Below are 61,538 nucleotides of genomic sequence, written 5' to 3'. Positions count from 1 at the left end.
CTTCTGCAGACGCTTACCTACTTCTGCTCTTCAGCAGCAGTCTTGTGAGACCGCGTAGGACGCAGGCACACATCGGGTGCGGGCCTGATTACATGGCCACGTCACCCGGCGTGTGGGGAGGAGGGGGCGGAGTGGAGGGAGGAGGGGGCGGAGCGGAGCAGGCAGAGAGCAGGCAGGGAGACCTGCTCTCTGCGAAGGGTGAGGGGCGGCCGCTGGAGCAGCGCTGCGTCCAGCAGGGCCGTCCCAATTATTATAGGTTTATTATTATTGTTTATTTATATAGCACCATTAATTCCATGGTGCTTTACATTTCCACCGCTCACTTTCTTTGTACATCTGTGGCCCGCACAAAAGTCTCAAACTTTGTCTCTAAAGCTTAGAGACAAAGTTTGAGACTTTTGTGCGGGCCGCAGATATGCCTGTAGCGGGCCGCATGTTTGACATGCCTGCCCTACCTCATCCCTACAGCGAATTCCTGATAGTGATGGTTACGGGTGATAAGGAGTTTAATTCACCTTAGTGTGGTTCAGGTAATCTGTGGGTCTCATTGGTTTATGGGCTAGGTGGAAGCTGCAATGCCAATACTGATGCCAATGCTTATGGGCCCCCTAAGGCTCCTGGGCCCGATGCGACTGCACCATATGCACCCCCTCAGGTTACACTCCTGGCACCTTCCAGCTATACAGCTCACTAAACACTTGGTCGCCCTGTCATGTCATTTTGTGAATTTCCAGGAACGTAAACCAGCCCGCCCGGACCATTGTTATTATAATGAGCATGACATTCATGTCTGTATATATATTTTACGGTGGTTGTACCCTAGTTTATTTGGTTGTACTCTAGTTTATCCGGTATAGCAATCCTGATAGTCTTTGACTGAAACACTAGAAAAATACAGAAAACTCTGTTTCTCTAGAGTTAAAATGTTAAAACTTTCCCACACAAGAAAACATTACTAATTCAATTCCTCACAGTTTTCTACATCTCTGCTTGCTGTCAGACATTATTACTTCCAGTGGATAAAAATCAGTCATGGTCATGTGATCTACAATCTATGGTCATGTGATGTACACGCACAGTCTGCACAGCTCGTTACCAGTGTGATTACTGTGTTGTGACTATGACAAGGTGTGATATACAGTCCATCACATGACCATGGACTGTATATCACATGACTATAAACTGTACATCACATGACTATGGACTGTATGTCAGGTGACCATGGACTGTATGTCACTTGAACATGGACTGTACATAACATGGCCATGGACTGTATATCACATGACTATGAACTGTACCTCACATGACCATGGACTGTATATCACGTGACCATGGACAGACTATCACGTGACCATGGACAGTACATCACGTGACCATGCACTTTATATCACATGACCATGGACTGTACATCATATGGCCATGGACTGTAGATCACATGACCATGGACTGTACATCATATGACCATGGACTGTATATCACGTGACCATGGACTGTATGTCAGGTGACCATGGACTGTATGTCACTTGAACATGGACTGTACATCACATGGCCATGGACTGTAGATCACATGACCATGGACTGTAGATCACATGACCATGGACTGTACATCATATGACCATGGACTGTATATCACGTGACCATGGACTGTATGTCAGGTGACCATGGACTGTATATCACATGACCATGGACTGATTTTTATCCACTGAAAGTAAACAATGAATGACAACAAGCAGAGACCTAGACAGCCATGAGGACTGGATACAGAAAGTATAATGGAATATTGTACAATCTTATCAGTATACAACCAATAGCATTTATTGCTAAAACCAGAAACCCCATTAACAAGACTAGACCAAGAGTAAATCCATGACAGCTCTGCAGTCTCTCAATGTTTTCTTGGCCTAGTGGTTGTACCAGATTGTTAGGATGACAGCAACATTCCCCACATTGCAGTGTGCGTCCCCAGGCTACGGCTGTGTTCACATTCATTGTTCTGCACCATTGCAGGAACAAAACAATTAACATTCAGATCTGTCACAAGACAATCAGCCATGGAGTCCAAGGCACCCTAAAAGCCATATCTAGATTTGTTTGTTTTCCGTCATGGTCTCCATCATACCAGACAAAATAATGCTGCATGCTTCACTATTTTGTCTGGAGTCTTCGATGTCATATGTGGTTTCTAATCATATCCGCTACGCAAATGTAACCGCTGTCTAATAGTCAAAGGGGCTACAAAACCGACAACTCTTGCCATTGGTTATCAGCGCTATGATCCTAAAATTTGCACCATTATTTTTAGGTCTCTCTATGTTATTATAGTATATGCGAATTTCACATTTATAAGTGTCGAATTGTTCATGCTATATACTGTGTGTGCTGTATAATGCAATATATTGTTGGCAAGTATCACTCCAGTCTAATGAAAGGATGTAATGGGAAATACATGGAGTGAGAGCTCGAACAATCTTGTCTTAAGGGGGCACTCTTCTCATAAATAGGGTTCACGTGTGCAAAAAATCTCTCACTGGTTGGCACATGTCCGTGCTGCCATCTTGTGGCTAACCACACAAAGGTCATGAAACAGCGTCATTACATATGCATGCTCAGCCGAGGGTGTCTATCTTGTCATTGTGTAAAGCCGATACCAAACACGCCTGTCAGTTACTTATCTTCCCAAGAACAAAAAGACTGGGCACCTGAAATCCAAAAACCCATATAATTTCAAAGGGTTCACTTACTTTTTCTCGCAGCTACTGAGTATGGCCAGCTCAAGTGGAGGGAGGAAATGAATAAATTAACACGTGCACGGATTTTTACAAAAAACATTTTATATTCTTAAGAAATTTCACAGTAGAAAAATAAAAATTCAATATGAAATTTTGTGTGAAAAATTATACAACAGCGATTTTACGTACATGAACCATATAAAGTGTTTTGAAAATTTAAAGTGAGGCAAAGTTCACGCTTTTGCTCATCTCTAACGTGTATTTTTTCATTTCAATTTTAAAGGGGTTGCCCAAGTCGGGTTAAAAACAAAAAATGTCCAATATGGTTCCTTGGTCCCTTCTGGTCTCTACTTCCTGGTCCCACCTACAGTGACCCGCCTCCTCCAGTGATTGGCTGAGCAGACATTTCCAGGTGTGTCCATGCAGAACCAGGAAGTAGAGACCAGCAGGGGCCAGGTAAGTATCAGGAAGACAATGGTGGATGGTCATTGAGGTAAGTATGGCTTCTTTTCCATTTTTACCCTATTAAGCAAAATAAAATGTTTTCCCCCTGAATGAAAAATAATGATCAGATATAAGGAATTGTGAACATGTTCCTCACCTCTAATAGACATAAGATTTACATGCCGGATTTTGCAAGTTGCGTTCCGCCACAGAACCAGCAGTTTCAACCTCTCCTTATAGGGATTTCCCACTAACACAACCATATTTATATAAAAAATGAAATATTTAGCAAATATAAATGAGGGTGGGGTCACATTTGCGCCCCGATCTCTGCTTTTAGGTTTCTTTATTCTGCCGACACGAGACGGATCCCGGCAGACAATGTCCACCCGTAAGCGCTTTGTGGTCTCCGCGGTGAAAACGGTCTCCTGCTTGTCTGGTTAAAAAAAACGGTTTCGCTGCGCAGAAGAGGCAGAGGACGCTCACGGGGGGACACTTTGCAAACCCATTGAAATGAATGGGTTTGAAAAGTGACTGCCGGTTTCCGTCTCCTGTCCAGTTTCTTGGGCAGAAGACGGAAACCTAAAAGCGGAGACCGGGCGCTGGTGTGAACCCGCCCTTTCTCGTGTCACTCTTTGTCTTGGTAGGTTACCAATGGGTTCGATCATAAATACATGAACTTTCTATGGTCTGGCATTTGACTGAAGTCCAGCCATGATTTCCCCACTGGATCATACGTTCATGCATGCCTGATTGTGTTTCAGCACAGGAAGATAATCCGGTCAGTATAAGGAAATCCAGGCCACAAAAAACTCCTGTTTTTATGGTCATATCTTTTGGCAACCAATCAAGACAACCACTAAGATGGTTAGAGAAAATCCATAAAACTGTAAAGTTTCTAATTATTTATAGGAAACCCTAAAGCGCCGGTATAAATATCTTTATCCCCCCAAAAAAGTTTTCTTTAGCGGAAAAATGCAGCAATGGTGAAGAGCTCCAGGATCACCTCCAGCCCATATAAGACCAGCAGGATACCATTGATGATGACATCAGCTCTCAGGATATAAGTCTCCCATATTAGAAAATAGATAGACAGCATGACGTTGCCAGCAGTGAAGAACAGACTGGATCCTAAGGGCAGCTCTTCTTCTGTCAGGTTTCCCATTGTTCCTGTAGTAAATACATTATCAGTACTAAATGTCACATAAATCCAATCACAGAACGAGACTTATTGTTTAATGAAAAAAAAGATTACACCAATATAATACAGTATATCAGTATAGGGAACTTAAAGGGATGCTATCATTGGATACCCTTTTTTTCTCGACAACACATAGGAATAGCCTTAAGAAAGTCTATTCTCCTCCTACCTTTAGATGACTTCTCCGTGCCGTCATTCAGTAGAAATACAGGTTTTCTTCGGTATGCAAATGAGTTCTCTCGCAGCACTGGGGGCGGTCCCAATGCTATGAGAGAACTCTCCAGCGCCGCCTCAATCTTCTTCCTCTCCCTGTGTCTTCTTCTGTCCTGGGTTTCAATCTTCTAGGCTTTGGGCAGAGCCGACTGCACATGTCTGGGCCACAAGAAAATGGCTGCTTACACTGTAAGCTGGAGTAAGCGGTCATTTTATTTTGGTCACTTACACAGTAAGCTGGTGTAAGGGGCCATTTTCTTGTGGCCCAGGCATGTGCAGTCGGCTCTGCCCAAGGCCTAGAAGATTGAAACCCAGGACGGAAGAAGAAACAGGGAGAGGTCATTCCAGAAGAAGATGGAGGCGGCGCCGGAGATTTCTCTCGTAGCATTGGAGACGTTCCCTGTGCTGTTTGAGTGCTAAGGACCGCCCCCAGTGCTGCAAGAGAACTTATTTGCATACTGAAGACTGAATGGCAGCGCAGAGAAGACATCTAATGGTAGGAGAGGAATAGCCTTTCTTAAGGTTATTCCTACGTGTTATCGAAAAAAAAAGGGTATCCAATGATAGGATCCCTTTAAAAGACTCATGTCAACATTTTAAAGTGTTATGGGTGTTGTTAGTCTCTGCACACAGCAAGATGTTAAAGGGATTCTATCATCAGAATCCACCTTCACACTAGGCAGATGATACCTTACATATAATGCGTATCTGCTGTATAATGTGGTATACAGCAGATAGCAGTACAGGGTTTGGCTATCTTCTATGGTCACACTGAAATAAATAGTGGGGGCAAGTACTTCTGACCAGCAAGTTATTCAAAATAGTGTGCAAAACACCCCATTCTTGTGATCAGTGGGGTACCAGGGTTCAGGTCCTCACCTATGAGAAAATCATCCTGTTGTGACCAGAATACCATTTTAAATCCAGACAGGGTATACAGAGAGATCCCTGGTCATCATGGCTCTGTACAGTGTATATTCTTACCTAGGTACAGTCTCACAGATTCTATAATCGCCATTAAGAAGAGTAGCCCGAGGTCCAATGCTAAATTAGAATCAGGATAACTGAAGACCTGACCTGTGGGAATGATATAAAATGGCAGGAAAGGTGAATACAACAAATATAGAACATAGCCTGTCCCCAAAAAAACCCCACAAAAGATACAGAACAGGTTCCTGACTTGGAGTGTCACATCTTTACATGCCGGCTTTCAGGTCACACATTGCAGAAAAGCAACTTTTTTTGTTGCAGATTTTGCTGCAGTTTTTCAAGCCAAACCCAGTAGTGGCTACAAAATAAATGGGAAGAATAAAGGAACCACTTATACGTCTCCATTCTTCTCAATCTACTCCTGGCGTTAGCTCAAAAAACCGCAACAAAATATGCAACAAAAAAAAAGCTGCTTTTTTTGCAATGTGAGGCCTTATACTGCTATGCAGGAGATACTTCCTAGTCCATCGAACTGTCTAAACAAGATCCAAGATATAGAAGACCATCATCATCCTCTAAGCCAGGGGTAGGAACCTTCGGCTCTCCAGCTGCTGCGAAACTACAACTCCCATCATGCTCCTTTCACTTCCATGGGAGTTCCAAGAACAACGGAGCAAGTATGCATGCTGGGAGTTGTAGTTTTGCAACAGCTGGAGAGCCGTACATTCCCTACTCCTGCTCTAAGCCAAGGATCCAGTCCAGTGAAAAGAGCCCATCCTAGTACATGGGGCTGAACTGCAATTAGGCTGTGATACAAGACCAAGCAAGAATTGGGCCTCAAGAGATGTCTCCACTGGCTACTCCTCTGGTGGACTAATCCACCCATACATTAAATGGGTAGCCATTAAACTGGCATGTAATCCTACTATACATTTCTCACGAACTACTGGGCTGGATTAAAGGGAACCCCAATGGCACACACAGATGCTCTGCAATATAAAGCACTGTGCTTGGCAAGTAGCCATTTGAATGCAGCCTTTACCCAAACGTTGCAGTCTCTTCAAACAGCTGATCAGTGGGGTGCCGGGTGTGGGACACCTACCGACCAGGTAGTGATGACCTATACTAAGGATAAAAAAGTGACAGATCGGTGCGGACATCTGATGCAGATATGAACTTTCAAACCCTCATGTATTAAAAGAGTGGACCTGTATCCGGTTGTTCACAATTGTCTTGGCCTTGACAATGGGAAAGTGACCGAGCCTAGAACTGGCTCTTCCAGGTACTTACTTTTATAAATGATCATTAGCAGCGTTGCTATAAAATAAAACACATAATAAAGAACATTGATGTATAGCAGGATTTGCAGTAGAACCGATGAACGCTGATATAGAGCTGTTAAGAAAAATGACATGGAAAAGTGGAAAGTGTATATATATATATATATATATATATATATATATATATATATAAATATATATATATAAATATAAATATATATATATATATATATATATATATATATATATATATATATATATATATATAATTGGCATAGATCTCCATCATGGTGTCTTTAAAGGGAGTCCATCATTAGAATCCCATTTTTCAAAAACACCACCTTGGAATGGCTTTTAGAAAGGTTATTCTTCTCCTACCTTTATTATTCTGATCTGTGCCGCTGTTTCTGGAAATTTTTGTTGTTATTCCTTATGCAAATGAGTCTTCGGAAAGCACAGAGGACGTCCCCTGTAGTCAACAAAGAGGCTCCAGCACCGCCTCTCTCTCCTTCTGCCGACGCATCTCCACCGCCGAGTCTCTTTGGGATCCCACGCACGCTCAGTCAACTCTGCCATGTCGCGTTGGGCAGAGCCAACTGTGTATGACAGTTCGGCCATTTTCCTGTACACTCATGTAAGAGGCCACAGGAATATGGCTGAATGGACAGTCAGCGCGACATGGCAGAGCTGACTGAGCATGCGCAGGATTTGGATCCAGAACAGAGACTCGGCGGCGGAGTGGCGTCAGCAGGAGAGAGAGGTGGCGTGGTGCTGGAGCGTATTCATTGAACTTTCTGAAGACTCACTTGCGTAAGGAGTAAAAACGAAAATTCTCAGAAACAGCAGCGCAGATCAGAATAATAAAGGTAGGAGAAGAATAACCTTTCTAAAGGCTATTCCGACCCGGTGTTTTTGGAAAATTGGATTCTAACGATGGACTCCCTTTAAGATGACGGTTCTCTGTTATGAAGTCTTCTATCTTTAGGCTAAGGCCCCACACGCTAAAGCGCTGCAGGAACAGCCGCGCCGTGATCACATCGCGGTTCTTCCCGCAGTGCTTTGAACAGAAAGTTCACAGAGTTTTCCTCCGCGGACTTTCTGTTACAATTAAATCTACGGGAAAGCTGCTGGCGTTTCCGTAGATAGAATTGACATGATGAGGTTTTGGAAATTGCAGCGTATCTGCGCTGCAATTTTTTCCCGCAAAGTGGGCATGGGATTCGCATGAATTCGCATGAATCCCATCCACTTTGCAAGTACTGTTTCCGGCGCCACATGGTCAAAATGCTTCACATCTCATGCAAAAATAAGCATCTTCTGCGTGTGTGTATGGGGATGGGGGCCTGTTGGTTGAAGACCTGTTCAGCTATCAGATATTTAAAGTATATGAAATAAATATCGGTCCAGAGGGTCACATATAGATCAAAAGCGCAAACAGAAAAAACATAAGAAAAAAATACAAAAAACCCCTTCTCTCCATGTTACAGGTTGGGTTTGAGAAATAATCTCCCTGATTATATAATATTCCTTACGTATATCGGCAGAATTATATTCGATCCAAAGGATACAACCAGCGAGCTCTTTCCTGTGGGGAAAAAAGCGAAAATTAATACGTTAAAACATAAAATACGTGAAAAATGACACAAAGCGACGGATCATATCGCAGCCTACGATGACAGATCCAATATGGCCGTCTATAAGTCCCTATAAGTTTGCCTGTCGGCTCTATAGGGGATAGTGACACCTTATAGAGGGAACATCTCTGCACTACAGTATATATTGGAACATGGCAGATTTCTTGAGGGTTCCCTTATGCATGAATACAAAGGAAAGCTTATAATCACTGCGTATACAACAGGTCTATAATATAGCACTTGCCAATATAGTGACTAATAGGAAAAAAGGGGGTCAAGGCCTAGTTTGAGGGTGTAAAAGGGTAGGTTACCATAGCAACGCGTCTCGGGCTTACCTCTCCTGGTCAGCGCCATGTTTATCCGACCTTCGGGAGATCTCGGCTTTCTCCGCCACAGAAACGAAGATTACTGCGCTGAAAACGCTGCCATGTTTGTTAAGGGCAAAACCACTTCTCCGTGGCATTATTAAGACGACCTTTACAGAACGAGAAGGAAATGAATTCAACGCTAATACATTTTAGTGACATTTTAATGATAAACTGACGAGACACTAAGGTTTCAATGTGTTTACACGAGTCCAGACGGTTTATGCGCCCATATCCAAAATGGCTTTCTCCTAGCTTTTGTCGTCATCGACGTGCTACGCTTGAGGCGCCGAATGTCTTGTTTCACGCATGCCCAGTAGATATCCCGCTCGGGTGCTTTTCTTCGGCGCAGTAGCCATTTTCGGCGTGAATCGGCTTTACTCGGTGGTTTCCGTGAGCGGGGCTGAATCGCTTGGAGAATCGAGGAGTGCTCGGGAATTTCCGGAGACCATCGGGTCTTTTCGCTATTGTAATTTTCCTTCGCATTCCGGAAAGGGTGTTCGGGTGTTGCCGTCCTCCACTTTCGTGTCTTTCCGGAATTGGGCTCGGTTGTTTCCGGATGCATGGATGAAACTCAAGCCTCCCGGCTCGGCTTATCAGAAGCTGCTGCAGCAGTGGCCGCTGTGGCCGCGGCTGTACGAGATGGACCAGAGGTAACTTCGGTCACTGTCATGACCGGGCCTGATGGGAGAAATGCAACGGGAAACGGGTATACAGGTAAGTTCAGGTGCTATACACTGACCCACCACTAGGTGGAACTGTGAGCTTTGCTGTTTCATTTCATCGTGTGATACAGTGTAATACTGCTAGATGGCGCTACTTTATATTAGTAATATTATGGGATGCTGAGCTTCCAGGATCGTGGCATATTCTTATATTGTGGGAGATAGCTCTGTATTTGGGGAGAGATGTCTATGACAACCTGCCATGTCTTACTGGTATAGCTGTCAGTCAGGGTATGTGCCCGCCCACTAGACTCATTAACCATCATTATGGGAAACCATGATGGGAAGTGTTAAAGGGAAATTCTCAGAATCACTATATAAATTGTCCAGAGGATCGGCGCTAAGTATCTTATTGCTGTGAGCTGTGGCATAACTAGGAATGGCGGGGCCCCAAGGCGAACATTTGACATGGGCCCCCAACCGAGACCCCCCTTCCTTTTGAAAACCCGACTGACCTCCCCCCCCATACCCGCACACAGTATTATCCCCCATAGTAGCCCCTGCACACAGTATTATGTACAATAGTGGCCCCTGCACACAGTATTATCCCCCATAGTGGCCCCTGCACACAGTATTATGTACAATAGTGGCCCCTGCACACAGTATTATCCCCCATAGTGGCCCCTGCACACAGTATTATGTCCCATAGTGGCCCCTGCACACAGTATTATGCCCCATAGTGGCCCCTGCACACAGTATTATGTACAATAGTGGCCCCTGCACACAGTATTATCCCCCATAGTGGCCCCTGCACACAGTATTATGTCCCATAGTGGCCCCTGCACACAGTATTATGTCCCATAGTGGTCCCTGCACACACTATTATGCCCCATAGAGGCCCCTGCACACAGTATTATGCCCCTTACTGGCCCCTGCACACAGTATTATGACCCTTAGTGGCCCCTGCACACAGTATTATCCCCCATAGTGGCCCCTGCACACAGTATTATCCCCCATAGTAGCCCCTGCACACAGTATTATGTACAATAGTGGCCCCTGCACACAGTATTATCCCCCATAGTGGCCCCTGCACACAGTATTATGCCCCATAGTGGCCCCTGCACACAGTATTATGCCCCATAGTGGCCCCTGCACACAGTATTATGTCCCATAGTGGCCCCTGCACACAGTATTATGTCCCATAGTGGTCCCTGCACACAGTATTATGTCCCATAGTGGCCCCTGCACACAGTATTATGTCCCATAGTGGTCCCTGCACACAGTATTATGCCCCATAGTGGCCCCTGCACACAGTATTATGCCCCATAGTGGCCCCTGCACACAGTATTATCTCCCATAGTGACCCCTGCACACAGTATTATGCCCCATAGTGGCTCCTGCACACAGTATTATGTCCCATAGTGGTCCCTGCACACAGTATTATGCCCCATAGTGGCTCCTGCACACAGTATTATCTCCCATAGTGGCCCCTGCACACAGTATTATGTCCCATAGTGGTCCCTGCACACAGTATTATGTCCCATAGTGGCCCCTGCACACAGTATTATGCCCCATAGTGGCCCCTGCACACAGTATTATGTCCCATAGTGGCCCCTGCACACAGTATTATGTCCCATAGTGGTCCCTGCACACAGTATTATGCCCCATAGTGACCCCTGCACACAGTATTATGTCCCATAGTGGCCCATGTTGCAGAAACACAGGGGTTTTTTTTTGTGCTAATTTTGCTACAGTTTTTTGAGCCAAAGTCAAGAATGGCTATAAAGGAATGGGAAATATATAGGAAGTTCTTATACTTCTCCCGTCTGTTCAGCCCACTCCTGGATTTGACTCAAAAAGACGCAGCAAAATCTGCAAGAAAAAACGCTGAGTTTCCGTAACTTGGGGCCTCAGCCTTAAGGAGATAAAGTCTTGTAAAGCATTGTGTCTTCTAATATACAGTCTAAGTATGGCCTGTCCTTTTACAGAAGTCACCGTGTCCAGTGTTGGCGCTCCTGGAGAGAACGTTTTCACCACTTCAGTGGCCAGCACAGCCGCCCTTTCGGATCATGTACTTGTGAGTATTTTATCTTAGAAATGGATGTTATACCTACCATGGAATAAGAAGAAACAAATAAGAAAGAAACCCATTAGGCCCGTTTTACATCTGTGTTCGGGTTTCCGTTCAGTAAGTCCGCTTGGGGACCCCTGAACGGAAATCTATACGCATTAAAAAGCGGTTACCTAAGGAAACCCACGGACTCCATAGACTATAATGGGGTCTGTGTGGTTTCTGCTTGGTTTCAGCACGAAAAATGCGGAGGGGAAAGTGCTGCTTGCAGTGTTGGTACCTGACCAGAAGTTGGGGTGTTATGGAATGGGATTCAGACATATTACCCATGTTACTTATACCACAGAGGCAATAAGCGGCATGATAATACAGAGTTCAGGGGTGTCCTATTGTACAAATGTACACGATTATAGTATATAGGTGTACAACAATGGTGTGACTACGTCCATATATATAGAGTTTAAGGGATTCTCCACTTATCTGCCATGTAAGGAGTTCTATATAATTAAAGGGGTTGCAAAACATGGCTGCTCCCCCAAATAGCGCCACACCTGTCCAGGGGTTATGTCTGGTATTGCGGCTCAACTACACAGACATAAATAGCACAACTCTTAGACACGTATTGTGCTGCTTGTGGTAGAACGCAGCCATGTTTTGCTGTTGCTTTGCTTAGGGCTCACATTGTCTTTCCCCATATTGCAGGCGGAGAGGGCTTCACTTCAGATTGGAGATAGTCTGAGCACTGAGAAAGCCACGCTGATCGTAGTCCACACTGATGGCAGCATCATGGACACCCAGAATATTAAAGTGCCAACAGCCTCCATGACACCAGGTGAGAGGAATGATTCCTTCGTGCAGCCGATCTATCCCGTATAGAGATGAGCGAACACTGTTCGGATCAGCCGATCCGAACAGCACGCTCCCATAGAAATGAATGGAAGCACCTATGACGCCGGTCGGCCGGCCTCCGGCAAAGTCAGCGTCACAGGTGCTTCCATTCATTTCTATGGGAGCGTGCTGTTCGGATCGGCTGATCCGAACAGTGTTCGCTCATCTCTAATCCCGTACACTCCTCAGAATATCCTTTTCTGCACCTCTAACATTGTAGAACTATTAAAAATCTTAAGTCACTGAACTGAACTAAGATCGGCCAAACACATAGATAGCTGTGAGCCTGGCGAAGCTTATATGTACCACCGAAAGTAGTTTTATTAGTTTTCAGTAGTGCAGTCTAAACTCAGGCCTTCAGATTTTGCAGTGTTACGGTTTTGCATGGTTTTTCTTCTTCTTTCCAGCAGGTGGTGCACCATTACTATAAATATATATTACTATATATTTTATTTCTATAGCGGCAACCTATTCCGCAGCACTGTACAAATTGTAGGGTTCATATACGGACAAATTACAGAGTAATAGTCAAATCACACAATGGGACTGAGGGCCCTGCTCACAAGAGCTTACAATCTATGGGGTGGAGGGGGTGACACGAGAGGTAGCAGGGGTCTACAAATATGTTTTAAGTTCACTACAACCGCTTTAAGTAAGTATTGTTCTTTTTATTTTTGGTGTAGGCTCAGATAGGTCGTCCACCTCACCATCCCCAGGACCGGAGAAAGATGGCACAAAATACAACTGGGATCCATCGGCATACGATAATGAATTACCGGTGAGGTGTCGTAATATCAGTGGCATCTTGTACAAGAACCGTTTAGGGTCAGGTACTGTACATTTCTTCATGGTGTTCAGTAGACGAGACATGAATGTGGTTTTCCATGGATGATGGTGCTAGAGCTTGGTCCTGATAGAAGTAGTTGTTGGCATAGAAGTAATTTTCATGACTTTTTAGACACATGACGCTCTACCCCTAACATGTATACGTGGATACGTTATCTTATAGGAGGCCGAGGGCGCTGTGTGAAGCATTCGGATGGTTTTTATACTCCTACTGAGTTTGAAGCCATTGCAGGCAGAGCCAGCAGCAAGGACTGGAAGAGAAGTATCCGTTATGCGGGGCGACCCCTGCAGTGTCTTATACAGGTAAAGATACCGGTCACATCTATGTTTTTACATTTATTTATTGTCTCAATGAAAATGCAGCCCAACATGCTGCAAACTGGACCCCGTCAGAGACTACTTATCTATTGTAATCAAAGGAAGAACAGCTCTGGAGCACAAACTTCTGTTGTATCCAAAGATCTTGATGGCCGATCCCACTTGTATTTGTACTATTGCAAGGTATTTAAGCAGATTATCCTGCTCTTCAACATTGATGTTCTCTCTATAGGGCAGGTCTTCAATTTTAGATCAGTGCCATGACCCCTGCAGATCATTGGTTTCCTCACGCTAGCACAAGCTGCAGTGCTCACTCACCGTACATATGATCATGGAGGTTAATCGGCCTATTCAGAGGATCAGACTACATCTACAGGGGCACCGGTCTCTTCTACACCATCATTTCGATGGGGTGACCTAACCCTAACAAAAATTTGAAAGTTTCCTAAAAGATAGGTGCACTTTGAGGCCCTATTCACATCTGCGTTTGGGTTTCCATTCGGGGCGTCTGCTTGGGGACCTCCTGAACGGAAACCTATGAGCATTAAAAAGCGGTTACCAGGGAAAGAAGCAGCACTTTTTGTGCAGAAACCACACAGACCCCAGTATAGTCTGCGGGATTCCTGAAGGTAACTGCTTTTTAATGCGTCCGGGGGGGGGGGGGGGGGGGAGCCTAAACGGACTGCTCAAATGCAGATTTGAACCAGGCCTAAGACACCTTCAAAGCTGAAACTTCCTTATATAAACAGGTAGGCCCGAGAATCACATTTAGCTCCTATGTGAAATGAGCCGCGGTCAGGCTTGTGTGCTGCTGCTCCATCCAACTCCATGACACTGCTCTGCTACTCTCCACCTATGTTCTTAGTACACGTGGAAGTAAAGTGATGGTTGATAAAGTGGATTATAATTGTATTTACTGTTACATATTCTCCCTCGGCATTATCTCGCATTGTGTATCGGCTATATAGGGCTTTACAGAAATAGGCCCGATTACTGTCATTAAAGGCTCGGCCTCTTGTCTCTCCAGGACGGCCTGCTTACCCCTCATGCTGCATCTTGTACCTGCGCCGCCTGCTGCGATGACCTCAGCCTGGTAAGGACTTGTCCTATGATGGAGTATCCCATAGACGTTATAAAGACTTCTCATCCTGAGCGGCTCTGTACTACTAAGGGAGCATTCACACGAAGTCTCTGTGTGCTGATTCTGATGTGGAATTCGCGTCCGCAATAAACCCTCCTATTGACTTCAATGGGTTCCGTTTTCCGCACGGAACCCATTGAAATCAATGGGAAAAAAGCCTCCCATTGATTTCAATGGGTTCCGTGTGGAAAATGGAACCCATTGAAGTCCGCACCAAAGTACTCCATGTGAATGCCCCCTAATAGTTATAGGAGTGGGGGGATTAGAGACAATGCATACAGCTGTCCATGCTATGAATATGATCCTGCTCATATAGCAATCTATATATACAGGTTTACAGCTGTTAGCACAAATTGGCTTTACTCACTATGGATGTTCACGCTGAATAGTCAGGTGTTTTTTTATGTAGATTGTGAGCCCGATATAGGGATCACAATGTACATTTGTTTTCCTATCAGTATGTCTTTGTAGAATGGGAGGAAATCCACGCAAACCCGGGGAGAACATACAAAATCCTTGCAGATGTTCCTGGCGGGATTCGAACCCAGGGCTCCAGCGCTGCAAGGCTGCAGTGCTAACCACTGAGCCACCGTGTTGCCCCACGCTGAATAATTAGTTGTCACAATTGGGCTTAAATTCCCATTTCTCAATAACTTGCAAAAATGAGTACACCCCAATGAAAGTCCTTAGGAACAAAGCTAAAGTATAGCCTACAAAATTCCTATTAATAAGAATTCAATGACAGGTGAATTTAATTTCTCATTGTCCAGGTGACTATAAAAGGGCATTGCTTAAAAAAGAAAACCCTTTGCCATTTCATGCTGTCAGCCATGGCACCACATGGAAGAGAAATGTCACAAGACCTGAAAAAGAAAATACTTTCTTTGCACAGGTAAGGTGAAGGCTGCAAAAAGATTAGCAAAGCTTCACATATCAGTCAGAATACTGTAGACAAAGGTATACAAAAATGTAAAGAGGACCTTGCGTCCTCTGGCACCAGCGGCACCGATATCTCTCCACTGTCAGAAGGGCGGGCCTGACTTGGTAGTGTCATTGCTGGGCTGTGAGGAGCGGCCTTCCTTACAGTACTTGTCCATAGTCTTGTACTGTCAGAGGGGGCGTTTCTTAGTGTCCAGCAATGACGCTGAGCATTAAGGCCCGCCTTTCTGGCAGTGAAGGGATATCAGTGCCAAAACTTACAGCACCAATATCTCCGCAATCCGGGTGTGTACCATCAACGCTGACAGTGTGCTGAATTCAGCACACTCTCCGCTTTCCAGTGGTTTATAATACCACCGGTGCCACAGGACGTGAAAGGTCCTGTTTAACCCCTTATCAACATCTGCTGTCCTATTACTGTGGAGGTTGGGTCTTTATAGATGGCGACCGCTCTGCAGCATGGAATGGACAGCAGGACCCGGCTCTAATACGCAAGTCCACTTTGATTGCAACAATTTTCTATCTTTAATAGTGCGGGTCAGCTCCCATTATGGCAAGATTGTGGGACCCGACCTGTTCCTTTAACTTTTTTTAAAAAAATATATATTAAAACCTAAAAATTCAAAGGGGGGGGGGGGTACTCTTTCCCTAGATATATACATCCCGACGTCCGAAAACATTGCGTCTACAAACATACAAAAATATTTTTCCCATACAGCGATCGCTGTGTTTTTGCCATTACCTCTCCCATAAAAATTTGAATAAAAAGCTGGGGTGAGTCAATGACAGGAAAAAGGAGGAAGGGGGCGCACTGGTCCAATTCTGAACTCTTTATTGATCACACAACACGTTTCGGGCTAGGCGCCCTTTCTTAAGTGTCAATAAAAGTCATGGAGGTCATAGAAAATACTAGATGTAGGGGTTTTTGGTGAGGGGTGTATTAATTTTTTAAAACTGAAGATCTTGTCATCTAAGTTATATTATTAATAGAGATGAGCGAACACTATTCGAAACTGCCGTTTCGAATAGTACACACCCATAGGAATGAATGGACGCCGGCCTGCATGCTGGCCACTTCCATTCATTCCTATGGGAGCGTGCTATTTGAAACGGCAGTTTCGAATAGTGTTTGCTCATCTCTAATTATTAACCTTACTTTCATGTTATGGGTCCAACAAGTATTCTGTGAAACTCAGTTCTGTTGAAATTTTGGAAATTATTCTTGTGTTCAGTGACATATTGATTAAAATCTCAGCTTTCAAAAGGGGGTGTACTCCTTTATGCTGAGCACTGTATATAGATGGTGATATGGAGGAGTGAGGGTCTTACAATGGGCACCATGATGGCCTTCAGTCTCTCTACATTCACAGACAATTCTTTGTAAGAGTGTTCCCTCAATGGGGTTGTGCCATTACAGACACTTAGGCTATAAGTGTCAGGTCACTGGGGGTTTGACCACTGGGACCACCAACAATCGGGAGATCAGGATCCCAGAAATCTCCTTAAAGCTTATGAATGAATCACCAGTCTGCTTGCATAACAGGTACGCTGTACAAGTCTCTGCAGCCCCAATGAAGTGAATGGAGTGCCACTGGTACCCCATCCAGTAGCAGGCTTTAGATTGAGCCTCCGTTCTCCTAATTGGGGGGGGGGTCCCATTGGTTGGACCCTTAGCAATTTGTCACATATATTGGCACCATACCTTTGTATATCATGTGTCATGGTGATGCGGATTAGGGCTAACAGTTGAGTCTTCTTGCATTAAATACCCAAGGCTTGTGGGTACAACCACCTCCTGCTAGTATGCCAACCAAATTGCCTGCTACACCGGGTATTATTCCTATAAAGGCAGTTTCCCTTCTTATAGACTGTGGTCTGATGACTTCAACAAAATGGTGGCTCTACTGTAGAGAATTCGCCTTAAAGACCTAAAGACTTGTTTGTATCTCTGTGTCTGTGGTTTTTTTGGAGGGGTCCCTGATCAAGTCCCTGAATCCTACATGATATCAATGATATAAGTAATAGAGATGAGCGAACACTGTTCGGATCAGCCGTTCCGAACAGCACGCTCCCATAGAAATGAATGGAAGCACCTGGCACGCAGACTTTGCTGGCGGCCGGCCGGCGTCACAGGTGCTTCCATTCATTTCTATGTGAGCGTGCTGTTCGGAATGGCTGATCTGAACAGTGTTCGCTCATCTCTAATAAGTAATGACTGCTGATGGTGCCGCCTGGGCAATGTGTTCTCTAAAGTAGGTTGCCCTGTGAGTTTGGGTGGTGAAATTCATCACTTGGGAAATCTTGAAGACGTTGCGCTCAATCTAACATCACAGCGGCTCTTATCTCTGGCTGTTAGAACGGGTCCTTCCTATTACGTTGTCCCTGTGTTCCTTGCAGGGTACAAAGATTAGGGTTCTCCATTTTGGACAAACTCATTAAAACGTACAACCTCTTTGACATCCGGAGCTTCACCCTAGTTCCTCTAGTGTGTCTTAAGAACATTGATTGTCCGAAGTGGAATAATCCAAGATCATCCTAGTTTGATATTTTCACGGTTAAAAAGATGTGAAGTGTGTGAACTCTTCGGCGCTCTCATGGGATTGCGTTTTGCTGATTTGTCAGGTTTTATTTCCTTGGCTTCCTGAAGTCCTCACAAGCAATGTCAATCTCATCTGCGGCGACAGGTCTCGGAGGCTTTAGAAGTATTGCTGACTCTGCCACCTTGGCTCGTCTTTTCATGGTCCTCATTACGGATGGATTCTGGTTACAATGTCCTCTGGCGGTTTTAATTTTATGTGTTTTAGCTGTCATCCGCTGACATTGGAAATGTATTGGGCATAAGATGACGGTAGGAAAAGAAATAGGCGTCAACATTTACATATGGGCAAGACGTTATCGCATTCATTTGAGTTCCTGCTTACCTGTATGTGTTTGATGTTCGAGATTGCAAGAGGCTTGTGTGAGACTAGTATAGTATATTGCGGCATTAGACAAAACTAGAGCTGTCAGTCTAAACCAAGATGGAGGTGCCACGTAGGGTTTACTGGAAAGAGCCTGAGCGCCCCAGGTTTGGGAATTTCTACTGGCCACATTAAAGGGATTCTATCATTAGAATTCCGTTTTTTAACGAATTACACATCGTAATAGCCTTAAGAAAGGCTATTCTTCTCTTACCTTTATTATTCTGATCCGCCCCACCATTCCTGAGAAATTTATTCTTTCTTCCATATGTATAGGAGTTTTCAGACAGCACTGGCGGCGTCCCCTGTGCTATTCAAAAACTCTCCATCTTCTTCTCCTGCGTCACCTTTGTGTCTTCCTCCAAATGCGCCGACTGCGCATGTCCGTCGGCCATTTTCCTGTGGCCTCTCCCGTTCGGCCACAGGAAAATGGCCGACGGACGTGCGCAGTCGGTGCTTTTGGATGAAGACACAAAGGTGACGTGGGAGATGAAGATGGAGAGTTTTTGAACAGCACAGGGGACGCCCCCAGTACTGTCTGAAAACTCATTTACACTTGAAAGAAAGAAGACATTTCTCAGGAATGGCGGTGCGGATCAGAATAATAAAGGTCAGAGAAGAATAGCCTTTCTTAAGACTATCCCTACGTGTACTTAGTTAAAAAAGGAAATTCTAATGATAGACTCCTTATCTCACTGCCTTGTTAAGAGTTTTCAAGTTAAAATTCTGCCAATATGTATAAAATAACATTTGTCGTGTAACTTTCATGTCCGCAGAGCGGCCCCGTCCGTCTTTTCATACCTTACAAGCGCCGGAAAAAGGAAGGAGAGATATCAGCCGTCTCTGTCAAAAAAGACCAAACTAAAAACATCGGCCTTCTTCCTGCAACGGCGGAAACCACGTGTAAGAGCAAGGGAACAATGTGGGTGCGGGGCGGGAGAGCTGAGCTCCTACTGATGTATCTAAGTGGAACTAGAATGGATTGGGGCAGATTTACAAATCTTCATATTTAGCTATAGAAATGTACACGATGCCTCTAGTGAAACCTATGTCAAGGTAAGGCTAGGTTCACATCGGTGTTGGAGTCTCCATACGCCACCTCGGATTCTGCTAAAAGCGGTGGAGAGTAAAGTCTTGCACGGAGGACCTTTCTCTTCACCAGTTTCCATATAAAACCACTGGAAACCCGGCAGACAACCGGCGGACCCCTGTCCTCCATACAGGAGTCCGCCGGTTGCCTGCCGGGTTTCCATCGGTTTTATATGGAAACTGGTGGAGAGAAAATTCCTACGTGCAAGACTTTACTCTCCGCCGGTTTCAGTTCTAAATTGACTTGCACCCAACAGACCCCATTACAATCAATGGGGTCCATTGGACTCTTTGCATAACTGCTATATCAATGGGGTCCATTGGATGCGACGTTAGTGTGAACCTAGTGTAAATTGTTTCTCTAGTGCCAGGTACAATATGGTTCAAGGTCCGACCATTTAATGGGCCTTGTAACATGACTAAGGATAGCGGCCAAACCCGAATGTCCACCAAAAGAAAGACACACACAATTCTTTTTGGAGGAGATTCTGGTTCGGCTGATCTCCTTAGTCATGTTGCAAGGCTCATTAAAGAGTCGTACATTGATTTTTTTTATTTAGGGTAAGTCCCTACACCCGCTGGCACTCTCTGCAAGGATAAACCGTACCGCCATGGTATTCCTGTCACAGGTCTGTTCTCTTTGCAGTTACTGTGTCATCGTCTGGACAGATTACAGCCACAGATTCCCTGACCTTTGAGAGAGAGACGACTACTGAGACAACTACTATACTGACGGATAGCCCTACTCAAGGAGATGTCTACACCGGAGCAGCAGGTAAGGTGTTAATCTTAAAACCCATTATCATTTTACCCCACGCGTTTCCTGCTGTGATTTTCACCTCTTTATTAGGCTCACGTTGTGGGTTCTGAGGGTAAATCAGACCTGGAATCCATATGGAGCAGGGCACTATTTTTTCAATCTCTGCCTCCCATTAAATACAACGGGAAGCAGAATTGGGGTGGAATTTGGCATCAGCCTTAAAATCAGCATGAAATTCTGACATGTGAATAGGCTCTAAATTGCTGCCACAATTTTCATTGAGACAGATTCCATTTTTTTTCCCACTTTTGTCCATTTTTCTTTAGCTTTCATTGACTTTTATTTTACGTCGTATTTATTCTGACACTGGATGGATGAGAGAATCAGCCAGGAGGACAGCAAGGTCATATGCTAAAGAAGTAGGACATGGCCTCTAAGGGTATTAATCCGCAGCACAGAACATAGTCCAAATACGGTTAATACAAAGATTCAGGGACGGCACTTATGAAGGGTATACAGAACATAATCTTAGTGGATATAGGCAATTTGCGGTGACTAGAAAGGTCTGGGTGCGGCCACAACCCCAGACGGACCATGCAAAGGTAACAGCTGTGTTTTGTCCTGGTCCGTAGAGGAATCAAGGCCAATATCTTCCATTTATAGTCACCATATCTGGTCTGATGTGAAAAATGCAAACAATAATGTGTCCTCGTCCAGTGCCAAAGCCATATTGTTATCAGAGATGCTGCTGCTGTGACGCTCTAGACCGGCTATGGGTAATGGGAAACCGGCATATCGAGTTTTTGTTTAGCTCCTGAGCTCCTCGTTTTCTTGTTGCATACCGTCTCCTTTCTGTTATGTCTCCATTAAATGACAAGCTTGTGGCAGAACATAACCTTGGATGTGAGACATCACAGTGCTAAATATATATATACTCTGCAGTGCTCCGAGCTGTACAAGCCAGAGGTGCAAATTGGCATCAAAAGTATCAGGGAAGCGCAACCGGCAAAAGTTTTCCCTCCATCACCTCAGCTTGCTTTGTCTTCACAGTGACTATCGAACTTTCTTCTTTTTATTTTTGATTGTTTTATTTTTTTGGTTTCAACCCAATTGTCCGCTTTTCTACAGATACCTATTTGCAATGCATACGGGTTACATGCTTATATGGTAGAACAACCCTTATTTGTCAACGCACATCATAAGCAAGCCACTGATGTGGCCACTAGCATGTTCACGATATGACTTTCCTATCCCATCCTTGAATATGGGAAGGCGTGTCCCAATGCCGGTTTTGTCGGATATGATGCCCAAACGGTGCGACGTGATGAGGCCTATGGCGCTAGTGTCGCCAGGATATCTGAGCAGTCTGGTGCAGACAGGTGTCTCGTGAACAAGGCACCACATCACGAGTTAAGTGACTTTGAACGTGTGATGAGAATCGGTGGGGCATAACATTTTGGAGATTACCCGGGAATTTGGGTTTACGAGCTCAACAGTGTCCCAGGTGGACCTGCAATATTGCAGAGACAACATTGGCAGCCACGTAAACCGATGCACCGATCGACCACGAGTGTTCGATGAATGGACGTCATGTCACCTCCGCAGAGTCGTACGGGGCTCTCGACGGTCTACTGTGGGTCAAATTGATTTGAATGTGGAGCGCCAGGATTGTACGCCGAGAACTGCACCGCATAGGCTTCAACAGTCAACGCCCGACCCGTGTCCCAATGCATAAAGTCCTGTGATCACAGCAGCATTGGCACTGATCCAGATAGGCATTTATAAGTCCTTGGGAGGGGGATATTCAACCATTTTGTTACTATTGAGTAGATTGGAGTCCACATTATACTGATTGTCTACTCTTTCCATTTTCTTAGTGTTGTCCTCACTTCCGGCACTGGCACTAGCACCGGGTACTCCAACCAAAGAGGCTTCATCAGGAGTGGTGAACGGGTTGGAGGTATCGGAGCAGCAGAGGCCATGGCTGTATTTGGAAGAGATGGTGAATTCCTTGCTCAGTACTGCCCAGCAGCTGAAAGCCTATGTAGAACAGGCCAAAAATGAGGCGGCAGCCGCTGCGGAGAGGAAGGAGGTAGGGCCTCTAAAAAATATATATTATTTCTAAATAATTTTTATGTCTTTTTGCACTTTTGTTTTTGCTGCATGGGTCAGAGGTTGTAACACCTTATCCCGAGCAGCGCGCCCGGGGACATTAGGTGCCCAGCCCGCACCATGCCTATGACACAGGTCAGCGAGATGATCTGTAATTAAATCCGTAATCTTCTTATTGGACAGACAGGTCCCATTGCGGCTGAAACCTGCTGTAAATCCTTAGTGGTTGAAGAGATTGTTTCCCATATACTGTCTTCTCTCAGAACCTGAGCTTCCCACACTTAGTCAGTATTAGGTCTGGGATATTACATGTTGGCTGCCAGTCTGGTATCAATGCCACTGCCCACCCACAGAGCCAAATCGGGTGTGATAGGACAGTGACAGCCAAATCTTTTCTATTGAATGACTCTAGTATAGCACCACTTCTGTATGACAGCTTTGTTCCATTCTGTGTGATACATTAGTGATTAGTGTTACAATTGTTGCACAGATATGTGTGCACACATGTGAATGTAATACGATTGCACAATGCGAATGCAATACAATTGCACAATGCGAATGCAGTACAATTGCACAATGCGAATGCAGTACAATTGCACAATGCGAATGCAGTACAATTACACAATGCGAATGCAGTACAATTGCACAATGCGAATGCAGTACAATTGCACAATGCGAATGCAGTACAATTACACAATGCGAATGCAGTACAATTGCACAATGCGAATGCAGTACAATTGCACAATGCGAATGCAGTACAATTGCACAATGCGAATGCAGTACAATTGCACAATGCGAATGCAGTACAATTGCACAATGCGAATGCAGTACAATTGCACAATGCGAATGCAGTACAATTGCACAATGCGAATGCAGTACAATTGCACAATGCGAATGCAGTACAATTACACAATGCGAATGCAGTACAATTGCACAATGCGAATGCAGTACAATTGCACAATGCGAATGCAGTACAATTGCACAATGCGAATGCAGTACAATTGCACAATGCGAATGCAGTACAATTGCACAATGCGAATGCAGTACAATTGCACAATGCGAATGCAGTACAATTGCACAATGCGAATGCAGTATAATTGCACAATGCGAATGCAGTACAATTGCACAATGCGAATGCAGTATAATTGCACAATATGAATGTAATACAACTGCACAATGCGAATGCAGTACAATTGCACAATGCGAATGCAGTACAATTGCACAATGCGAATGCAGTACAATTGCACAATGCGAATGCAGTACAATTGCACAATGCGAATGCAGTACAATTGCACAATGTGAATGCAATACAATTTCATTGATACTATTATGTCTATAGTCTTTCTCCCGTTGGTTTTGCAGACCAATTCTACCTAGATATGCCATGACAGTGCGGACTATACAACTAGACTGATTTCACATAGAATCTGGAAAAACTGATTGAAAATCCGTCAGACAGTTTGCTGAAAAATGTAAATCTATGTTGTCAATCTGCGTGTGGATTCAGATCCCAATTTTCCCAATCTCCAAATTATGCAACTATAGCATGTCCTAAAAGCTGCACCATTTGTTTTTTTAGTATCCCGTTCACAGGCATTATGTTATCTTTGTGTGCATTTTCTGAGCATAATTCACACCCGATATAAATAGTATATGAACGTTCCTAAGCTCATACTAGTGGCAGCTACTGGTAGTCAGAAGTCTATGGACAGGACTTGTCACCTCTCCTGACATGTCTGATTTAGTAAATTCTTAAAGGGCACCTCCAGTAATACAACAACTTTGCTCTGTCAGAGCTCCTTGGCTCTGTTCCTGCACAGTCTGATACTATCAGCTATACTGATAGAGAAAGTGAGAGAATGACACACCCCAACTGGTAACACCCACTTGTCAATTTATTCACACATTTCTAGGAGGAGTAACAGAGGAGCAACACAATGCAGAATGTTAATAAAATATGCGAATTATTGAATATGAGAATTATTGAATGGGGATACAAGTCTGGCGACTTGTCATCTGTAAATCTTCATTTATACAGGGGGTTTAGATCTCTGTCTGAGAAAAATGGGCTGGCATTGCTATTATGTGGATTATACCACTGATATGTGGGGTCTCGTAGCCCTGTTTACCGATTCAAGGCACTTCTCTCTATAGAAGTCTATAGAAGCTCCAGAAAGCGGCAACGCTCAAAGGCACCACCATTTCTCCATTGACTTCATTTGCTGACTTTTAATAAGAGTACTGAGGCCATAGGGTCCCATAGGGTACCTTCACGTACTAAACACTTATGGTATATCCTGTGGATACATCAGTTATGCCGGATATACACCCCTAAGATGGTCAGTTCCTTGGTTCTGGACTCCCGTCAAACCCCAGCAACCAGCTCTGCTGGTGAAATGTAGTATTACATGATGTGTCTACAGAATACCTCACTATTCTGGCTCATAGAAGGGAGTCCCAAGTGTATTAGGGCGGGTTCACACCTGTGCCTGGTCTCCGCTTTGCTGGTTTCCGTCTTCTGCCCGAGAAACTGGACAGGAGACGGAAACCCTGCGGTCAGATTTCAACCCCATTCACTTGAATGGGTTTGCAAAGTGACCGCCCGTGAGCGACTTCTGCCTCTCCGCGGCGAAACTGGTTTTTTAACCGGACACAAAGTCGGACATACAGGACTTTGTGTCCAGTTATAAAAAAAAAACAAAAAAAACGGTTTCGCTGCGGAGACCATAAGGACGCTCACGGGCGGACACTGACTCCAGTCTCTCGGGCCGAAGACGGAAACCAACAAAGGGGAGACCTGGCGCAGATGTGAACCCGCCCTAAGATGTCTGTATACCCTTATCATAAGACAACCTAATATGCACCTATCACGTGACAATATAACCATGACCAGAATACAGGCCGTCCGCAGACTTTTCTTCTTACCCATATCCTTTGGGTTTATTTTCCTGCAGTTCCCGAGTCATCTCTTCCAACATACAGAGGACATGGATGGCAAACACGAGATTTTACTTCGGGTAAGATTGGCGCTTATACGTATCTGTTCTCTTTTTTTGGCGTCTCCTGTGTGGCGTGCTATTACAATCTGACATACAGGGCCCTTGGGTTCCATACTGTCATAGCGGCCTGATCTATATATGTGATAATTGTGCTGCTCCTGAAATATTACGTATGTTTCCGCATATTAATGCGTCTATCTTTAGCGTTCATGTGTCCTATATATATATATAATGTATGTTCAAGCAACACAAAGCATGGAAAGTGTGACAGATTTCTGAATGTATCGTCACATCAGAGTCGCACCTCCCGCCTCCCTCGCTCTGCATCTTATTACCTCTCACTATTTTAAGGAGCTTTATTTCCTTCCCTTCACACCCTCTCCTCCACGCTCATGTTATGTGTCTGCTCATCCCCTCACTGTCCTTGAACGTCTTCATACTTGGGTAAATTCTTCGGAGGAAGCATCTTGTTGTACGTCTTCAGGTTGGCTTTCTAATTGCAAATTTTTCGCGGCCTGCAGAGGTGTTATATTCGTCTTTCTGGTATAATTATCGTCTTCCTGGATATTTATTTCCTGTTTCTTAATCGGTTCTTTTCGTGACATTGATACATGGATGATAATCTGTAAATAACGAAATAACTAGAAAATCGTCATCCGCACCCCTATATGTGCGCGCGGCGTAGTGTAAATTATGCGTCACCGAGGAGTGATATGATAGCTATATATACATATCTTTCATGAAAAAAGGGTTAATTTTTGTACACCTCAACGCCAGTTATATCAGATATCTGCACCTTTGCTCACTACTTGCACCAAATTTGGGTGTCGAGGGCGGGGGTGGGGACATCTATAACTCCCGCCAGTTCCTGATAGGCATAGATTTCTGGTGGCCTTATTTATGAAGAGGAGCCTCTTGATAAATCAGCTTTGCCTTGTGCCTATCAGGCCCTTTATTAAAGGGATGTTATCATTAGAATCCCTTTTATTCAGGCTTACCACGTTGGAATAGCCTTAAGAAAGGCTATTCTTCCCGTACCTTTACAAGTCTTCTCTGCGCCACCGTTCCGGTGATATTTCCGGTTTTCACGACTGGAGTCGTCCCCTGTGCTGCCTGCAGACTCTCCAGCGACGCCCTACATCTTCTTCTTGAGACCGCCTCTTCTTCAACTGAAAGCGCCGGCTGCGCATGTGTAGCGGCCATTTTCCTGTGGCCTCTTATGCGATTGTCTCTTCAGCCACAGGAAAATGGCACCCGCACATGCTCAGTCTGCGCTTTCGGTTGAAGACATGAAGAAGAAGAGACCTTTTTGACCTTTCTGTCCAACGCGACGCGTTGCTTTTTTTGCTGCCGGAGCTCACGTGAGGCCTTAGCCTTAAAGAGGTATTATAGTCATTTCAAGGTACCGCCACCTCAGATTAGGTTGTAACTCGCTTATTGGTGGTGGGTCATTACTGCTGGAACCCCATTGACCATAAGAACAAGGGATTCTCGTTCCATTCACTACTATGAGGCTGTTGAAGATAACTGAGCGCTCTCTCCGTTTGCCTTATAGATCGTACATGCAGGAGCAGAGTACTTGGAACGGGAGCGGGTCTCTTCCTTTCTTATGTTGGTGCGGGTCCCAGTGGTCGAAACTGGAAATAACCTTTAATACCCCTTTAAGTATGTTACATTGCCATAGAGTTACATGTATAACTTGGGAATGTGCTGTGGATCAGCCATCATATAGTCATTTGTCATTAATCCCATTTTTCATATGGACAGGAAACCTTATGGGGCAAACTATTAAAGATCATTGGCCCTACAAATGTAATTAATATGTAAACCAGTACCGATCGACATGGTATATGCCTATGAATGCTGCCCGTATGAAAAGACGCTAGCGCAGGGTAGGTGGTAGTAATGCACAATGCACTGGACGTTCCAAAAACTGCCATGACGACTCTTGTATTGTGTGACCAATTCCCTGTTTTTCCGATGTGACGTGATGACATTGTCTCTAACACTTCTTGGTCTGCTCTTTGTCCAGCAATCCTGTGTTAATTGTGGCAGAGAAGCTCTTAATGAATGCACCGGCTGCCATAAAGTCAATTACTGCTCCATCTTCTGCCAGCGTAAGGTAGGAAGTGTCTCAAGTATGTTTGTAAGAGCCTTGTTACTGAGCTAACGGAGATGTGCTTTACCCCCATCCTATTGAACATTCTCACAAGAGCATAATAGGCTAGGAAAGTATATACTGTGCTAATAATGTGCAGCTGCAGCTAGAACAAGGTGTATTTGTGCCCCCGGACAGTCCGTTACATAAGGAGGTAATGGCAGGGCATGTGGGGTCAGCAGAGTAGTCGTCTTATTGATTCTTCTTACAAATAAAATTAGTAATGCCAACTGTATCACTCCTTTGCTTCAGGACGCCAATGATTCCTTTGTCTCTATCCCAAATCTTCCTGTTCCAATGATGCAACATTGATAGGATATAACATTCGATGGCTTCATCCAGTCACACAGTACAATTTTTTCCCATTGAATTTCCATAATTTGGGGTCTTTTCCCTATAGGGATTTTCTGGAAGAGAACAATATTACGGGTTATGGACTCTAAATTCTAAGGATACGTTGATCCAAGGTTTTTATACGACTGCCAGGTTGGAGTTGAGAAGGAATTTTTTCCCCTGATATGGGGCAATTGGCATGAGCCTCATGGGGTTTTTTGCCTTCCTCAGGACCAACACTGTAGGGGACTGTAGGGTTATAGGTTGGACTTGATGGACTGATGTCTTGATCCAACCTCATCTACTATGTAACTATATCTTGATGTGTTTCCCTTAGGATACACGGGAGGAGGCCACAGCCTTTGGTTGTCCTCCGTGGTCTCGTCACTGACTACCCAGCACAGTACCATACATTGTGTAGGGGATATAATTGGTATTGCAGCTCACCCCATTGACTTGAAGGGTGTTGAAGCTTAATTGGTCCTAGAAAACCCCTTTAGCATTGGAAATGAGGCCACAAAATTGGAGGGAGGCATGTATGCCAAGATGGCATCGTTTTTTTCATTGTAGTTGTCCATTAGGGACCACACATACCCAAAATTCAGTTTTCCCCCCAAACCATCTAATGTGAATGCTTGACTACCCTGGTAATTCCTCTAGACTCACATCTTGTTGCTTCCATGGCTGCTGGATGGATATAATATGTTGTTATGATGGGTATATTTGTCATTTATAGATCTGTACTAGAGATGAGCGAACACTGTTCGGATCAGCCGATCTGAACAGCACGCTCCCATAGAAATGAATGGAAGCACCTGTGACGCCGGCCGGCCGCGGGCAAAGTCTGCGTCACAGGTGCTTCCATTCATTTCTATGGGAGCGTGCTGTTCAGATCGGCTGATCCGAACAGTGTTCGCTCATCTCTAATCTGTACTATTTCCGCCATCATATAGCTTGTGATTGTGTCTGCCATTACCATTTACATGACTGATTTGCTCTTTGATAGGACTGGAAGGACCACCAGCACCTTTGTGGCCAGACCTCCACCTTATCAGTTCATGCCGATGAGGTTCATGTTGCAGAGAAGGAGTCCGTCTGACCTTGCGCTTATACCGTGTTCTGTCGACGTCCTTATTGAGCAGCGAAGTGGAGAATGCTAGTAAGGGCTGTAGATAACACTTAGCTTTATATTTTTAATAATATATGTAATAGGAGAGGATCTACTGGTCAGACAGATTGGATGCGCATTGGGTTATTTATATCATTTCTATCATTTGTAAATGATATGATATTTTCTAGACACTTAAAGGGATTGTCCAGTGGATGACGTAGGCACAGGATGGGTCATCAGTATCAGATCGATCGGGGTCCGACACCTGAACCCCAAACCAATCAGCTGATGCAGCTGTTAGAAGCCATATTAAAGGGATTGTCCGGGATAAACCCACCTTTCTTATGGACTGTGCATGATGGGACTCCGTCTCTATTACACAGGCGTAGGCGACTGGCACCTCCTCTTCTTGGTGCTTGCCGGCCGCCCACGTCTGCGCAATAGAGAGGAACAACAAATGAAGCTCCGTGCCTAGAAGGCATATATACAAGTATGTATGATGGCATGGGGGTGAGTTGGTTAGGAAGTAAAAGTAGTGGGTGCGGCTAGCTGGTGAAATGGGAGGGGGGAAGGAGTGAGAGAGGGAAGATGGGAGTCAGCGCTGAGTGAAGCGCAAAGCATCATGGTAGTTGTAGGAAAACAGAACAGAAAGATACCCATGTAAACAAATGCAGAAGATGCCAGGAGCTCCCTAACCTAGTAATGACCCAAAACACTGCTAATATTTGGTTGCACTTACTAACCTATTAATAGCACTCACCGACCTTCTTTGAAAATTATATTTTTGCCCTGAAAACTCCTTTAAGACTAAATTTATGGCCAAGGCAGCTCCTATTCAGGGCTGTAGGTCCAGATGCCAAAGTATCTAGAGTTTCTGATCTGTACAGTAGCAGTGACGCAGGACTGCTTCTGTCCGTATACTTATGATGATCGAATTCGGGTTCCGGAGTTGGACCCCGACCTATCTGATACCGATGACCTATACAGAGGTCAGGTCATCAGTTTAAAAAATGTTCAGATCCTGGACAATCCCATAATACCTTGTTAACAACATACCATGGTCATTAAAAATGTCTTGTGTTACGTCAGTTTGTCGTGTAGGGTAGGTTCACATTACATTGGGATATACTATATATATATATATATATATATATATATATATATATATATATATATATATATATATATATATATATATATATACTGACTATATATAGTCAGTGATTGGCTTGTGAAAACATGGTGTAAGCATTGCCTTTCTAACACTGACTTATTCGATTATTCAGCAACCCTTTCACTGAATGCCAAAGACAAAATCTCTGCTGAGGCGAGACAAGATAGACCTCTATACCAACCAGGTATAGCACATCTCCAGTCTCCCTAGCTGGAGACTTGTTCGGTCCTATATTTAGAGGGGATAGCCCGAATTACTAAACATGGCTGCTTTCCTCTTCTCAGGAAGTGACATCACGTCTGTTGGTCACATGGCAATACCACAGCTCAGTCCCATTTAGAGGAATAGGACTAGGAATAGGATTTTTCATGCGGAAACCATTGTAGTCTATGGGGTCCACGGGTTTCTGCTTTTTTATGTGGTTTAGGTTTCCATTTGGGGGGTCCTCAAGGGAACTACCTTAATGGAAACCCATGCGCGGCCCGTGTGACCATTAGAACAAGAAATTAGCCATGTTTTCTAATCTTGGATAACCCCTTTAAAAGGTAGCACATTGTCGTGCATGGAAAAGGTAAAATCCTTACCTTATCCTTATCCTTACCCTATAGAATTAACAGCTGTACTATCCCAGTCTAGTGTCATGGGGCAGGTGGGACGGTGAATGAGCCACCCACTCGTCCGAGTCACTAGACCGTCCCAACAGCGAGACACCGCACCATCACCTCGTCTCCACTGACCAGACTGACCATGGCTTTTTACCTTCTTGATATTAAAATGCATAAAAGATGAATCCTCTGAACTGGGAATAAATCTCTTATTTCACCGCACTTTGTCCACAATGGATTGTGGGGCATTTTGACATGTGGCTTTTATGGGCCGAGTAATTTTTCTATTGCAGAATTTGATACCTTGTTTACATTGATGATTGTATGGGTGACGCCGAATGTATAGATGTGTGCGACGAGAGGATTGAGAATTCTCACATTTCCTAAAGTATTCTTCTGAATTCGCAGAGAGCGGTTGTTTTATATAGAATTTCAATAAACTGTTGTACTGCGTCACCTCCGCCTATTGTGGTTTTTGGGGTTTTCTTTGGTCTCCTTTGTCTTGTTCAGATTAGATGTAGAATGACCATTTGTATCCCAAACCATAACTGTAGCTACTAAGGAATTAGTGTCATCCAATGGCTCCTATTATTTCCTTCGGTTTGCTCCTATGGGACTTCTTCAGGACTAACCGTTACAACTTCCTTGTGCTCCCAAGACAGTTTTTAACTCTTTTTAGGTAAAATTTGTCTAATTTGAGCCATCAAAATGTTATCATACCTGTTGGGTACTAGCCGGAGAAATATGGCTTCTCACTGGGTGCCCTTGCTCTATGTGACTCATGTAATAGGTGGAAGCCAACTGTACGTACCATAGATTGTCTAAGATATTAGGGTCTCCTTTTTGGAATGCAAATTAACCCTCTACACATAGGAAGAATCTTCATTCAGGTGGCCTATAGGAATAATGCAATATGATTAAGGAAATAACATGAGCCCCTTCATCAGGACGGGAAGACACCCATCTGTAGACAGCTGTTTTGGGTGCAAAGCAAGGTATTGGTTGACTGGGAACTATCTCCAATAGGTGAGCTTAATGTCCTCCTCCTGCTGCACCCACAGTTTTATGCCCCCTTCAGCTGTCCCCACAGTATAATGTTCCCCTTCCAGATGCCCAACCAATATGTTCCTCTGCTACCAAACTAAAACACAAATACTCACCTCTCCTGGCTCTCCTGCTTTCTCTGGCCCAGAGTCTTCAGGGAGCTGCAGGCGCAATGTAAGTGACGTCATCACATCGCACCAGCAGAGACTGGATGAATGGTGACGCAGAGAGCTGATGGCCCCCTGCTTCACCATTGTCTTCAACTCAGGACACCAATGAGTTGATGTTGGGGTAGCCTGGACCCACTGCCCAGGACAGCGGGACTGAATGTACCGGACTGTACCACTGTCCTGACAATAGCAAAACTATAACTCGGTGGCCCATTCAGTTTTTTTTTTTTTTTTTTTCCTATCAGTATGTCTTTGTAGAATGGGAGGAAATCCATGCAAACAGGGAGAGAACATACAAACTCCTTGCAGATGTTGTTCCTGGCAGGATTCGAACCAAGCACTCCAGCGCTGCAAGGCTGCAGTGCTAACCACTGAGCCACCGTGTTGCCCTGGCCCATTCAATTTTAGTTTTTATTCCCATAAATGAGATTGGACTTTTTATATCAAACAATCTGTTTATTGCTCTATATAAAATCTTTCTTCTCCTGGATTATAAGACATTGATTTACAGCAGCCTTACATTTCTCAAGTACTGGTGTGGTCCATCACAACACAAAGCTGTTTATTTTTTCATTCCAAGACCCCCCTCAAATGACTAATAAGTTATGGACATAGTGGTCTTCTCCTTTGGTTCTGCACAGCAGAAAGGGGTTATGTCTGTAGAGAAAGCAACTTAGTATATACTTCCACTTATGGAAAGCTAATTGTGATACGTTTATAGATGAACCCATCTTAGAACTCCATATGGATGACATCGTGGTGACATCATGGACGCCACATGACACGCTTACCCCTTTCTATAGTCTATCGGCTGCTTCTTCAGCATCTCTACTGGACACCATATTACAGATTTTAGTAGCTCTTCATGTTACGTAAACCAGGAAGGTTTCCAGATCTGGAATGGCTTAAGCCGAGAGATGACATTCACTTGTCTCCGTTTCCTGCAGGAGACTCCTACCGTTTTGCTGAGTGAACTGAAACATGTCAAAGTCTGTACAGTACAGCTCAGAGCAACCAATTCCTTCAGCCAGCAGAACAAGTCGCACGAGGATCAGCAGCATATACGAAGCACTTTGCGAAAATAGTTCCTAAACTCTGTGTTGAATATCGTATAGATGACCGGGTTCAGGGCGCTGTTGACATATCCCAACCATGTGACAGTGCTGAAGAGAGGTGCAGGCATATAACAAGACTCGCACAATACTCGGGTGATGTGTACCACGAAGAATGGCGTCCAGCAGAAGAGAAATGCACCTGAAATGGAGGAAATAAAAGTCATGAAATACTCCGTGGATACAGTAAGAACAATTGTATTAAGACTAGATTAGGACTTGGATTATTACCAGTATAACAACCCAGGCTGAGTTTGGGTGATGTGAAGATACAATGCAGTACATAGGGTAATACCTCATGCACACGACCGAGTGTGCAGGTCAAAGGCACTCAGATCAGATTAGTTTCTATGGCCGGTTCCTCCCGTTCCAATCAGATATCATGGATTAGGATAAGACCTGCTATAATTATCAGATTGGAACGGAGCCCCAGAGCCCTGCTACGACAATACACTTGGTCATAATAGACATGTACCTGCCGTGATGGTTGTCTACACAAGTCACCAAGACCTTATTCACCCAAGAATACTACAACGATAAATAAAATATTATACCTTTAACCTTAATTACAATTAATGATAATTAATTAGACCATGCCCCTTTTAAAGCACGAGTATGGATCGGGCAAACCTCACAAAATTTGTTGTCTTCTCCCCAAGAGTATAATAAGCCAAGGCCCATGGAAGGTGAGCAAACTACGATGCCATGCAACGGCTGAGGCCCAGTCACAGGCATCAGCGGTCTCTGACGTCCCTCAAAAGACCCGAAGAGAACAGGGAGTTGCACCAGAGCCCAGGAGAGGTGAGTAACATTGGTTTTATTGTTTGCTCAGTTTCTCTGTACCCTGGGCTGTGAAGAGACCTCAGAGTATAATGAAAGCAGTTCAGACTTGCCCAAACAGGGCCACCGATGATCTACACTAAGCTGATGGAAGATAAAGGGGGACATTACACTGGTGACAGATGAAGGGGGACATTAAATCCTGGCAATAGAATATTTCTGCACTACTTTGTTCCATACAGCCGGCACTAGTCAAGATTAACTACGACAATTAGACTGTCATAGCTATTATAAATGGGATCTCTTATCACTATAGTCCCATTGTCAACTGGAGCACGTTACGATGCTAATACATCATGCTATGGAAAAGGGCAGCCGGCGTAATACACTAATTATAGCGATGACTTTTATGCTTGAAAAGAGTGGATGGTTTGTGTCTCTAATCTAATTTTATATAAAATATGTTAGAATTTTCCCTTCTGCTCATTTATGTGCTGCACTCATTGAGATCCTACATGCCGGGGCTAAGGTAGTAGAAGGTGGCCATGACGGTCGCCTTTTTTTCTAGTCTTGTTGGACCAGTGATGGACCAGGCCTCATGTATGCAGACTAGTGTATTACAACGCTATGCAATATCCAAGTTGTAATACGGTATCGTAGTGGGGCTCTATTTTTTGATACTAGATGAAGGTATCGGGCTCCATTGGACACCATTTTATGGAGCTTTTCACGTCTAGTAGAACTGTAGTTCAGAGCTGCACGGACTCTGTGCAGTCCCTGTGTATGCACCACTATGGCTTGCTTGGTACCTAGTCAAATGCAGGTACTAAAACAAATTGCCCAGCGCCATGTGCTTTTCGGTACTTCCGTGCAGTGGCAAAAACCGTTCATGGCGTTGGGTTCCATTATCTCTGTCAGTCCCCTTGAAGTGAACACAATGGTGGCTGAGAGTGCACGGCTCCATTCACACAGGTCACTCAAGGATTAGTGAGAGCCCCGTTCACCTGTGTCCATTCCCATTGATTGTAAACAATATGGCAGATGCTGTCTTCTGTCATGTGTGTTTAATTTAGTTCAGTTGGATATTAATTTAGTTTAGTTGGATATTAAATAACGGTGGAGTGAACCTCCCCTTAAATGGGCAAGACCATTGTGAGCAAGGGAGGAGAATGGGAGTCTTCTCTTAGCTTCTGTAAGGAGAGGTCGTACAGGAAGGTAGACAAGATCCCTCAAGTCCTATAAGCATTACGAAGTGGCCTAAAGTTAGGGACAGACTATTCACAGCAGCAGAAACTGAGCGGAAACCACATGGACCCCATGATAGTCTAGGGTCTGCGAGCTTCCTTTAGGTATCTGCTTTTTAATGTGTATAGGTTTCCATTCAAGAGGCCCCCAAGTGGACTCCTTGATCAGAAACCCAAACACAGATGTGAACTGGGCCTTACACAGAAAGAGGGAACAGAGACTGATGGAAGGCAAGGAGGAGAGAAGAGACAGCATGTGTGAGCAAGAGGGAGGAATTGAGATAGAGATAGGGAGCAGTTAAACTGAAGGCAGATGAAGGGGGCATTAAAACTAGGGGCAAATGAAAGGCAGATAAAGGGGGGACATTAAACTATGGTAGATGGAGGGGATATTAAGCTGGTGACCGATGAAGGGGGAGACATTAACATGGTGGAAGATTAAGGGGGGCATTAAAATGGGAATAGATGGTGGGGGGACATTAAAGTGGGGACAGATCGAGAAGTGGACATTAAACGGGGGGCAACTGGAGGAGGAAATTAAACCATGGGGAGGTAGCTGGAGGGGGACATGTCAGTCTCTAGTTGCCCCCAGTTTAATGCCCCCCCTCAAACTACCATCACTGTTTAATGTCCCCCTCCAGCTGCCCTAGTTTACTGTCTCACTCTAGTTTCCGCCAGTTTAAACTGGAGGACGAGGAGAGGGACTTAATACTGTGGGGCAGTTGAAGGGGAACATTATAATGTGGGGGCATATAATGTTAGGGTGACTGTAGGAGAATTATATTGTGTGGAGACACATGGAAAAATAGTGGAGAATGGGTGGAACCAACGTAGAATTTATTTTTTTAAAACCAGGATGTAGGTGTGAACAGGGCCTAATTGCTATATTGTGGCGTTTTGCAGACAGCTGCTCTGTTTTTCTACATTCCAGTATAGCAGGCAACCTAAGTGACCATCACCTATTTATAAAATAGGCTTAACTAAACTGGATCCTGGGATTGAATGGAGTGACTTAGAGCTGAATGATGTCAGCAGCTCCGGCTAATCGTCAGCAGAAGGCTTCACTACAGCAGCGGATCGCCGGCCCTGTCCTTTCACAATGAGCTAATGTTCTGCTTCTGCTTTCACACTTGTCTACTAACTTCAGCTTAGCTAATTACGTACTTAATTAAAGGATTTTTTTTTTTTTTTTACAACATTTAAAGGGCCAGTAAGCCAAAACTGCAGATTGACTTAAATCAGTCGTCTGGGATCAATAAAATCGGACAGGAGTAGGATGGTAATTCACGGTCATGTTGTAGTGGCTCATAGAAGTTAATGGGTCAGTGTGCTATATGGGAAAAAGACGGATAACACACTGACTTTTCACACGGTTGTCTGCAAGGGGCTTATTGGTCACCTACACGTCCAAGGTTTCCCAAGAATGTCTCAGTTAGATTGTAACACTTACTTGGCTTCAATTTTATTAATTTTATTATAATGAATGAGCCCAGACTGCCAAAACAGGAATAGGACCTGTCCTGACTTTTGCCTCTGGGCTCATCATCCCATGATATTACTAGGTTGTATGTATGAGGCTATAGAAAAGCATGTACAGTATATGTGTGTGCTAGCCATTAAAACCATAAAGCGCACACTGTAAGGCACATAGTCAGGTGCATATAGCCTAAGCATGTATATACAAGACCACAGCAGAGTAACTTGTTGGCATCCTTCTGCATGCAGGACATGGGTATAACATGCCACGCCAGCCCTTCCGCTAACCCTGTCACTTTATTTCCACAATGCAGTCCATCACCATTACTTTACTTGGAACATACCAGGGTGCAATTGTCTACATCATCTCCTTGGTTTCTGTTGACCTCACATCTACTATTAGATATTATTACAGTCTTGTAAATGGACTGTGCGGGCCGAGGTAGTCCAGACCACAACGCCAAGAGAAGAGGAAGCATCTAACAAGACCTGATACTCTAGGTCGGTAAGTATGAATATTTTATATGCCATTCTGTTCTGCATATTAATGGTAAAATCCAAAAACATATTTACTATTTAATAAATTCTAAAATTACATAAAATAATAAATTTAAAAAAATGCCGCAAAAAAGCTGCGTTTCCGCAATGTAGGGCATTAGCCTAACTCTTCCAGTACCTTAGACGATCAGGGGATGTGGCATTAAACCATACCTCCCAACTTTTGAAGAGCCAAAAGAGGAACAAAATAAGCAAACTTAGCTCCGCCTACTTTTATGTTGACTCCGCCCATTGTCATTCATTTTTCATGTGCCCCCACAAATTATAATCCTCCTATAGTCGCCTGTAAATTATATTACCCCCCCTCCATCTCTCCCCCAGTTTCATATAACCCCTTTATCTGCCCCCAGTTTCATGTCCCCCCCTCCATCTCTGCCCCCAGATTCATGTCCCCCCATCTCTGCCCCCAGATTTATGTCCCCTCATCTCTGCCCCCAGTTTCATGTCCCCCCCATCTCTGCCCCCAGATTCATGTCCCCCCATCTCTGCCCCCAGATTCATGTCCCCCCATCTCTGCCCCCAGATACATGTCCCCCCATCTCTACCCCCAGATTCATGTCCCCCCCTTCATCTGCCCCAGTGTCATGCCGTTCTCCCCCCTTCATCTGCCCCAATGTGATGCCGTTCTCCCCCCCCCATATGCCCCCAGTTTCATACAGTTACATTACATTCCCCTCAATGTTTAACACAAATACTTACACTCACCTTCCAACGCTCCCCGCCACTCTCTCCGCTCTCTCACTCCACTCACATAGTTGTAAGCCCAATGTGACGTCATCACATCGCGCCTACACACACCGAAGCCGGAGCGCAGCAGTAAGGCAGGAGCTGAGCTGTGACAGCTCCTGCTTTACTCGCGTATGTGTTCAACTCATCAGCGTCCAGAGGATGCTGATGAGTTGAAATCGGGACGTACCTCCCGCCGACCAGGACCGCGGGACAGGACACCTAATTCGTGAATGTCCCGCGGAAATCGGGATGGTTGGGAGGTATGATTAAACTCTTGACTAGACCTAGGCCTGCAGTCCAAAATAGTCTCTTATTTTTTTTATCTATTATCTTAAGGCCTTTTAAGGCTCAGTTTACACTACGTTGTTTATGTCTGTTGCCGTCACCCTATGACGGAAGACAGCAACGGACATTAACAACAGTAGTGTGAACCCAGCCTGATCTGAAAAATACATTGTATATCTTTCATCAGGGAACACAATTATGCAAAAATAAATCATCCTCAATTCAATTATAGCAAAGCAGTCAATTGTAATAAACTGGAGGAATAATGAATCCACCGCTCCATAAACAGCTCCATAAAACTCACCAGCCGAGTGTAATTTGTTATGGGGAAATTCAGATAAGAGTTTTACCTATCATGAATGAACACGGGTCTTCCGCTGCAGTCTCTGCCTGGGAGAATGACGCCAACTTCATGAATGAGATATCACTATAACAATTGTGCCATTGCCATTCATTAGCAGTAACAGGTGGCTGAATGAAATACAACTCTGATGCTGGAGGCTAGCGGAGACATATCCGGTACTGGGAAGCGCACATGGTATCATACGTAGAGATCTAGAGGAACACCCCACACATTTCCCATTTGATCACCATCACTGAGCATCACACGCTGGGCCGCTATCAGTGCAGCTTTATTACCAACACAGCTATAGAGTCAATCTCTTCCCTTCCTAAACTTGCTCCAACCACCTGTCTGCTTCCCCTTATAAATCTGATTCCTGTCTTCTCCAAGTGATATAGCACTTCTGTAACTGACCTGCACAGACACTGGACGGCTGGTATGTAAGTGGCCACAGATAAGTGATAGGTAAGCAGTGAAAGTTTTAATCATGTTAATTTGCTAAAGTCAGTCCATCGTGCCTTCCGCCCTGGGACTTGTAGTACATTGGCCTTGTTACACAGCTGAAGACAGAGACTGCGCCGAAAAAGCACATCTGATGTTCTGCAATCCCAGCACTCACTGGATTTAATGGATTGTGCCTTTTAACATGACAGCAGGCCCACTGATGCTCTATCACCCAAGAGCCTGACAAAACCTGGAGCCAGCCTTGACGACACGTGGCCATAACTTATGATGACAATGTATATTTTACTTAATGTGACATGACTGATTCATAATATCATGCACGTTACAGTTTTACTAAAAGGAAATGCCCCATTAGTGCACCCCATGCAGTATAAAACCCCATTAGAATTACCCCACAGTATAATGCCCCATTAGTGCTCCCCCACAGTATAATGCTCCCTTAGTGTCTCCTAAATTGAATAACACTACCTTAGTGTCCCCTACACAGTATAATTCTCCATTAGTGCTCCCTACACAGTATAATTCTCCATTAGTGCTCCCTACACAGTATAATTCTACATTAGTGCCCCCTACACAGTATAATTCTCCATTAGTGCCCCCTACACAGTATAATTCTCCATTAGTGCTCCCTACACAGTATAATTCTCCATTAGTGCTCCCTACACAGTATAATTCTCCATTAGTGCTCCCTACACAGTATAATTCTCCATTAGTGCCCCCTACACAGTATAATTCTCCATTAGTGCTCCCTACACAGTATAATTCTCCTTTAGTGCTCCCTACACAGTATAATTCTCCATTAGTGCCCCCTACACAGTATAATTCTCCATTAGTGCTCCCTACACAGTATAATTCTCCATTAGTGCCCCCTACACAGTATAATTCTCCATTAGTGCCCCCTGCACAGTATAATTCTCCATTAGTGCTCCCTACACAGTATAATTCTCCATTAGTGCCCCCTGCACAGTATAAATCTCCATTAGCGCCCCCTACACAGTATAATTCTCCATTAGCGCCCCCTACACAGTATAATTCTCCATTCGTGCCCCCTACACAGTATAATTCTCCATTAGCGCCCCCTGCACAGTATAATTCTCCATTAGTGCCCCCTACACAGTATAATTCTCCATTAGTGCCCCCTGCACAGTATAATTCTCCATTAGTGCCCCCTACACAGTATAATTCTCCATTAGCGCCCCCTACACAGTATAATTCTCCATTAGCGCTCCCTACACAGTATAATTCTCCATTAGCGCTCCCTACACAGTATAATTCTCCATTAGCGCTCCCTACACAGTATAATTCTCCATTAGCGCTCCCTACACAGTATAATTCTCCATTAGCGCTCCCTACACAGTATAATTCTCCATTAGCGCCCCCTACACAGTATAATTCTCCATTAGTGCTCCCTACACAGTATAATTCTCCATTAGTGCCCCCTACACAGTATAATTCTCCTTTAGTGCTCCCTACACAGTATAATTCTCCATTAGGGCTCCCTACACAGTATAATTCTCCATTAGCGCTCCCTACACAGTATAATTCTCCATTAGCGCTCCCTACACAGTATAATTCTCCATTAGCGCTCCCTACACAGTATAATTCTCCATTAGCGCTCCCTACACAGTATAATTCTCCATTAGCGCTCCCTACACAGTATAATTCTCCATTAGCGCCCCCTACACAGTATAATTCTCCATTAGTGCCCCCTACACAGTATAATTCTCCATTAGTGCCCCCTACACAGTATAATTCTCCTTTAGTGCTCCCTACACAGTATAATTCTCCATTAGTGCTCCCTACACAGTATAATTCTCCATTAGTGCTCCCTACACAGTATAATTCTCCATTAGTGCTCCCTACACAGTATAATGAGCCTTAGTGCCACCAATACAGTATAATGCCATGTTAATGCGCCCCCCCCACCACCATTATGCTCTTACCCCCACAGGATAATGCTTTTTAGTGCCCCCCATACAATAATATGCCATGTTGGTGCACTACACCCAGCATAGGGCTCCAAAGTGCACAGAACAACGCCATGTTTTAGTGCTCCCAACATAGTATAATGTGTTGTTACTATTATTTACTATTAATTCATTATTTAATTATTATTAGCTTTTGTCCCCCCCCTATATACCAGTTAGTGACATTGATTTGACCACCAGAGTACGTTAAATTAATATAAAATACATATACATACATATAAGCTGTACACTAAATATGTACCATATATGTAATACACTACGTGCACAATGTCTTATGCAGAGGGTGAGGGGCTGGGGGCTTCTCCTGGCTCAGCGGCCTACACGGGGGCCATCAGAAACACTGGGTATCCTTGTGAAATAGTGAGGATTAAGACTAAAGCAAAAACATGTGAGAACCCGGGACACTCTCAGCAATATTTGGCAGCACTGAGATATGAAATATTTCTGTGATTAGTGACGAAACGTACAGACCTGAGTTTCTATGGTGAGGTGGGCATACCATTGGTGCAGCCCAATAAGTTGGGGGTCCCATCAATTTAACAGGAGATTTCTACTGTCTATGAGATAGCGGGTAAACTATTGAACTTCATGGGTAACAATTCGGGGTGTAAGGGGGTGTGCTGGAAAACAAGGGTCCCATCACTGTTCTTGCACAGGGGCCCTCAGCTGTTTTTGTCCTCACTTTCTATATCTGTAGCATATATATATATATATATATATATATATATATATATATATATTCTCTGCCTCTGTAGAAAGCAAAGGGTCACACTAATCCATTTATGCTCAGTCTTCTGCAAAGCATCATTGGCTCTAATAAGGTCTGGTGTTTCACCCTTCACTGCCATCTGGAAGGGCGTCTGCTTCCCAAAAGCACTCTGTGCTAAGCAGGTGTCTGTCCAAACAGCTGGCTTTTGGGTGACACCACAGAATTAACTCATTGTCTCCCAAAGCGTAAACCATGACAATAAATGACATGTGTCTAATGCTTGACCCAAAGCCAAGGTTGTAGCTATGGGGGGTGCAGCTGTGGCGGTTACTACCGGGCCCTGGACCCTGAGGGGGCCACAACCGTCTCTCTGTTACATAGTGTATTCCACTAATCTAAATAGCACGGGCTAGGTAGATGCCCCATTAGAAAACGAATCCCGTCCCCACATTGCCGAAATATACCCTCAGAGGAAATGCAGCGATTTCCAAAACCATTGCGTTTTTGGAAATTGCAGTAAGTCAATTATACCTACAGAAATGCTGGTGGTTTCTCTATAGGAATGACTGAAGCAGAAAGTCTGAAGAGAAAAACTCTATAGACTTTCTGTGAAATGCGTTGCTGTCATGGTTTTGCGTGCAGCACTTTTTTGGCTGTGGTCTGTTACGTGGGGCCTTAGGCTCAGGCAGCAAAATGTTCTTTAGGATAGAAGTCTCCAATGATCGGGCTGCCAACCAGTATCGGGCCATGGACCAGTTAGTACTGGGCCACCAGCCCCGTATTGGGGATGTATGGGAAGGGCTGCAGAAGGAACAGCTAGCTTTGTCATAAGTCCCCCTTAGGTTTACCTGTGATCCGGCGCTTTCCCCATGATAAGCCATGGGAAACGCGCCGGATCGCAGAGTCAATGTCGCGGCTGTGCAAGAACAACCATGGTACTGATTGGTTGATCCTGTTTAGGACCTAAGGGCATCCTGGAAGTTGTACCGGCAGATCCAGGTATCCAGCATGGGTCAGAGTCAATACCTGGTACGTGTGTCTGTACTAGGACTCATATTTTAGAGTGATCTGCCTAAAACTCATCACTATAGTATATAACAATTCTTTTCCGCTCCCCTGCGTGAGATTCTTGCTCTCTTTCTGCCCCGACAAAGAATTTGACTAAGGATGCCTTTGCAGTTTTGGGCCGTGCAGGAAAGCAAGATGGTGGCCCAGACAAGCCATATAGAAGTAGTTCTGAGCTGATAGGTAATTTTTAAAAATTTTTTGGAAGGGGTGGAGGGGCTTGGATCATGGGTGGGCTGAGGACAAAATCCGACAATAAGCAGGGTATGAGGTGGGTATGAAGAGAGTTCTCTTAATGAAGTATAGATAGAGCAGTTATGACCTATAACTAAGTAATGGTCCCACCTGTCTTAACTGTACTTTATTAAAGGGGTTATCCAGGATGACCATTTTCTTAATATGAGGCCAGGGAAGGAAGAAAAATAAAACCCTAAAAAACCCATATTCACGATTCGGTGTCTCCGAACCTGGCCCAGTCCAGCTTCTCTAGTGGTTTTTTCTGGTGGAAGTCCATGCTGTACGTGACCACTGGCTATGGAGAAGACACGAGATGTTGCAGAGCAGAAGGTATTTCCACCAGAGGAGAACACACTGGAGAAACAAGATCGAACCACTCTGGAAGACCCGGGATTGAGGTTTTTCTTCCCACCCTAAACTCTGTAACAAACTCTGCCCCCATTCTGCCGGTCTGCAGGAAAATTAGCTTGCAAGACATCGGCCCTTGGTCCAAAAATGGTTGGGGACCACTGCTGTGGGATATTCTTGGAAAGTCTTTTTTTTTTGCTGCGTATCACTACATGGGGTATTAGCCATATAAAGGACCCTGCTCTACCTACATTCGCACAAAATGGAAACAGAGGTGCGAGTCTTGGCTTGTGGTGCCAAATCCTTGCTCCAAATGTGCGCCACTATATATCTAGCTATTCTTGATGAACTTCCCCCAAATTGCTCTTGTAGACTTTTCTAAACCAATACACTATGGAGCATGCCGCAAAACCTAAGAAGATCTCCATATAAAATTAAAAGGAAGCCAGAGTCATGGCACAGCCCGTATTGGTCTATATAGGGCCGTGTTGGCTCTAAGAACATACAAACCATATAGTTGCCATATGCATGAGGCTTAGCTGGTGTAGCATAAGGTCTACAACAATGGTAGATTTGCTTCCCACCCTGTCAGCAGTTTTAATAAAGAGTTATTAGAAGCACCGGCTTCTCAGCCTGTTTGTTACCATCCATACTGAAATATGGCAGAGGGATTACCCCGGCCTAGAAGTTCATTTCAGGGTCATTTAAGAACATCACGTGATCTGCTGGCGTAATACAGATGGACAATCTCTTGAGACAAAGACCTTATTGGGACAGCGAGTTCTACCATAGCCCAAGAGACAGGGATTTCCATCCCAGATACATATTTGCATAAATGCATTCTAATTAAAGTTATTTTAATTAATTGTGAAGATCATAATGCATGTTAATATGGATAGAATTTAATGCGCTCTTGGACGGAGTAAACAGAAATCGTGCTGATGCTTCGAAAAGTCTTTGCTAAGAGTAATTGTAAATGTGTCCATGGGACACCCCATGCCAAACCTGGACCAAGGCCCAAACTATCATGTGCCATTTATAAGGGTCACGGTTTCTTATGTGGATATTGGATCCCCTAAGTCTCCAGGCCTGTGTCTACAGCTATTCCCATAAGGCTAGGTTCATGCTAGCATTGTCCCTCTTCTCAGTGGATCCATTGGAGGACCAGAACAATGGAGAGACATTTCACTAAAATGGATATAACAACGGACCCCTTTGACTATAATGGGGTTCATCGGGTATCCATTGTGTTAAACTGAAACCTATGGAAGAAAAAAGTCCACCGACAATTTTACGTTGAAGACATCGGAGCAGATGTGAACGTACCCTCAGATGTTATAGACCATGGTTCTCCTCTATAAGGAGATGTTTAGACTTAACATGGCTATCTTGGGATTCAAATGTTTCATACGTTTTCGAACCTCACTGACTTTTATCAGCAGCTTCTAAGACTGGAGTCATTTGCTCGAGCCTTAAAGGGGTTGTCCAGCTAGTAATATCTCATTGGTCCCATTCTGATCCTCCATGATTTCCCTGCCCGGGAATTCTGGATACGACAATCTAAAGGCTCAGCCATTCACTGGTTGTAGTGAGCCATGGCTGCATCCAGTGACTGACTTAGTGGTCACACACCATTGTTGGGGGCCCAGAGAGTACACAGCCTGGCGGGGGACCCAAAATAATCGAGTGATGATGTAATAATTAAAATAACTTACCAACAACAACGGGGAGCACCCTCATAGCTTTCCTCTCCCGTCCGTTGATCTTGGTATGCTTCCTTTCCGGCTCCATGCTTGATGAATACTTGAGGTGAGGGTAGGCGACAGCTTGTATCCCATGCCCATTGTCCACATACGCTTTGGAAAATGGACAGTCCGGCTGGTCATATAAATGAAGTTCATCCAGCTTGCTGTCGGTAGGGCTTCGATTTATCATATCTATCCTATCAAATATTAGAGTTTGGCTTGGTGGTTTACGCCTTGGGGACATGTGACTCCGTAACTTGGCCTTTCTGGTTTCTTCCCATTTCCGGAGTCCATGAAACATGGCGCAATAAAGCACTAACATTATAGGGCATGGGATGAAAAAGGAACAAACAGAGGAGTAAACCACGTAATTGTTGTCTTCTAGTTTACACTCGGTGGGATCCCGGTCTTTAACATTATTTAGTCCAAAAATGACTGGAGAAGCCACAGCAAAGGCAAAAATCCAAGTGGTGGAGATCAGGAACAATTGCCGATTATCCACTTGCCGCCTGTTGTAGTTCAGCGGGATGGACACAGCGATGAACCTAATAAACAGAGAAGAGTATTAAATCCTGGAAATGGAATGGATAGAATTCATATTTATGGGATGGGGGACGGACGGGTTTCTTCTAGCCATACATTACTTAGCTTATCATGTGTTTACTTAAAGGAGAGAAGTCAAATTCCGGGGTTATCCGGGTTCTAACATTGATGGCTTATCCTTAGGATAGGTTGTCAATATTAGATCTATAGGGGTCCGACACCTGGGATACCTGTGGGTCACTGGTACTGAGACAGAAAGGTTTGCCATATTGCTTGTATGGCAAGTGAGCAGCTGACATCATTGTTTACATACCGTGAACCACGCTGTATCGGTAACGGTGACCTGTGGGGGAGACGGACCTCTATAGATCTATTATTGATGGTCTATCCTAAGGACCTAACCCCTTTAGAAATCGCTATTGTGCCCTGGAGCCTCAGGAGACCCAATGTCTGTCCAAAATATAAAAAGATACCAGTGTTATAGATAGCACATGGTAGGTGGGACCCACATTACATATTTTGCATTGGACCCAGTTGCTTCAAGTTATATCCTGGTTGGGGCAACATGGTGGCTCAGCGGTTAGCACTGCAGCCTTGCAATGCTGTTGTCCTGGATTCGAACCCTGCCAGAAGCAACATCTGCAAGGAGTTTGTATGTTCTCCCCATGTTTGTGTGGATTGTGATCCCTATACGGACTCACAATCTACAAAAAAAAAAAAAAAAAAGTTACGCCCTGGTTAAGAAGTTTGTGGGTGAACTGAAATACAAAAATAATGTAATTCAAAGGTCAATGCTCCTTTCTAGAAGAGGAAACAACCGTATCAATCAGGATAAAACCTTATGGCTCAATGCCAAGTCTTACAAATTTTTCGGAATTAGACAAGCTCTTGGCTGGATTGAAACACACGCTCACCTTCAGGCAAACACAAGGAGCTTGAAAAATTCTCCAAACCCTGTACAACTATTGTTGAGTGTCCAACAAGCACGACCCCCGCTGATTATCTGCTTGAAGGGGCCATGCGCCGTGACCCCTTTACTGTTTACACTGAATGTCATAGCATCTGTATGATATCATTACAACCTTTCCTATAGAAATAAGACCACCTATCATGGATGGCAATTGTACTCAGACACGTATATAAGCTATCTATTGATCAGTCTATGAATCCCCTTTGGTCTGATGGTGTTCTTGGTTGTTTGTATTATGGTTGATGGGGAAACAGATATTTGACATGCAGTTTGGTTTCCCATAAGTTTCCCATAGAAGTAAATAGGAGAGACTGTATGAATCAGATGGGGTGTGATGTAAACCCAAGTGCTGTGGCCCCTTTAAACAGCTGACTGGTGGGGGTCCCAGGTGTCAGAACCTCATTGATCCTTCCTTGATGACCGATCCTGAGGATATGTTATCAATACCCTTTTATGACACGTTATCCGGTCCAGTAGCACTAGACTCTAGATGAGTTTTTCAACGTCTTTCCTAGTTTAGTGCCTATACATTCCTTTTCTATGTCTAAAAACTTTAGGCTGCGTTCGGAATTCCCCAAGCGAATGGAAACCTTTACGAATTAAAAAGCGGTTTAGCTAAGAAACCACACGGACCCCATAGACTATAATGGGGTCCGTGTGGTTTTATAGGGTCGACACGGACCCCATTATTGTCTAGGGCGTCCATGTGGTTTCTTAGCTAAACCGCTTTTTAATGTGTATAGGTTTTCATTCGGGGGTTCCCAAGTGGACTCCTTGAACAGAATACTGAACGCAGATATGAACGTCTTCAAAGTACTACTTCTTACGCCGACTTTATAAGTACTTTACTTTCTTATCTTTATGGTTCTTACAAACATGTATCGGTAGTCAAGATGTGGAACGCTGCCGGATCTTATAGAAGTTTCTATCGTTACTTGAACTTTCTGCCTACGGAATTGTCCGAGCGCCACTGTTGGATTCCTTAATACAGAAGACAATCCTCTGTTATCTTAAGTGTAATCTCATTTTAGGAATGATATCCGTGTCCACTTTCTTTAAGAAATGCCATAAGTACATCAGCTGGATTGTTCTCTCTTTTTTCATATAAGTCCCTTTCATAGTTACTAAAAGATCAGAGAAGATTAAAGACACAGGGAAAAATGTAATGGCCTTGACCCGGATCAGAAATCAAAGGAAATATGGCTTTATATTCTCCTTATGGTCTCGACTCATGAAACACGTATTGTTCATGAAGAAATCTCAGGTAAGAAGCAACGACGTAATATATCGTCTACTGAGAACATGGCTGATGATAGAAAGTTTCAGTTCTGCGCACTTTCATTGTTCCAATGTTTTATCTTTATTTGATCTCCATGACAGCGAGTATAAGACACCATACTTTGTATGGGGTCAGCGAATCTTCTCAATGTCCCACATAAAGAACTGACATTTATCTAGGAAGAGAATAATAGTTTTTTGGGAGCCAGAGACTTTCACTTGAATGATATGTTCCCACAAAGGCTTGAATTTATCTCAAGATGGATGAAGATCAAGCAAGTCCACCATTACCATAACAAAAGACGTTGTCCCGGTCTGGAGTCCTCCATCAACTCTAGCACCTCTGCCAAATCCGGCTCTTTGTGTAATTGAAAGGGGTTTTTCAGGATAAAAAGTTTTTTATAATAGACAGGGTAGGTGAAAAAAACTCAAAAAACTACATACTCACCTGTCCCCGATTGTCTCCTGTCCTCGGTGCTCCATTGTCTTGTTTTACCAGAAGGCCCTGCTGCATTATGACGTCCCGTGTCTCTTTGATTCGCCTTAGCGGCCTTTGGGGCCTAAGGAAAGGACATGGGATGTCGCAGGTAGTGACGTATTCTTCATTGAGGCCGCTGATTGTCCTTAGTGGTCACTTGTGGCAGGACTTCTAGTGGACTGGACTGCACTGGAGATACCGGAGCATCGGGGACAGGTGAGTATAGTTTTGTTTTTTCACCTTCCCTGGCCATATATATATATATATATATATATATATATATATATATATATATTTTATCATGGACAACTCCTTTAATAGCCCCCACCGTTCCTGAACAATCAGTGCTGGTAGTTTTGGTGCCTGATATGCCATTTAGGTTCTGTACTGTCATGTCGGTGGTGTCAGGCAGGAGCAGACAAGGGGGGTAATTCTGAGCTCTGACACTGACTGTCTCTGAATAACACCCCTTATCCTCTCCTGCCTGACACCACACACCTAACGCTAGGTTCACACCTACGTTTAGGTTTCCGTCCCCAAACAGACCCGAAAATGGCAAACCCAATTCACTTAAAAAGTGGCTACCCATGGACTGAGACTATAATGGGGTCTGCTGGGCTACTGCCTGGTTTCCACCGGTTAGAGATAAGACGCCATCTTGTATCATTTGACTCCATTTTGTGTGTCCCCTATCTTGTCTCCTCAAACAGCCTTGTTTGAACTGTCTAAAAAACTTTTGCTGAATGAGCCTTCAGACAATCTTCAAGGTTTAAGATAGTATTCTCTGGGCGCTCAGCCATGTTCGTGGGAGTGCAGCCACCGTGTCCTCTGATGCTGCTTGTTACCATGAAGGCCGCACCTGGCGGCTAGAGCATTTCCAGATGTTTCTATGTTTAATATAACTTTATACATATTAATCTTGTAAGGTCTGGACTCTCCGCCAGAGATCTGCGGATGTATGGCGATAAGAAGTTAGACCTCATTAAAAGGCCATATGAGCTATCTTAGCAGTATGTGCTAATATGGTCAGAGACTAAGATGGCGGATACCGGAAGCGCACGCAATGTTCACATGCTAAGCCATGCAGAAGGCCGTTCAGTTTTTAACCAATTGTATTGCATGCTTGATATGATGTAGTGTGTGTGATGTGTAAGCCGGCACAAAGCCATTATTTTCCTATAAAGATGCCTGACACTTCTCAATATACAGAAGTCATCATACACACAACATGTACATGTGTCTTCTACGAGCTCGTATGGATTACCTGATTATAAACTCGGGGTCCCTTGAGATCCCCAGGACACCCAAAAAATGTGGAGATGAAGTCCTGCTTGCATTTTTCAAGTGAAATGGGGGGGTGGAATCCCTAAATGGTCAACGAGCGCTGCACAGAGCCTATCTATAGTATATCAGGCACCAAAACTTATAGCTCAGGAATGGTGGGGGATAGAGAATAAAATCCCAACTGCACTGTAATCAGCGGAGCAGCAGCTATGACCTGAAGTTAGCAGTCGGTCACTGACTATACTGCCCAGTCAGGGGAGCCCTTTATCCAGCCCTGTGAGTATTTATGACATTACTATTTCTATTATGAGTCTGATAGTTCCTCAATGACACAGAGGTGCAAGTAAATCCACAGGTGGGCCCCTTAGCAATGGTAGGACCCTAACCCCCGCCCCTCCATGTGTGGCTCATGGCACAGTACGCTCACTGCACTCCATAAGTATAGGCACCAATACAGTATTTTAGCTAGCCAATGTGGCCATATAATAAATTTAGCAGATTATTTAGAAAATTACCCAGTTTCTTATCATATAGACACTTCCGGTGGTTGAGATGATATCTGGGGCAGAGGACGGAACGTATGGGTCAGCTTGTATACCTGATCCATACGTAAAAGGATCCTAATATACAGCAAATGCCTACTAACAGGACCCCAAGACAATCCAAGGCAAGGTCTAGGCAGCAAGCTAATGTTGTAAATGTATAGTAATTACATATTAAGTCATATATTTCCAAGAGGAACAACAGAGGAATGGTGAGTAGAGATGTCCAGATGCTCTAGAATTCTTGTATAATGGCGAATGCAAGTATTTACTGAAATAGACATGTCAGGAGAGCGGTCAGGTCCATAACTGGGGACATCACTGAGGCATAAGGAAGAAGTATAAGAAGTATCCGTCTTAATAGTGACATCACACATGGCCGACAAACTCAAAGGCAATAAGTAATAATAACAAAGCAGACGACATCAAACGCATCACTTCAGTATTATAGTATTATAGTCCATTAGTCCCATTCCAGGATCTCCTACCTGTCCACACTGATCGCACAGAGATTGAATATGGAGGCAGTACAGAGCATGACGTCCATGGTCATGAGGACGTCACACAAGACAAGACTAAGAGTCCACACCCCTCCTAGAAACTGAAATAGAATGAAAATGATTAGTAAAGACATAGAGAGGCGAATTCAGGGGGGTAGATAACGGGGGTATTAGGAATCTATCTATCTATCTATCTATCTATCTATCTATCTATCTATCTATCTATCTATCTATCTACCTATCTATCTATCTATCTATCTATCTACCTACCTATCTATCTATCTATCTATCTATCTATCTATCTATCTATCTATCTATCCATCCATCCATCCATCCATCCATCCATCCATCCATCCATGTATCCTTTGTCATTACTTCATCACTATGTCTCCATCAATTCCACAGACCTGGTTTCAATCTATCTGGCTTACCATAGATATTATCGATCATATTATTACCCTATCTATCTTTCTATCTATCTATCTATCTATCTATCTATCTATCTATCTTCTATCTATCTATCTATCTATCTATCTATCTATCTATCTATCTATCTATCTCCTATCTATCTATCATCTATCTATCTATCTATCTATCTATCTATCTATCTATCTATCTCATATCTATCTATCTATCTATCTATCTATCTATCTATCTATCTACATTATCTATCTATCTATCTATCTATCTATCAGAATTTCAGTAATACGTCTCTATCAATTCCATAGACTTTCAATAGAACAGCAGTTCTCACCATCCTCAACATGTTTGTATGTTAAGGAAGAATGGGGGGCACAGGACCCCTTTTCTTGCGATTGGTGGGGGTCCAGTCCCTAATGATCAAACACTTATCATGTACCCTGTGGATAGGTGATAAATATCGATTTTGGAAAAGCCTCTTTAATAGGACTATGGAAAAGCTACTATATTAACCCCTTATACTATAACTGTAATAGACAGGTAGTCTGACAATGCACCAGATTTATCACAGTCACTGATGCCGGATGATACATTTTGGACTTTTATGTTTATACCACCTTTTAGAGGACAATCTATCCCAGAACTATAAGTCCTGCCATAACATAGTTCTAATATTCAGTATAACACTGAGGAACACCGCACAAACATACCGCCACATACATTGTACATTGTTACCGCAACCTTACATTATATTCTAAACTGATACCAATGACTAGTTCTATAAGGCGTATACACCTATAGATAAGTAAAGCGTCAGACTTACCTCTGTGTACACATAAAGTGGCAGCACCAGGACAGCCAGGAGAAGGTCGGCCACAGCCAAGCTCACTATGAAATAGTTGGTGGTGGTTTTCAAAGCTTTCTCTGTACAGACACTAAGACACACCAAGACATTTCCACAGATGATAAAGACAATCAAGATGAGCCCAAAGATCAAGGCCAGATAGTTATAATGAGTGTCTTCTGAGGGCTCAGAAGTTTCGTTGGAGATGTTCTTGACCATGGCTTCCCAGCAGAACTATACTCACTGTCCCATCAAAGCAGAAGAGCGGACCTCGGCCAGGTTCCTTTTTCCTTTCTTCTCTAGAAAGAGCAATTTTTCCCATGGAGAAATCATCTACTCTTCTCACTTTTGTAGGCAATGTTCTCATGGGTAAGGTCATCAGTATCTTGTCCTTGAATTCTTGAGTACTCGAAGTCGTCTATCCATCCTTTTGCTCCTAAAAACTACGCAGGCTAAGGTTTACTTACATGGAGCTGAAGGTGCCTTAGAAGTTGACTTTAAGAGGTGATGGGACCATTATTTGTAGATGGTGATGACTTTGTAGGAGACATGTCAAGCTGTCAAACAGAAGGAAGAGTGCAGAGTGTTGGAGGACAGGAGAACAAGTCATGAGTGGTCTCCATGGCTTGGATACAGGCAGGGGAGGGGGATTGTTTCTTTCCTTCTGAAGACCTGAATGATCCCAAGGTGATTAATTTGCAAGTGGGTCGCGTCCAGGAGAAGAAAGCCGATTAAGGTAGAGAGGGCTTGTCTAGGAGCTGCTCCAATCCGCTCTGTGATCTGGGAACTGCTCACATCCCAACACAAAGCTCAGCTTAGTTTAGCTGTGAATGTGACATCACAGGGAGGGAGCCTGATGTGTGCCTATGGGCACCTGTATATATAGCATGCAGGCAACAGCAACACCTTCTCAACACATAGTGGCATCTTACCAGAAAGACTGCAGGCTATAAGGAAACCGAACTAGGCAAAGAAACCCTGCAAGATAGCACCATCCAGGGAAGCCAAGGGGTTAAGGAAAGGAAGCAATGGGTTAAGTAGGGCATGTAGGAGAATTGTAGGAGATTGAAGTACTGGTGGTGCTGAAATGGTTAATGCTAGCAGGAGGGTATGAGTGGGGGGCTAGATGTTAGTGAGGGGAGAGGTGTGAGCTGAGACCAAGGATAAGACACTATCAGTATTCTCTGCTCTCTAGTCTACATGTACTTACTAACTTATATAAGAGACAAATATACCCAAAAAGAAAGAAGGAACAAATGTTCACTCCATAGATATGTGTGTAATGTTTATATAAAAGATAATATGTAATCTATCTATCTATCTATCTATCTATCTATCTATCTATCTATCACATATCTATCTATCTCCTATCAATATCTATCTATCTATCTATCTATCTATCTATCTATCTATCTATCTATCTATCTATCTCTCTCTCTCTCTCTCTCTCTCTCTCTCTCTCTCTATATCTATCTATCTCATATCTATCTCTATCTATCTATCTATCTATCTATCTCCTATCTATCTATCTGTCTATCTATCATTCTATCTATCTATTTATCTATCTATCTATCTATCTATCTATCTATCTATCTATCTATCTATCTATCTATCTCCTATCTATCTATCTATCTATCTATCTATTTCTTATCTATCTATCTATCTATCTATCTATCTATCTATCTATCTATCTCCTATCTATCTATCTATCTATCTATCTATCTATCTCCTATCTATCTATCTATCTATCTATCTATCTATCTATCTATCTATCTCCTATCTATCTATCTATCTATCTATCTATCTATCTATCTATTTCTTATCTATCTATCTATCTCCTATCTATCTATCTATCTATCTATCTATCTATCTATCTATCTCCTATCTATCTATCTATCTATCTATCTATCTATCTATCTCCTATCTATCTATCTATCTATCTATCTATCTCCTATCTATCTATCTATCTATCTATCTATCTATCTATCTATCTGTCTATCTAAATGTATAAGCAGCATTTTTGCACTGACCTTAGGTGTGGGCACCATCAGGGCTATTCATCATTGTTGGCCAAAATGTATGTCAGAAAGAAGCACCCACCGCTGGCACAGAGCACATTAAGACTGGTGTCCAATAAGCCAACCTTGATGAATCCCCTACAATGTATTGAGCTGTCCCTCTGTTATTACTCCTGTAAATATATGACTACGCCGACAGCTGGATGTTCCATTACTGTTGACAAAGAGGTAACACAATGTGATAGTATCAGCACAGGACAGTATCGCATCCAATGGGCAATACCTAATTATCAATTCATTCATCTACTTCTAGGAGGAATAACAGAGGAACGGCACAACACAGAGACAGGAAATAATACTCCAGAATTGATATTTCGTGGATATACAAGTGGTTGATAAAAAAGGAAATTCAGAAGTCATCCAGCAAAGTACAACATTCAGAAGCCAAGAGGTGCTGCCAGGAATCCGCTAAACCCACTTGAGAAAGTAAACTACTTCTTGGAGTATATGATACATATTTTGAGGTTTCTGCCATCTGTTCCTCGAGCAAATACAAGAAAAGGTTGGAAGAATATCCCCAAACATGTTGCAGATGTTTATGTTCCTCCATGTCGGTGGTCTTGACGGATTAGAAGCTTCGCCTGTGGGATCCGGTATTCAGTGCTTCGGAGAATCTTCCTTTTATGTCTCTTTCGGAGAGTTTTGCTGGGCGGTGCAGTGGTCACGTACGCCAGGGGAGGGATGCGGTTAAAGTCGCTTTCTATCATGTCCCATCTATTACATGTTTATTGGGATTTTCTGGGTTGTGCGGTGTCTTCTGTATGTTATTGTTTGCTATGAGTCAGGAGTTGCCAAATCCTCCTATGGCTGAAGTCCCATGTTACGGAAAAGCAGCTTTTTTTGTTTCAGATTTTGTTGCGTTTGTTTTTGGACTTTCTCTTCAAGCGCAGCGTCACAGTGCGTTTCCACCATTGTTTTCCCCGCTGCACTTTTTCGCTGCGGCACGGTACAGGTTAGATCACAGTTGTAGACAATTGTATGTGTGTTCTGTACAGCCCAGTCTCTTGTGAGAATGTCTTTGTAACCCGCTGAGATACGACCGGTTGAAAATAGAAGGATTAGTCGGGTTTAGCATGTGAAATGTTATGTTTTTCTTAGCGTGCTGTGTTAAGCTGCAGAGTTTTTACAGAAGACGGCAGACAGACTGGCGAGAAAAAAAAAAGGGAGCAGGGGTCCGATCGTGCGGATAGGGGTGAGAACACAAGATGATGGTGGGGGGCTACAGAGAGGAAATTCCAATTGTGCTGGAATCAAGGATGCGGCACTTAGTAAAGGACGCAAAGGGCTGGAGCTTGGAGGTTGTGAAAGGGTTAAGTGATTTTAATATAAGAAATTATAATAAGCAAGTACAATACAATAAAAGGTAATAAGCAAGAGTATAAGTATGGCAGTCACTTAAAGGGGTTTTCCAACCCAAAATCTATTTTTTTTATACTTATGACCTATTCACAGGATAGGTAATTAAGTATGCGATCTGTCTAGGTCTGACACCTGGACCCCACACAGATCAGCTGTTTCCGCATCCAGTGCTAAAACTAAGGTAGCATTGTAGCATCAGCTGTAATAAAATTAACCCTTTCCAATACAGAAACATACTGTAACGACTCTGCCTGTTCCAGTCTCTGCGCCGCCCTCCGCTCGCACGCTGTGGCGCAGGAAGTGTGTTCAGTTTCTTTGATTTTAACTATCCTCTGTAATTGAATTTCCGCCGCACCCATCTCCTGCACCTTGTTTCCTTCTGTCCATGAAATAGTTAATCTTAGCCTTGCCTGTGTGATTGACAGCCTGTCTACCAATCAAGTCTTGAGGGTCCTGGGCTTCCTATATACAGGTCATCACACAGGTTTGCTGGCTATTGTGACTCTGTCCTGTGATTGTCCTGCTAAGCTCCCCTTTCTGCTATTTTTGTATTACTGACCTCTGATCTTTGGCTTCCATTGTGACTACTCTTTTGGATTACGATTTTGTACTACTTTTTCTCTCTGGCTTTGACCCTTGGCTTGCTGACTCCTCTTCTGGGTTGTTTGTCTTGTCTTGTTCTGTGTATACTTATTCAGATAAGTGACTATCGCCAAGTTGTCGCCTGTCACCTAGGGCATTTCTGACAAGTAGGTAGGGACAGGCACTGGGTCTTTGTCTTCCCTTCTTTCTTCCATTGTTCCAGTAGCAGCCTAGCAAATCCCTTACACATTCAGACTTCTAGACCATTATCTTGCTTCCATCATAAGGACATAGTTCTCACAAACCTTATGGTGCTGACATAACTTCTTCCTCAATATCTGCCTTTTGAAATAGATGGTAGCCAAAATACAGGAAATGGCCAACAAATTCCTGCATTTCTCCACAAATGGCTTGCTGTGGGCTCAGTTACGTGGCCGGGGACATCTTGGTAGATGACATTTATGTTCAGTGACCGTCCTAGGCTCCTGTAAGGCTGGGAAGAGGTTCGGTGCGTTTGTAAGTCTTTATATGGAGTTGGTAAAATGGCGCATACTTGGAAGAACACTAAGAATTGTTGGGCAAGAGGTGGTGGAGAGTCTTGGACGTATTTGTTAAATTAACCATCACTCACATAGATGATGCTTTTCCACTGATCTCATCAGGATTATTGTAGCCATGGATATGTAAGATACAGACGCTGGTATTATTATAGGATACAATATTGCTTAAACTACACATTTATGGTTATCATTATGTGATTGTCATGATCGATGATCGGCGCCTTGACATGTAATATTTTGCTCTGCATGGTGGCTGCCAATTGCACAATGTATTTCTGCTTGTCTCTCCTAGAGTCAGCCATGACTAAGGTTTATCATTGTCCCATCATGTGGCTTCTACGACATGTCATCTATCAAAGTAGAGAGAAATAATCTCCTCATCCTGCACTGTGGGGAAGATAAGTCTCTTCTGCCACCATTGGAAAGATTGCTTTTGTACTGGAGCACCAGCGTTCAACATCATTGATATTTTGGGCAGGTGATGTGACAACCTCTCTGAGCACATTTATGTGAAGTGACACAACACAACCTTACAATACTACCGTATGATGTTCTCTAGCAGGAGCGGTGTGTATAAAGCGATGGCAAACCTCGCCAGATTCCTTTTGGTTCATCTGCCTTGTTAGTTGAACTTGTTGGGTCCAAACCCAACATTATTGAACTCTTAGACCCGGTGCACATCTGCGTTCGGACCCTTTCGTTCACCTCTCCGCATGAAAAAATGGAGAAAGTCCAGCAAGCAGCACTTTTCTCTCCACATTTTTTGTGCGGAAACCACATGGACCCCTTTATAGTCTATGGGGTCTGCTGGTTTCCTAAGGTAACTGCATTTTAGGTGGATTAGTTTTACAATTGGGGGGTTCCCAAGTGGACTCCCCGAATGGAAACCCATGTGCAGATGTGAACCGGGCCTTATACTACTAAGTGGCAGGCCAGGGCCAGCGTCTTCCTTGAGGCTCCTTACTAATTCTCTTCTGATACATGTCACAGGACCTAGTGGACCACTTGAGTCTCCGCAGTCATGTGTGGTGCGCTGATGTCACTGATAATTAACACAACCGTTTTGGCATCAGGTGCCCACGTGATCACTGAAGTCTAAACATGGTCCCTAGTGGTCCGCGATGTGACATAGGAAGCCAGACCAGGCCAGAAGATAACTGAAGAGGACCATGTGGAGCCCAGGAGAGGTTAGGGAAGGTGAGTATCAGTGTTTGTTATATTTCGGAACCTCACTTATTATACTCGGGGGTCTTAATGGTTTCCGAAAAGATTCAGTCGAACTGCTAAAGTTTTTGGAAAATTCATATAGAGTCAACATTGTTCCAAACCAGTTCTATCATCTCTACTTATGATGTTCTTACGAAGTGTATCATGAGGCTTTGTAGCTTAGGGGTTGGAAGGGCACCCATTAAATTTTTGGGCCCACCATTGTGTAAAAACAACGCTGCACAGTCCGGTGACATCACGTTCACCTACTGATCAGTTGTTTGCCCCCGCCCTGAGCCAGTCACAGGCTGAAAATGGAACAGATCAGGAGGAGATTAACCCCTGTGTTCTCTCCGGGATTTCTACAAGACTGTGTTTCGAGAACACGCAACAAACCCTCATAAAGTCCGGAGCAGATTATGTCCTGTTTACATTTCCTTTCATGTCTAGATTTCGTGTCCTTTTACAGACTGTCACTTGGGTTTTGTTTGTGATGAGCGATATAATCCACTGGTAGTATGTGCAGTCAGGAGTCCATACTATAAGCCAAAGATCGGCATCGTTTACTTTAGAGAGCAGTGATTGATCTCTGTTGGCAGGTATTCACACAGTGAATAAAACCATCTCATTTCTTAGCAAGCTACGGAAGACAACTGGGTCAAGTGGAGTCAATACTGCCTATAGTAGAGATATGAGCGAGCTGTGCTGCTGTATTCTGCGGTGGTAAAGATCTCATATTTGGAGCTCTCAGTTGCTTTTTTGCTGTGGGTGTCCCATGGCGCTTTAGCCTTAAGGGGGTTTCTAGGCTAAATCATTGATGATTAAAGATCAGCAAGGGTCCGACACTCGAGCCCCCAGCCGATCATCTCTATGAAGTGGCTGCAGTGTTTAGGTGAGCAGTGTAGCCTCTTTACTACCTACCCGACCGTCGCTGAAGACCCTGACCGACCCCCCCCCCCCCGAATTCCTGTGCACTCTATTTTGCCCCATAGTAGCCCCTGCACACACTATTACGCCTCATAGTGATCCCTGCACACACTATTACGCCCCATAGTGGTCCCTGTACATACTATTACACCCCATAATGGCCCCTGCTCATACTAATATGCCCCATAGTTGCCCCTGCACACACTATTACACCCCATAGTGATCCCTGCACACACTATTACACCCCATAGTAGCCCCTGCTCATACTATTATGCCCCATAGTGACCCCTGCACTTAATATTACACCCCATAGTGGCCCCTGCTCATACTATTATGCCCCATAGTGACCCCTGCACTTAATATTACACCACATAGTGGCCCCTGCTCATACTATTATGCCCTATAGTGGCCCTGCACTTAATATTATGCCCCATAGTGACCCCTGCACTTAATATTACACCCCATAGTGGCCCCTTCTCATACTATTATGCCCTATAGTGGCCCCTGCACTTAATATTACACCCCATAGTGGCCTCTGCTCATACTATTATGCCCTATAGAGGCCCCTGCACATACTATTATGCCCCATAGTGGCACCTATGCACAGTATTTTGCCACATTGTGAACAGCCATGAACAATTATTATACTCTGGGGTCTTTTCAGACCCCAGAGTTTAATAATCGGCGGCTTAAGGGGAGGGAACCAACATAAAAAGCATTGTCACTTATCTATCTCCGGTTCCACTGCACTCTTCGGTGGTGTCGGCCATCTTCAATTACGTCCGGGACGTCACATGACCTGGGACGCAGGTATCGGTCATGTGATGTCATGGACATGTCTAGTCCCGAAGCCTGCCCGGAGAGGTAAGTAACACTATTTATGTACCCTTACCTCTCCCAGGCCTCCGATCATTACCCCCGAGTATAATAATAGTGTTTGTGGGGCCCGCGGCGTCACTTACCGATCTTGGCAGTAAGTAGGACCCGTTACCGTAACTCCAGACGTTAACGGCCTATTAAGAGAAAAAAAACGCAGTGGTAGTGGCCGTCGCCGGGCCCCTAATGTCCCGGACCCTGTGGCACCTGTTACCCTTGCTACCCCGGTAGTTACGCCCCTGGATCCAATGGCTGAGTTTCCCACTTGAATGAGACTGAGCAGTGATAAGGCCACGAGACCGATGAATTAGCAACATTTTTGGCCCATAGACGTCCCTGGGACACCCATTATAAGGCTTGCTATGTGTCTTCTAGTCTTGTGCCTTTTGCGATTTTATAGCGTCCATTTATTAATATTACCATGATTGGATGGATATTGAGACAAATCTATTTAAATTCTTTTCTGTAATTCTGAAATCCAGCAGAACTGTTGGTAAGTCGTTCAGTAAGTAGGCTCATGGCAGTAACACGGTGCTCCATTTCTATATAAATATGAGTGGGGGAGGCATGGCGTATCTGGGATATCCTCCTGCTGTGAAACCCACTGCCACTCTCTCCAATCTGATCTTGTTAAAATGGTTTCCTAGCAGGAGGAATCAGTGGGAGTCTTATGAATATTCATTTCTGCAATGTAAACTATCTGTTCTTATGGCGTCGCCATGATTTATAAATCCCAACAGCCCCAATATAGGTCACAATCTAGGTCTGCACTCAATGGACTTGGGAAGACGCCTGCATACGTAGAAATCTATTCCAGGTTCGCCTAGGTAGAGGAGTCCATAAACCCGGTCTAGGATGCGATTCATGTACATAGGTGTTAAAGCTCTTTTGCTAATACTGTGATATGATGCTAATATCAGGTGATAGAGTCAGCGTGACCTGATTCCTAAGTGATAAGTGGTCTTCTTCTGAAGCACGGCATTGTGAGGCAGCAAAAGTACTTTGTGTGCTGATTTTTTCCAAGAATATCTCTGGCACTTTTCCGGTCTTTTAGAATAACAAGGTCAGTGTGACTATTTCACATCCATTTTAACTCTATCCACTATATAGGAACAGATCGATAAGATAATGGACAGTCTGATATGGAAATCACTAATGTGACCTTCTACCTATGAAGAGACAATACCACAATGCCATATACCACTATGGTGGTGCCGCAGTACGGGTAAGGTGTCTACTGTTTCTTTTGAGTTCTGCTACATTGCTTATTTTTTTTATTTTTTTTTAGTGAAGGATCCTGCACCATCTCGAGGCAGAAAATAACACTCCAAATAAGACTGAGATCAATGGGACGTCAAAAAAAATGGCCGTCGGATGTATGGTTGGTGGGCTATTCTTGGTGTAAGGTGGTAGGAGTCGCCCACCACAAATGACCTTTGGGCAGCTTTTTTAGGTGCTTACCCAGGGTAGGATTATGCCAACCTCCTGCACCTGCATTCAGACCTTGTTGCTGAGTCGTTGCAAAACTGAGCCTGTTGTTGCAAATCTTCTGGGTGCCCGAAGACCGGTTATCATGAGTGTCGAACATGGGGAGAATCAAAAGACCACTATACACATTACATAGACTGCTACAACCCAAAGCATTGGCAGATAGTGATGTGGTGTGTATGGACAGCTTTATAGGTTCAGCATACACACATGCACATCGAATACTCCAGGGCTCCTTCGTATAGAAACTCAGAAAGACATATAAGAGATTTATCTGAAAATGACGCGCCTTGCAGATGATAACTGGATTACCAGTGACCAGATGTGGTTAATATTATTA

At 43.9% G+C, this 61,538-nt stretch overlaps 3 protein-coding genes across 3 annotated transcripts; 1 reads left to right on the top strand and 2 right to left on the bottom strand.

Moving 5' to 3' along the window:
• Positions 1-4,098: 4,098 nt before the first annotated feature.
• On the bottom strand, positions 4,099-6,895 carry TMEM80 (transmembrane protein 80). The gene is made up of 3 exons (XM_075280480.1): positions 6,808-6,895; positions 5,572-5,664; positions 4,099-4,343 (listed from the first exon to the last, which is right to left on the bottom strand). Exons 1-3 carry the CDS (start codon positions 6,821-6,823, stop codon positions 4,138-4,140), a joined length of 315 nt encoding a protein of 104 aa, XP_075136581.1. The 5' UTR covers positions 6,824-6,895; the 3' UTR covers positions 4,099-4,137.
• A 2,248-nt stretch (positions 6,896-9,143) lies between these two features.
• On the top strand, positions 9,144-30,303 carry DEAF1 (DEAF1 transcription factor). The gene is made up of 12 exons (XM_075281300.1): positions 9,144-9,513; positions 11,450-11,538; positions 12,235-12,364; positions 13,104-13,250; positions 13,430-13,569; positions 14,612-14,677; positions 19,401-19,527; positions 20,360-20,488; positions 22,351-22,565; positions 25,540-25,602; positions 27,617-27,706; positions 29,082-30,303. The coding sequence occupies exons 1-12, from the start codon at positions 9,360-9,362 to the stop codon at positions 29,172-29,174; spliced, it is 1,443 nt and encodes a 480-aa protein (XP_075137401.1). The 5' UTR covers positions 9,144-9,359; the 3' UTR covers positions 29,175-30,303.
• Positions 30,304-33,180: 2,877 nt separating this feature from the next.
• Positions 33,181-52,814, bottom strand: DRD4 (dopamine receptor D4). Its single transcript, XM_075281237.1, has 4 exons — positions 52,102-52,814; positions 50,847-50,959; positions 45,234-45,808; positions 33,181-33,433 (listed from the first exon to the last, which is right to left on the bottom strand). Exons 1-4 carry the CDS (start codon positions 52,339-52,341, stop codon positions 33,231-33,233), a joined length of 1,131 nt encoding a protein of 376 aa, XP_075137338.1. The 5' UTR covers positions 52,342-52,814; the 3' UTR covers positions 33,181-33,230.
• Between the last annotated feature and the right edge of the window lie 8,724 nt (positions 52,815-61,538).

The sequence above is a fragment of the Leptodactylus fuscus genome, chromosome 7 (assembly GCF_031893055.1).
Source record: "Leptodactylus fuscus isolate aLepFus1 chromosome 7, aLepFus1.hap2, whole genome shotgun sequence".
NCBI lineage: Eukaryota > Metazoa > Chordata > Amphibia > Anura > Leptodactylidae > Leptodactylus > Leptodactylus fuscus.
Note: the sequence above shows the minus strand (reverse complement) of the source record. Positions and strands in the feature narration are given on the sequence as shown.

Excerpts from the sequence above, each read along its gene's own strand:
- TMEM80 (XM_075280480.1), bottom strand. Across the intron at positions 4,344-5,571 it reads ATCTGTGAGACTGTACCTAG|GAACAATGGGAAACCTGACA; the intron begins GTAAGAATATAC and ends TATTTACTACAG.
- DEAF1 (XM_075281300.1), top strand. The coding sequence starts at position 9,360 with ATGGATGAAACTCAAGCCTCCCGGCTCGGCTTATCAGAAGCTGCTGCA. Across the intron at positions 19,528-20,359 it reads TGCAACGGCGGAAACCACGT|TTACTGTGTCATCGTCTGGA; the intron begins GTAAGAGCAAGG and ends TTCTCTTTGCAG. Across the intron at positions 27,707-29,081 it reads CCATCTTCTGCCAGCGTAAG|GACTGGAAGGACCACCAGCA; the intron begins GTAGGAAGTGTC and ends GCTCTTTGATAG.
- DRD4 (XM_075281237.1), bottom strand. The coding sequence starts at position 52,341 with ATGGTCAAGAACATCTCCAACGAAACTTCTGAGCCCTCAGAAGACACT. Across the intron at positions 50,960-52,101 it reads CACTTTATGTGTACACAGAG|TTTCTAGGAGGGGTGTGGAC; the intron begins GTAAGTCTGACG and ends ATTCTATTTCAG. Across the intron at positions 45,809-50,846 it reads TGTGCGATCAGTGTGGACAG|GTTCATCGCTGTGTCCATCC; the intron begins GTAGGAGATCCT and ends TCTGTTTATTAG.